This window comes from Micropterus salmoides, unplaced genomic scaffold (genome assembly GCF_014851395.1).
Source record: "Micropterus salmoides isolate LMB-PRFRI ecotype aquatic unplaced genomic scaffold, ASM1485139v1 Ms_hic_scaffold_23, whole genome shotgun sequence".
Lineage (NCBI taxonomy): Eukaryota > Metazoa > Chordata > Actinopteri > Centrarchiformes > Centrarchidae > Micropterus > Micropterus salmoides.
In genome coordinates, this window is record NW_024041484.1 from 8,225,527 (window position 1) to 8,297,615 (window position 72,089).

At 39.3% G+C, this 72,089-nt stretch overlaps 1 protein-coding gene and 3 non-coding genes across 4 annotated transcripts; all 4 read right to left on the reverse strand.

The window, feature by feature from the left end:
- Positions 1–22,104: 22,104 nt before the first annotated feature.
- On the reverse strand, positions 22,105–54,437 carry LOC119918343 (monocarboxylate transporter 2-like). The gene is given in 6 exon segments (XM_038739030.1): positions 22,105–27,645; positions 28,823–29,308; positions 29,311–29,625; positions 30,442–30,585; positions 38,757–39,002; positions 54,133–54,437. Coding segments are annotated over 5 exon segments (1,443 nt in total). The 5' UTR covers positions 38,974–39,002; positions 54,133–54,437; the 3' UTR covers positions 22,105–27,364.
- Positions 54,438–56,033: 1,596 nt separating this feature from the next.
- On the reverse strand, positions 56,034–56,105 carry trnaq-uug. Its single transcript has one exon. It is a non-coding gene; the product is annotated as a tRNA-Gln (tRNA).
- A 2,056-nt stretch (positions 56,106–58,161) lies between these two features.
- On the reverse strand, positions 58,162–58,244 carry trnal-cag. Its single transcript has one exon. It is a non-coding gene; the product is annotated as a tRNA-Leu (tRNA).
- A 149-nt stretch (positions 58,245–58,393) lies between these two features.
- On the reverse strand, positions 58,394–58,464 carry trnaq-cug. Its single transcript has one exon. It is a non-coding gene; the product is annotated as a tRNA-Gln (tRNA).
- Positions 58,465–72,089: the final 13,625 nt, after the last annotated feature.

Consider the following 72,089-nt stretch of genomic DNA (forward strand, 5'->3'; position numbering starts at 1 on the left):
ATAGCTCTTACTCAACTACACTTTCAACTCCACAGATCTCTTACTGTATTGATGCTTTACTGATGCTTGTATGTTGTTCCTCAAATGTAAGTCGCTTTGGATACAAGCGTCTGCCAAATGAGTAATTTTAAATGTAAATACACAATTACATTGAAACAAAAAATCCACAGAAGGGATAGAAACTGCCTGTCCTGTTCTAATCCATATCACTTTATCTTCATGTTCTCATCCACATCACATCTAATGTCATCTCTCGCTATGCACCTGGATAGAAACACTTACCCTGGTTCAGCTACTCCTGTCTCTGGCCCTCTTCTTCTCCCTGGCCCTTTTCTTTCTTTCTCTCCTCTTCTGTGTTGTTCTATATCCACATTGGACAACTCAACTCCAGATGTGGGGATAACTGTGTTAAGAGTTTTGAAAATGTGACTACTGATTGGACAAAACGATTTTAGTGATTGTAAAAACAAAAAAAACAAAGAAAACTCTAACCCCAAAAGGTAAGAAACATTTTGTAATAATATGAATATATGAATCTCAAGTTTGATTAAAGGTCACACTGAACATTATAATCCCCTCCATGTACTTGTGCTCAATCAGAAATCATATATGCAGGGTAAGCACGAGATAATTTTGGCTTCGTTGTGGGTGGTTTTGTGAATATAATGAACTAAATAAGTCGAGATGAAGACATGGCTGCTCACGACCTTCAGCTGTTTTTATCTTCTATCGAGCTGTTGCAGCTTTGACGGCTTTGTTTTCTTTGTTTTGAAATTCTAAACCCAGTTGTACACTGAGTCCTGAAGAACTCACTTTCTCTCAAAAAACCTTAATTGCTTACAGCAACAGGGCTGTCACAAGTTAGATTTCAGACTGCTAATGATTAGCTCAGTGTAATCACAGACTCTTAGGACTCTTTATGAAGCAAACCAGGAATAATGCCATCCAAAATGGCTTAATTAAATATATGATTGAACATTCAAACTGTAAATCAATATTTCTTTCTCACCCTTACAGCTGGAAGATAATTTATTAGCATTTTGTATGAATAAATGTTCATTTAGCTACTACTTCTATACAGTAATTGTAACATAATAAGGTATAAACATGCAACAGGTTTAGGAAAGCTTTTACATTTATCACTGTGGTACTCCTTTGCTGAGAAAGAGAAATTGAGGCATTTTCCTATTTTAAGGCCGTCTCCACAGGCTAACAATGTGGGAATAAATATAACCCCATTCTGTTTCACGTCAAGGCTAGAAATCAGAAAAGAAAAGTGCCTTTTATTCCACCGAAAATCTTGTTCCAATTTAAAGAAATTGGACTTATTCTCTGGAGTTCAACCATCTGAGTTGTAATCAACATCCCTCCAAACCAAACATCCCACATCTCATTTCAACAAATGATGTGCTGACAAAATAATACACAGGGTACAAATGCATTTACATATAAATTAAACCACAAATCGCTGGCTTTGGCTGCACAGAAATGCTGTGTTATGAGTCAGTAATTTAGACTAATGACTGCAATAATAGCAGCGTTACTGTAAAACAATGTAAATGGGATATCATTTGGTATAGGATGTGTTCCCAACATCCTGGCATCAGTCATCAGTCATCAGAATTTATTTTTTAACAGCTTACAGAATAATGTGTGACGGACAACATGAGAGCTGACTGCAGAGAGCTCTTCTCATTTGAGAATTACTGATCCCACTCTGGACAGCTTTATATGGGGGGGAAAGTCTTAACATTATGTCTTTATTTTTTATCAGAAAGTATAGAAATGTGGCATCATTGACTCCCATGTTCACCCCCCACCTCCCCGAAAGGTTCGTTAAAACCGAGTCACAGCTTTGAGAGTGTTTTCCTGATAATACTGGAGCAGTTATTTTTAATTAAGTTTATTCTTAACTTGACTTTTCAAAATCACCCCATATTATATTTCCATGCTTACATCTTTGGTTACACATCGGAAAGCTGAAAACATTCACACATCACGACCAAAGGAGGGACCCTTTCTTATTTGACATCCAATGTTTAAAAATACTGATGGCATGATGTACCCTAAAATATCTATCCCTTGTTTTGAGTATGGTTGTCTGAATAAGTAGGTATGCCAGAGAAAGCCTCTGGGTGTGCCAAAAATTTGTAGGTATTTTCTGCTAAATAAAGTAGCCTTTCTGAAGCTTTTATGTAAGACTCACCATGGTTTAGAGCTGAAATGTTTAAATTTTGTTACAACTTTATGTTATTTAAAGCTGCTTCATCAATATGTCTTTATTAACAATGGATCCAATGACTAACGTGACGGGTGTCATTCGTAGTGAAAAACCCACAAAAGCTGTGTTTTAGCATCTTTCAGCTCAATGTTTGGTGTTTTGGTTTTACAGCATGCAACGATTATGTTTTGATTCAGTCTTGCCGCTTTCCTCAGCCTATCTGAGTCCCCAGTGATGTGCATATTAACCGTTACATACACAGAGCGGTGAGTGGCTGTCTTAACTGCACCAAACAGTATTTGAAGCTTAGCCCCGTAAGTGAGGGCCCACAGTCTGGTTTATCAGCTAAACAGGAGATAATTTAGTGGCATGAGATTCACAGTCCACGGGGTCACTGTGAAGCTTTTCTGCTGCTCCTCTAATGGAACTGTAAACTGAGCATTGGGGGTCGCCTGCCACGTCGATTGATTGCAATTTTACCTCCTCTACAATTGTAGGTTCTGTAGATTGCACCCCCTGTGGATGTGCTTGTGTATGATTAGGCTCAGCGTGACGAAAAGACATGAAAAAAAGCCTGTTTGAGTCACGTCAGTGGTGGGGGTGAGGTGCAACACTGCAAATCTGAATGCTCCTCAACTGCTTCCACTTTGCCCTCACAGCTGTGCCTTCAGTTCCTTTCCGCTCGGCGAAAAGGTTAATGTGTTTTCCAAAAGCAGCCGTGTGTTGGGGTGTTTTTCAAACTTTTTACACTGAGTTAAACTGTCTGATGGCAAATCAGATCCCGATCTCCTCTCTGGACCATATGCTGCAACATATGTTTCACGGGCTTGTTAAAAACGCCAATACTTCGTTTTTTGTTTTGTTGCTGTCATCTTATCAGCCGGCCGTTTATTCTCAGGACATGAGAAATTGTTGGTGACAAGCAGTGTTGGGCAAGTTACTCTGAAATTTTAATATATTACTAGTAACTTATTACTCCTTAAAAAAGTAATATTATTACTGCCCAACACTGGTGACAAGTGTGTTGGATAACTTGGAGTAAAATCATTCCTCTTACTGGATCAAATACGGTAAGTTTTTTTTCTTGGAAAGCACAGCATCGCCTATCAGAGAGGTTCAGAGAGGTTAGAAAGTCAGAACTTACTGATAATTAAAATATAATGGGACAGTGATTCGCCTGAAATGTCCTAAAACTAGTACAAATAGTAAGAAACGCAACCAAACATCATGGCACACACGTTGCTAAAATACACCTAGAGGTTTGCTTTTCAGCACGAGGGAGGGGTATTCGATATGAAGCCGAACTTTTGGTACATATATCTGACTTTGTCAGGTTACCAGAACCACAACTCCAAATGAATGCTCTGTGTCTGCTCGATGTTTAAATAAGGCTGGGCAATAAAACAATAATGCTAATTATCGCAATATAATTTTCCTCAATACCAATATAATAAATGTTCAATATATCGTCACTAAAATTTGGTTTAATTTACTTGAATCACAAACAAATTAACACTTAATTTTTCTATTAAAATATTTATTTTGTTGAGGAAAAGGGACTGAGAAAAGATTTACCAATCATATTTGTTGAAAACAGATTTTATCATAATAGTTATAGATAGAATAAAAATTCCTCCCTCAGATTTCTGAAGTGATCCACTGTTTGGCATCAAGTGTTTGTCACATTCTGAGCGTAAAGAAAAGTTTAACCACATAATTAACCATCTGGTTTCTTCAATGTTTACCTCGGGGTCAAAAATCAGCCTTTAAACTTGAAAGAATTAATGATTTGACATATATCGTGATAATTATCGATATCAAATGATATGAAATGTTTTTATCGTGATAACATTTTTGGCCATATTGCCCAGCCCTACGTTTAAATAGGATGTGAGGTGATAAACTATTTCCCACTTATTCCTCTCACCAAGAGATGTCCTTTAATCCGCTAAAAGTTAACTCACTATCAAACCACTCCCTTCAAAGTGCCATACTAGCATCTGTATCAGATGGATTTTTTTTTTGGAAGGAAGATGCTGCTTCAGGAAATCATTTGTTTCCTTTTTGCAATCCACCCCTCTGCAGGACCTTCACATGCCCAGCAAAGGCAATCGTTAAGAGCTTCTTTTTTCTGCTGCCATTAAGGTCTAATATATCAGTTGTGCAGTCAATTGTACCTGACAGGCAGCTTCTTGAACTTGAACTGGGTCATCTGGTGACAGATAACATGGCCTGTTTGTTCAATTTCCTCCTCTGCAATGGCATCGCTCTAAAGTGAGTTATTATAAATCACTGTGGATGCGTTCATCATGTATCTTGTCAGTGCCGGGGAGAGTGGTGCAGAGTTTTTGTGTGTGTGTGTGTGTGTGTGTGTGTGTGTGTGTGTGTGTGTGTGTGTATGTGTGAAAAAGGGAGAGCGATAGTACAGTACGTGAAAAGGAAAAATGAGAGAGGACAAATAGGACAGGTGACAACGTGAGCGTGTGTGCAACTTCTGTCAGTTTGTGTGAGTGTGTGTGTTTATTTCTTTATGTGAATGTGTGTATTCACAGTCAGTGTTTCTGAGTCCATTGATGCTGTGTATTTACATGTGGGTGGATGTGTGAACCTCTGCATGTGAGGGTGTTTATGGATGGGTATATATCTGTGGCGGGTGGAACCACACAGCCCTGGTCACCCCAGGGGCCCAGGAAAGGGCTCTGGTGGATGAGCTTTAATGTGACACAGAGATAATGAAGCTCTAACCCCCCCCCGCCCGCCTGGGAGAGAGGTTATCGTCTGAAGTGGACAGCAGATACTGGGGGAGGATGGCGGATTACTTGGCAACGCTGTCCTCATTCTTCAGCCACACTGCAGGGGACAACTTCCTCCCCTCTAATATTACAAGTAATATCACAGAGTGTGTGCTGCTTTTATCTAAACGTAATAATAACTGACATTATATATGAATGAATTTGCTTTACTGCTTGGTATTATAACACAGAATCATATTCATAGACCTCTTCCACAGCAAACATTTCTACTTGTCACAGCAGGAAAAGCACAGGTGGAGCTACTAACGTTGACAATGAACGGCTCTGTGCCTTCCTGCTATTATTGCAGCGCAGTAATTAATGAGGTAATCTGTCCCACCTGTGTTTGACAAGTCAAAACGTCTGCTATAACAAAAGGTCTGACCACTTTTCTTGCTTTTAAGGCCTAATCCACATGTACAGGGGTATTTTTTCCTCCTACATCCACATGAAAACGCAAAAACACAACTGAAGCGCTGTTAAGAGCATGCCAAACCAACAGGCAACAATATAACCCTAAACCTAAAGCCATGTTGGCCAATCAGAAGCCTGAAATGAATATTTCTGGTAGGCTGACGCATCTAGAAAGGGGGAATCAAATGTGTGGACTGATAGTGAAGTGGAGAATATCACACTCAAATATATAGTTAGCAAAACAAAAATGTTAGAACAAAATTGTTAAATGTTAAAACAAAATGTTGCCCCGTGTAAATAAAGGAGATTACGGCTCGCAGTCTGGCATCACAAGTCAAATACTCTGTTTTCCCATCTGCATGTCAACACTACAAACGCAATTTCTGCAAATCTTCACCCTGGTAGAAGTTTTCAAAAAGGTTCTTTTTAGTGACTTAAAATGTTTGCGTGTGGATGAAAGACCAAAATGCAATGCTACAGCGATACAGTCAGTGCTGGAAGAAGTATTCGTCTTTACTAATACCACACTGTAAAAATACAAGTACAAGTAAAAAGTAAATGTCAATCAAGTCGGTATTAGAAGTAAAAGTACTCAATGCAGAAAATGTCCCCATGACTGTTCATTTCATTAGATCATTAGATCGTTATTACTCATGCATTAATGTAAAAGCAAAGTGGTTAAGGTGGAGCTAATTTTGAATTGTTTTGTACAGGCTGCAACTAAAAATTATTTCAATTAATTATGATCTTCTGATTATTTTCATTTACTTAACAATGTTTTTTTGTCCAACCAATCATCAAACCTCAAAAACTTTTAAAAATTCAAATTATTAAAATAACTAAAAGGAAAAGCCGCAAATACTCACATTTCAAAAGCTGGATCCATGAAATGTTTCTGCATGAAATGTGACTTAAAAGGTCAAATTAATTGACATGTTTAATATGCAATCATAATGTGTTAAGTAAATAGTAACTACAGTTATCAAATAACTCTAGTGCAGTAAAAAGTACAATATTTCCCTAGAAGTATAAAGTAAAGTACAAGTACAGTACTTGAGTAAATGTATTCCATGACTGGATACTGTACATTTACAGCTGTAACTGAGGCTGTTGAAAGGCCAACGGGTTGTAAGATGAATATCTATGACTTGTTTTCTTTTTAGTAACATGGTCTCTACAGATTAATTTGTCTGGCTAGCTGTCAGCTAATGCTAATGACACAAGTCAGATGTAAACAGTCCACAGTGTTTGACGCTTTCGAAATAGTCACACTGGAGACCTTCAAATTTCATGCACTTTATTTGCTATAATGTATCTATTGTGTTAAGAATTAAGAATTAACCTGACAGTAAGGGATGAACTATATCTGGCTCAAACCTGTAAGATGAAATAATTGTTAACATCCAAAGCACTAGTTTGCTGTTTTGTTTTACTTTTTAAAAAGCAACCATTGAAAGCAATATCAAAATCTAAAATAAACAACGGCAGCTAACTACCATGCAAGGTTCTAGCCTAACCATCTTTAGTAATTTGAGGTTTCAACCAGTGACGGCTGTTTCACAGATAATGAAAAGAAATTCGCAGCACAACCTGGGTAGCACATAAAAAGACTCATGATGCAATATGTATCAAGATTTCATCAGTGTTAACATGGGGAACACACACGCTGTGAATGTAGACCTTAACTAGGCCTGCACTGAATCAGCCAAACAAGCCTCCAGGCTGAACAGCCAGCACAGGTTCAAACATTCAAAAAGCAAAATACAACAGAAATGAAAATGAGGTCAACATATAATTACTGGGTCACTATAAATTAATACCCGAATATGAACAGAAACTGGTATATTTCATGTCATGTGGCATTTAATTAAATTTATACAGATTTATTTATATAGTGGAAATTCATAATCATGAATGAATCATGAATCATACCAGAAGTTATGTCATTGCACTTTTCATATTGAGCAGGTCTAGACCTCAATATTAATATTGCGTTATTATCATAGACTGTATATAAAAAGGTTATTATTTACAGAGACCCAACATTTAATCATGCGAAAACTGATTTTGACTTGAAGCCCGAGTCAGGCTTGTTACAGTACACAATCTTATCTTAAAGAACCCTTGAAGCTGAACTTGGCTTTTTATTAACCAACAAGAATGTATGGACCTCTTCTGACATTCCCAAAGTTTTAGAATTGTTTTGTTGACTTTCTAAGTAGAGCAAAATGAACCACCCAGTACACTTCCGGAGTCTAAAGACTAAAGGTGAGAGGATCTGAGCATTGCTGAGTCAGTGAGATCTTTTAAATCACTTCTCAAAACTCATCTTTTCAAAAAAGCCTTACACCGTTTCATTGGGAACATGTCTTATTCTGTTTTATTATTAGGATTTATCTTTATTGTTGGGGGTTTATTTTATTTTATTTCATTTTATTGCTGTGCCATCTTAATTGCCTGATTTTTTTGCCTTGCTCCTGGAAAAAAAAACTTTTTTTCGGAGACCAGCTGCAAAAATTTTACTTCTCTTTTCACAGAAAAGAAACAACACCCAACAGATTGTGTGAGAAAAATTCTAACACATCTCACTTCAAAAGACACACAGAACCAAACCAGCCACACAAACCAAAGTGAATTAGGATGAAAAAAACATATGAACAGAAGCCCAGCTGCTCAGGAAATCAAAGCGGCCCTCATTCCTTCTCATTAGCTTCTCAGATTGCTGTGACAGAGCTACCTGCACATCACAGAGAGTGAGTGAGACGCCAATTTGTCTTGACATGTTAAGTTGTGACTCGATCGGATTACGAAAGCGCAGCACTGTTAATGGACGAGCTGAGCGTTTGTCTTTCTACACTGAAGGCCGTGCCAGATTTAGTTACCAACATAAGCCTATGACCTTGCCAGTGTCCATCATGCAGGGACTTCTTAACAAGATCATTGCCAGATTTCAAAGTGACTGAGGAATCACCTAATCTTACTCTCCATGTGCCGTTTTTCTTCTCTTTGGTGACAGTAATACGTTAAATGAAGCAATGTTGATTTTTGGCACAAACACCCTTTAGGTAAACTGTTTCAAAACAAGTCAGTTGAACTAATATTTAGCAAAAATCAAGTAAAATTTACTTTGACTCTATTGATTTCAACAGGGTTTTTTTTATAGAATAATCGCTATTTAAACACAAACTGACACACAAAATGTGTTTTTGTCACTTATGATTTTAATTCACTGACTTTCTTTTCAGTCCTTGGATAAGAGATAGAATAAGAAAGTAAATTTAACTTGTTTTTGTTCTTCTTTTTCATGTATGCGTTTAGTGTTATTGCCAGCTGTCCCTTTACATCAGGCGTTCAGCCACCCCGCGATGCTGTGCTGCCCTCAGTGCCCTGTTCCAGTTGTGAGGAAATCTGTTGCCTGAAGCTCATCAAGGGCATTGCTGCTGCCGGCCACACAGCTCCACGTTTCTCGGTATACCTTACGTGTATCACAAATACGAATTTAATACAAGCAAAAGCAGAGCTGCCACGCTGCAGGATTTGTTTTTTTCTAACCCTCAAACTCAAGGATGAAATATTTCCATGATGAGGTAAAGTTTGATTACAAACACTCTGAACAAAACTAATTACAATGATCACATGAATATGTCACCTTGTTTATCTGACTGCTTTGCAGGCCCTTCAGTAAAATCAATTTCCATGGTTAAATTGAATCCCTTAATTAAGAGAGGTTTTTTCCGCGTTTCAGCACCCGTTGCATTGCATTGATTGATGTCTGGTTTAGCGATCACCAGAGGGAAACAGCAGCGAGGAAGCTAATACCGCATGAAAAATGCAGACTTGAGCAGACAAAGCGAAACGCAAAATGAAGTTCTGCGAGGGGTTATATTATTAAATGAGGTCTCCATGCGTGTGTTGCGCATGTCCATGTCTGCACCTGTGTGTGATTGTGTTTGTATAAACTCACGCTGTCTCACATGTTGAGTTATAATGATCTTGCTGTGGCATCTGGTATTTCTGCCATTCAATATATTATTTAAACACCAGAAACCTTGCAGCAACTTAAACCTGCAAACTGTGTCAGAATCAAGCTATTGTAAATGAAAGATGCTGCCACATCTCAAATAACTGTGAAGCTCTAAGGTCATACTGGTTGCCCAGATTAATCACTGAGGAAATTGAGGGGAAATCACCACAGAAGAAGTGGTGGTTCAAACCTTTTCACTTTCTCTGGAATTTGGGGGATGGAACACTCCAAATGGAAACAAGAAGAAAAGGTTTGAACCTGACTTTCCAGAAATCCTGTCAGATGTTATACCCTACACCAAATCCATTCACAGAATCCGGCTTCTGTGAATGGAAATTCATTGCTGTATTAGACACTTTTTGGTTTTCAGTAAAGATTAGATTCATCTGTTGGTGTTATGAGAGCCAAATTGTCCTTACTGACACCTGAATTTGATTCCTGAGACTACATCATCTACAGCAGCTGGAGGCATGGCATAGACTGTATTAGAGCTGACACCGAATAGTCGAAGATTCGATGCTTCAATGGGCGGAGCCTGATTCGACTGGCAATATCACAGTCGAAGCTTCGCAGAACAAGGATCATGCCATTTTGGCAATATGGGGGTGCTCAACGTTGATTTTACATAGAACTACCAGTTTTCTCCCAAGAAGTTAATACACAGCCTATTACAATATACATATTAACATTTAATGCTGTAAATAAACATGTAAAAGAATAAAATTTTCAATAAATGTTTTAAAGTGCGTGGATAAATCCAAAATTGTAACCCTAACCGTGGGTCGTCGTATGTGTAGTTGTAGCGTGTGTGTGTGTGAAGGGGCAGAAGAGGAACACCCGCTGAAGAGACGGAGCCACAGCTTCAATGGTGTTGTGCCGAGTTGTCCACACCTCGCAGAACTTTCGGATATTTTATCAACGTTGATGAACCACACAAAGAATATTATATAATTTTTAAACAGCCAACTACTTGAAATAGACCCGCGCATGCAGTTGCCGGAAGCATGGCATGCACGCTAAACTCGGCACAAGACCGGTGAAAAAAGGGTCAACAATAAGCCTCACTTTAGCTGGAAATTTACAGAATAAGTTGAATGAATAGAGACTGAAGATTAAAGAGGAGCCACCATGTGTCCATGTTAAACATTACCTACTAAACATCAGCATGTTAGCATATTTATTGTGATTGTTAGCATTAAGTGCAAAGCACCTCTGAGCCGAAGTACAGCCTTGCAGAGCTGCTGGCTGTATACACATCTTTCCTGTGCAGATATTTGCTTTTATTTGTAAGTCAAATAAAAGCAAGTGTCTACCGATTATTTATTTGAGTATATAATTAATATAACACAATTAAATGTCCTGCTATATAGCCTTTACTAAATTAAAAAAAAGTGGAAAAAAAGTTTATATCTGATTTGTTTGTAAAGTAATCCATCAGATCAGACTTACAGAAGTATAGACGCCTGTTAGGTTTGTCCAGACACAAATCTTGCCTGAACAACACGAGCATAACATTAGCATGAATCATCTCTGAAAGATGAGTTATTGCACAGCTGCACAACAACAGTTGTGTGTTGGAAACAAAGCAGTTGTCCCTAAATTATTCATGAGATATAATAAGAGGATAGTTGCTATACAGAGCGTTTGTCGATGGGGATGGGACTTGGGGTAGATAGGAGCCGAGAAGAGGGAACTCTATTGTGAAAAGTGAACACCTTTCAGTGAGATGGAAATTTGCAGTTAAAGAGTAAGGAAAGTACGTTTCTATGTTGCACACAGAGCTACAGCCTTTCAGAATGGAGAAAGATTTTCTGAGGAATAGCCAGACCTCTGCTTTGGCTGGCTTGCTTCAGGGAACCTGTTTGTAGTATAATGTTATTCTGGCCCGTGGACACATTGAGTTCTGCCACAACAAAAGGAGACTCAGTCGAGGGGAGGAGAGAGACATCTTTCAAACAGCATATATTAAATGTCTTCTTTTGCTGCTTTCACCTTCTGTGTTGCCTGTCCTTTGAGTTTGTCTCACATCCGCGGGCTAAGGCACTAACAAGGCTCCCTGCCATGGTCTCTGGTCACACTGTATTTACCTTACTGTCACTGCAGCTACGCGGTCAGCAAAGAGTACACTGCCTACAATAGCAACACGTTGTAACTTCCTGCCTAAACTTTAATCTATTGAGTCACACTTTTACAGAGATGTACAGCAGATGGTTTGGAACACTGTAAAGTAGAGCAGTCACAAACAAGACGGTTGCATCAAGAGAAAGATTGATCAAATATCACAGTGACTCACAGGAATTCCATGTCAGCAAATCATTCTGAGCCAAAACTCAGCAGCGTATTGTGCCAGTTCAAATAATTTATCGGTGAACATGCTGTTCCTGTCTGGAATTGTCAGTGCCAAATATATTGCAGCTATCACCAGGTTTTAGTGTTTTTTGGCCAGCCACTGCCATTTTTAAAGGTTGCTAACACTGCACAGTAGCAGTGGGATCCACTAGTTGTCAAACTCTGATTTGAGTATTGTCTTTTGAATAAGCCATTTATGCTGCAGTGCCCCCTTAAAGTCCCAGTAAAACGTGAGACTCTCAAGGGACTGCGTACCTGGAAGGCGAGACAGGCATAGACAGCAGTGGGCATCAGAATGAGACTTTTTTGCTAGATTACCTTTCTATTTACTGATACTGATGAAGAATATGTCATCAAAAATATTTTAACATTTAATGTCATATATAATACTCAAAAATCACTTCTTTTACATATATTTGACTGTTTTATTAAATGACAGAATATAATTTTGAGTTGCATCACTGCCTGAAATGGAAATCTGGAGTTTCAGAAGAATAATGGGGGAGCCTCCTTTACTCCGGGAATCCACTGACTCCGGCTACGGCACATTACGGCTGCGCCACGGTTTTGATGTGTCCATAGCCCGGCGTCAAAGTCCAGCAGAGCGTGCAGCCTGCCCCACGTTATTTACTACTACTACTACTTCTACTTTAATTTGTCCTTTTTGTGCTTCTACTACCTTCTTCACAGCTCTATGTTACCCCGTTTCTTTCCGTCAACTTCAGGCTGCATTTCCCACGAGGAGCATTTCAGAATCAAAGCATGTCCAGGGTGTACCCTGCCTATTGCCCGATGTCAGCTGGGATTGGCTCCAGCCTCCCTCCACCCTGTACGCAGGATAAGCGGTTGACGATGGATGGATGGATGGATGCATTTTACTTTGACGATGTCATCTTACTCTCTGTTCTTACATGTTCTGTGAGCACTATCTTTACACGCTAACTTGCAACCTAACACGTCCTGCTGGTGCAGACTGCAGGTGAAGCTTTAGTAAGTTTTCCCACCTGCACTAACCTGCACTAAACTCCACTGTTGGCCTCTCTGAGCTAGCCTGCAGGGAGGCCATGTTACCATCAGGCAAGCTAATGGGTGAGGAAGAACACATCAGATCCATAAAAGGTTCAAGGGAAGAGTTGGTCCTCTTCCCAGGGAGTCAACTTGAGGAGGGGAAGTCATCGATGCTACCTGACCTCATGAAGCAGCACTGCTCTCGCTCTGCCATCAGGAACCACGCCTCTACAGGAGCTGAGATTCAGCGCAGCAGCAGAGAAATCTGTGAGGTAATTTGGGTGAACACATTGAAAGTGATTCATTTTTATGCTCTATTGTTCTTCATATAATGAGCAGAGAGGTGTTCATTACAGACTTCTACCTCCAATTAGGGGTAAATAATTAGCAAAGAGACATGCTGAAACCCAGTTCTCATTGAGACAGGACGTGTATTGATAACACTACCCCTCCTTACAAAATGCATCAGGTGCTAACATTTGTCCTTGATTTCCCCAAAGGCTAAGCTAAAGCGCTTTCCCTAATGCTTTAGCTTTGCTATTCTCCACTCTGGACTGCTAGCTGGACACATAGCCCAGCACAGTTTCCTTACAAATTAAACTCACATAGACAATTCTGCACCTCTTCCGCTCAAAATCACAATTTCATGTCATGCATCAGGTACTGAGAAGGTCAGTATGAATTTTCCATGTTAGTGTAACATTACTGTGTAACTTTAATGGCCCTGAAAAGCATTTTTTTCAGTTTTAGGGTATTAAACTCTCAAAATACTTACTGTATGTTTTTTTTCCAAAACTTTGATTGCTGTATATTTAAGGTAATAGGAAAATATGTAACACTGGGAACCAGGGGTTTTAAAATGTGCAATACTTCCCGCAGTTGACTGTGGCCAAAATATTGTATGGCTAACTTACACAACTACAAAAAACAAACACAATATCAGGCGTGTGATGAATTTTCAACCTCAGAGGCATATTAGCAGAGCGAGAGAGAGAGGATACGTTTGTTCATCCACAGTCTGACATGGTGCCCAGACAGGTGACCTTTTTACCTCACATCATGGCATGAAAGATGCAACCTGCTGCTGTATGAATTCTGGGTAACCTTGCCCCATAGGCAGGACATGCCTAAGTATAGCCGCCTGCAGTGTGATAGGTCAGGAGGTGGCCTGCTCGCCAGAAAAACGGACTCTGTGATTAAAGCATCCTCGTGTCCTGCTTAAACCTGTGTTTTGCTTTTCAAGGAGACACGTGGGGACCATTAGTAAAAAAAAACATCTTGAATTCATGCAAAGAGTGTGCGGTCAGGAATCACTATATGATGATGTGATGTGACGTTAAGTGAACCTGGATGGGTTTTTAGCAAGCTGAGAGGCGGATAGAAGCAACATGAAAAGGGCTGGAGACGTGCTGGCAACTGAGCCTGAAGTGAACTCTTCCTGCACATTCAACCTTCCTGTGGTGACACTCCTGCAGGGCGGACGACTATAATTATATGACCGACAGATCAGAATTCAGCTCAGACCTGTGCACACTTCAATATTTGTACATCTCCTCCCAATTAATCTTTTGAATAATTCCATTAATTCCCATGCATAGGAGAGAGTCTGAGTCAAGCTTCTGCTGGGTGTCGGGATCGCAGTGCCTTTTTATGGTTATGTAAAACAGTTGAGTAATAAATTATAGCAGGCACAGACAGTGCAAGGTGCTTTTGCTGGCGAGCTAGAGATGAGCATGAGAAGCGTCAGGGAAACTGCTGTGACTTGCAGCATATTAGTTTGGATGTCAGCACTTTGATTGTAATTAAATACCAAACTGGTGCCCTACTTTTGCCCAACTTTGGCAGCCGAGCACATAATCTCTGCACTGTCGGGTTGAAGGACATGATTAATGACATCGGTGTGTGAAACAAAGAGAAAAGTCTGTGTCATCTATTGTTTTTGTTTGTTTGATGAACCCCCCCCCCCCCCCCAACACACACACACCACCACCCCTGCCTCAACCGTGATTTATCTCCCAGTTGTGTGTGTCTTTTGCACGATGGTCTAAATTGATTTCAGGGATAGGATTTTAATAATAGGAAATACTGGAATAACACAAACCGGAAAATAGGGAATTCTGAGGATACTTGCTTTTGCTTTATTTTCCCCATATGCTTTCCAACACAATTAGCCTTTTCCCTCCTGCCTGGCTGTCACTATCACTGAGAAATTGTTCTTAATCTCCTTACCAGGCTATATAAAAAAAATGTTACGTAAAATAGGAATATGATTAATAAATTTCCACTGCCAAATCTGCAGAAATTATTCTGTTTTCTGATGTTCTCATGTCAGCACATATTGTAGCTTTATGCTCAAGGTGTGTAATGGTGTGTTTGCGGCGTCCTTGTTGTCTCGTCATATTTGTTATGCTGTTTGCTCTCCCCAGTTCTTGGTGTGTGTCCCACCAGCTTCTGCTTGTCCTACTTTACCATCTCCTTCAATATTATGATTGGTTTATTATATTGTCAGAAAGTCTTCTGTCCCTGAATTTTTTTTTTTTGACATTTTGTTTATTATTACAAATACAAATGAATGAAAATAAAAAAAATTTAAATGCTAATTTTGTACAGTTCCACTGAACTGCTACTTCCTTCTTCTTTTATTAAGATAAGGTAACAAGCTTAAATCATGGTGGAGGAAGAATTCAGATCATTTACCTAAAGTTGCACAAATCAATATTTTTATCAACAATAAATCACTGGACTAGGCTTTGTGGTGCATTTCAGTGTCTTTCAGCTCATTGTTTTGGTTTACTGGCCCACTACTTCATCATTTTGCCCAAAAACCAATGTAAACTACTACTAGCCAGTGAACACAGTGGAGCATTTAGCAGAGCCAGAATTTTCCCTCAGGAGTCGGTGGAGACCAAAAACAGTGTGAATATTGTACTTAAATTCATCAGGTGGCCAAAAACGCGAATATTATTATTGATGCATTAGTGTGCAGTGGTACTTTAATGTATAGCTGGTCATGGTGGGGCTAATTTAAACTGTATACTTTAATCTATGACAATGCATCATTTTGTATTAACTGATGATGTTTTGTATGCGTCCTACTTAAAAGTATATATAGCTGTTGAAAATATATTGTTAAAAATGCAATATTTGCCACGTAAATGTAGTGCAGCAGAAGTATAAAGTTGCATGGAACAGAATTACTAAGGTAAAGTACAAGTACAATAACAAATACGATCATATGATGTAAATGAAGTTGGATCCAAAACAGTTCTTATGTCCCAAAGAAAAACATGAAAATTATTTAATCTGACAACAAAGCGACTTTGCTTGTTTCTGCATAATTACCAGAGATCAAACTCATTTGTAATCTTAATTTCTCACAACACAACAAACCAATGACTGTAAGAGACGCCTGTCTCTGGTGAGCAGTCTGCTTGTTAGGTATTAAACTAACAATTTCTTGTGAAGCAGAAAAACAACATGCACTGAGGACAAAACAAGGACACGCTGCCAAGGAAAGGCGGGGTTTTTTTGGGACACATAAATGTTGGCGTTTCACCGGTAGAAGCTGCCAGTCTTCTTGCCAATGGTCTTGTTTGTTTGTTGTTTTGTGCTGGTGTCTGAAAGTGAATGTGGAGATTCTTTATTGATGATAGCTCCTGATGAAATTCTGCATCAGGAACTATGGACTCTTTCCTAAACTGATGAACCTGATCAGCTTCATAAATATAATCAATGATCGGAAAACCTGTCCCAGACAGCGACATTGAGGCTGACAACTGATTTGAGAAGAGTTTATTTTCTTTTATACCAAGCATTATTTCATAGTCAGGCTGACAGTTGTGCAGCACAACCTCTGCCCACAAACCAGAAAATTCCCCCTCAGCACTGACAGGAGTCCACAAATTTGGCCTCCCACTCACTGTCAATAAATCCAGAGAAAGCGTGTCTGTCTCTTCATCTGAACTGAACTGTCCAAAATCAAACAAGAATCCTCCTTCAGGGTGGACTTCCACTGCTGTCGCTGTAACAAAGACATTTCAGACCTTATACTTATCCAATTTAGCTTTGTATAATTTCTTTTTCCTAAATGATAGACATGAGGAAACATGAAGGCAGTCTTTAAAGTTGAAGACAAAAGACACAGAGCTGTCCTTTCTGTCTCACACAAAAGCAAAATCACCTCAATAAAACTTGCTCTCTCTCTTCCTTTGAAGCCAGCCTCTATAAATAACTTCCCAGTGGTATTACATAGCAGTACTGCAGAGAAAACCGAGCTAAGAGTGCCCTCTACGTGCAGGCTGAAGCTTTGTGCCTGCAAATGTGGCATACAGTCATGCAAAAATGCTCAAGACATACACAGAGTGTACAGAAATGAGGCATGTCTCTCAGATATTGAGCTACAGCTGCGTTTGCACAGGATGAGTTGGCTCAAATTTTGATCGGTAAAACATTTTCCCTTTCACCTGCCTCTTAAGCAGCTGAGACGCATTTTTTTCCATATGGGTTCAATATTAAGAGCGTCTTAGGTGAAAGTCAGAGGGAGATCTTCATGGTGCCCTCTCTAAGTGCAGTGTCATCAGAAGTTAAGTGGAAAGGCAGGCCAGATCAAAGCAGAAAAGCAGATCTTCACTGTCTGACTTCATCTCTGCTAAAGCCCGAGAAAACCTGTCACAACCTCAGATGCTCAAAAATGATTTTCCTTCTGGACTCATTATTCCCTCCAGCGCCGGATGATGCTACACACAGCAGTCACGCTTGTGTAACCCAAATCAAAGCGCTCCGTTTGAAGGCTTGTTTGGTTAATAAGTCTATTACAGAGCTATAAAAACTGCAATTAGGTGGAAAATCTGGAGTCAGTGTCAAAATCCCAGCTGATTTTCTCCAGTCATATTATGCAAAGACAGGGTTTGTCACCTTAGTTGACTCATAATTCCACAATGAATGAATTAACAGCCATAACAAATAAAATTATAAATATCATAGGAAGAGAGAGACATTAACATACACTCAGGTATGTAAATATATGTAAGACAGTAAATAGGAAATAGTCAGGTGGATGGATGTTTCAGCTTAAATAAAGCCAGTCTTCATTCATATGTCTGTACAATATTTATAGTATTTGTAACACAAAGAAATTAATAATGTCATATAAAGAATGTAAAACTATTGGTGTATTACACAAAATAGACATTAGTGAAGTGCAGCAACCAAAAAAAAAACACACCAAAGGATATATTTAATAACACGGTGAAGCAAAGGGAGGCCAAATGTATGGTGTTTAATTAGTCTCTTGGAGGCAGGGATTGAATAGACAGGGGCTGATGCCTCCTCTCCTTTGATTGGTCGCTTTCAACACCCACAACAGCCTGCCTTGGACCCCCTTTTTTTGGGCGGCAGAATAATAAAGATCTTGGAGAAAAAAGGTAAAGTGAAGAACAACCACAAAGTTAAAGTTAACGTTAAAACAAAAAATGGCCATAGGAATAATTTATCAAGGGATTAACATTTAGAAAGTCAGCTAATCTACGTAATCGGGACGGTGTGGGTGTGGTTTTATCAGATTTGAAAACAGCCTGGCAACATTAGCAAACAAACTCACATCTGTAATCACATTCTGATTCAAATATTGCTAAATCCTGATTGGTGCATGGAAGGGTATGACATTTTTCGAACTAAGCCACACCCATTTCAGAGTACTGAGAAGGGCACAGGCAAAAAACAAGAGTTATAGAAATCTCCATTTTGGCATCGCTTTTCAACGCCCTGGGTACCCCTTTAGCGTCAAGTTAGCAATGCTTAGTAACAATAAATTACTTTCAAAATAAAACGGTAGCGTTTCAAAACAACGTTGCAATTTGGTTAGGTTTAGACACAGAAACTACTTGGTTAAGGTTAGGAACAGATCATGGTTTGGGTTAAAATAACTATGTAGGTCAGTTAACCCATAAGTTAACTTACGTAACTCACGTAACAAATAAAAATATTTAATGTTGACTTTTTGTCAAGGGTTCAGGGTTCTGGCCCACTGCGTTGAACTATGACACTCTAGGGATCCGATGCCGATGGGTCTTGACCATGCTTCCATATGTGACGAGTTGGGGAGAGAGAGCGGGTTGTAGTGACCAAAAAAGAGCCAAAACGAGAGTGAACATTGGAGGTCTGTTCTCGAAGTGGTCAGAAACACAGCTTCGTTTATGCTAAAGTCATGTACAACAACTATTGGCCAACGTGTCGCTATTGTGTTTACAGCTTGTTGCGCTGCCCCCAAGTGGTCAAAAAAATCAGTTGAAAAATTAAATAATAGACACAACCATATTAGAAGGAATGTCTGCTATAGATCATATTTTTCAACATTTTGCAAGGTTGGTGGTTTTATACTGGTGTCTGAATAATTACCAGTAAAAATCCGACTCATTGGGCCTTTAAGATCAGGATAATGTCTTTTTAAAGTGTCTTCCTGACACTAAGATCCAATCAGTAAGTGGCAGAACACTCGCAGGAGAACGAACAGCTAGTTCTTCACTCCACAACCTGGCGCTGGAGCAGACAGCTGTGCTGATATGCCATCCATAGCCTCAGGCCTTTTCTGACTTCTAAAGGCTTCCGCTGTCAAAGTGGGGCGCCTGGGAGTGCATGACACAAAAGTTAAATGAAGGTTAAATGGAAGCACTTCAAAGTGGGAGATCTCCACAGAAAAATAACGGAGAAAAGGTTAATGTGTGTCTTGTTGAGACACCAGTGCAGCTTGTATCTTTTGGGCATGACGGTTTGAGGTCCAGTTTGGGTCAGAATGCCTTAGGGCTGCCGTTTATTGGTTTCATTCACACAGTCGCTGTATGCAGCATGACAACAGGGTTTTATACTGATGCTTGGAGAGCTGTTTCCTGCACCAGTAGATATTCTGTAATACTGGAGGCAGACAATTTTGGCTTTGTACATGTTAGAATCATTCATTTGGAATCATCCACCTCTGATATGATGGATGCTAGTCAGTGACAGCTAATGCAAAGGAACAGTCTGCAGAAAAGCTTAATTTCTTCCTCAGTTTTGTTACCCAAGTCAAGTTCTTTGCCTTACAGGAAACATAAGGATTGGTGATTAGCAGATTGAAGAAGTTGTTCGACATTATGGGAAATGTATTTGCTTTCTTCTTTCAAGAAATTGTTCGAACAAAGTCAGGCTAGCTAATTACAACTGCCTCCGGCTGTAGCATTATATTTAATGAACAGACATGAGAGTACCAATCTTCTCCCCTTTAAAGAAATGTTTACAAAGATCTTAGTTAAATCAACAATACCAAAAATATTGCACATAAAGAATGAGGTGGTGCTTGTGGCAGCTGACAGCAACAGAGCTGTGTCAGGTTAAAAATCCTGCGCTCTACATCATATGATTGGAAGTTACAAGTCAGCTGTGAATGAGCCGGTGATTGTGAAGCATGAATGAAACAGCTGATGCCAATCAGCTAATAAAACAACTCCAGTGCTCAGTCTAAAGTAATGCGATGCTCCATTAATTTTATTTAACAGGCAACATTTCCTAAAATTTATTGTTAAAAAATTATTTATTATTAAAAATGCACAATAAGTGAGTGAGTATTTGCAGGGGGCATTCGTGCACACATATTCATACATATTCAAGTTTATCTATGCATAAATCATGAAAGACATTAAAAGTAATAAACAATAAATACAATCGGTGTTTTTATTTTTCCAAATGTTACATTTGGCTGCTGCTCCCATACAGATGCTTTCATAGCCAGTAAAGCAGGGAAAAAGCTTAAGCTTCCAAACCTCCAATATAAGTCAGACAGTCCTGTTTTTATGTTTATGGAACTCACGTAAAAGACATCACAAAGGAAATCAGAAAAATAAGAACGATTGAAAGCACGTAGTTGAAAGGCAATTACCAGCTCAACTCCACATCAAAAGAATGGTAACATCTCCACTGGGTTGCCTGTGTCCCTTCAGTGTTTAACCTATTATCACAACATTGTTAGTGAAGCTGGCCTGCACGCTGATGTGACATCTAATAGCCAACCGCCAGGACTCAAAGGCAGCCGACCTAAAACGCTGCAGCTTTACAGGGGATAGAGTTTGACACTGATTTGAAGGTCAACTTCTTCTGCATTCAAACCCCAACAGGTCTCTCCCCCACCCCCGCCCCCGCTCCCTCCCCACCCCTACCCGGTTGTACTGAAACGCCTATCACAGAAAACTGGAGAGGATTATTGTTCTCTCCCCTCCTGTTTGACCCATACCGCCCCATTAAAATCTAGCCTGAAACTCCGCCTGAGGGTCTCCAGCCATCATCGGCACGTGCAGCCTCGGCAAAGCATTGCATGCTAATGAGACAAAGGGTAAGGAGTTTGAAGTGGTGGTGGGGTTCGGGTTTGCATCTTTAAAACCGTGGGTTGGGATTGGTTGCCAGGCAGAATTAGTGACAGTCTCATGCTTGATTGTTACTGGGTTTGATGCAGGCGGAGAGCAGGAGGAGTTGCACTTTAAGTGTAAAGAGAGGAGCTGGTCCCATCCAGGTGATCTTGTGTGCTGACTCTAAATGTAACTACACACAAATATTATTGTTCAGTGTGTTGACTTGCTAAAGGAATTTTACCTCCAGCATGGTGTTTCTGTTTTCACCTAGTGTTTTAGGTGGAGAATGGGTTGACTACATCACCTGACATTGACCTGATGGTACTAAAGGGGTATCCAGTGCATTAAAAAGTGACACCAAGGGGTCTTGCCCAAGTGTCCATATGTGATGACTTGAGACTGGTTGGGTTTGTTTGTCTCTCTGTCAGCAGGAGATCTGAAAAAAAGACTTGAGGCAGGTCAGCCGCTACAATTTAAACTTCTGTGGGGATGAAATGAATCTGCAGCACATACTGTCTCTTGACTGATCGTACCCACATTAGTTCATAATTTATTGTTGTGCATACTATTATTATAAGTATAATTATTTGCATATTTTTATGATGTTACTCGTGATGATCTATGGAGCCCAATCAAAAATAAAATATTGATCAAACATGTGGTTAATATAGCAGTCTAATTGTTTTTCCTTGACCAAAGAAAAAAGTAGGAAAACCCATTTGTTTTACTTTGGGTCATTTCATTTCCCACTTATTTGTAATCTGCCTTTGAATAATAGCAGCTCTTCCTCTGTGACAGTACAGCTTTGATGAAACACGTGGTAACATCACATTATATGACACAAAATGTCAGCTAAGCTAGTATTAAAACATTGAATGTTTCAAACAATTGAACCATTCAGTTATAAACAGGAGTCAGGTGGCTTATTTGGATATATACTTTATTTATTTAGCTACTGTGATAGGTGATAACATTCTATTAGAATTACAAAAACATAAATCAGTTTTCAATACCCGTGTGGTACTTTTCCTCACTCTGACATGACGGCTACAGAGGTAGTGGAAATACTGACACAATCTGAAAAACGGTTGCCCTGATGAGAAAGCACACAGTACGTCTGCTACTGGAAGGACATAATGGACTGAGTTCACTGCTGAGACAATCTACAGTACTGAGGTCCAAACATGTGAACACTGTCCTCAAATGCATTCATACACAGATACAGATATATTTAAATTTCTTTTGCGTAAAAAGCCCTATAAACACAAAATATCGCAAATATTGTCAAAGACAAATTTTTTTTATAAATATTTAGATTATGGTTGTGTTAGCATGGTGCAAAGACGCAGACAGGAGTGAATTTAGGATAAACAGCCACAAAAGTGATTAAAAATTAAAAAAAAAAAAATTATTTACATAAAATGAAAGACTCCAATGATTTGTAAACTTACAAACAGTAGACCCAAGGACAGAAATCGAACATTAAATATCATGGTTTGAGAAATGCAATACAACTTTTTTACCGTTTTCACACAAAATCTGTTTATAATGGTCAGTATAGCACAATAAGGCACAGTTAGCTTAACAGCCAGAGTCCTTCAGCCTCCCAGTAGCATACTACCTTGTATACAATCAACACCAACACATGCTGATCTTCTTACCACATCAAAATGAAAAAGAAAAGAAAAAACTCTTTTAGAAGTTGCAAGATTTAGTTCTGCATATTGGAATCTTGTTAAGTTATAAAACACTTAATGGAAACCAAAATGGTCCCATTGGCTTAGTGGGAAGAGATTTGCTTTTCTAAAAATCAGGGTTGTCAAAATGGAATTCTGAATGTGAAAATCGTGAATTCAATATAAACTTTAAATTCTGATATAAATAAAAAGACTCAATTTCATCAAAGTGCATCCAGGTCCCGAGCACATAACTCAAGAGTCAAAACAAACAGTAACTAAATATTAATTCATTGTTGCTTGTGGCAAGACACCACACTCCACTAAGCTCCACTCCATGGCATGACTGTAATGATTTATTCACCCAATTTCTGCTTCATGGTTGAAACTCCAATATGCTGTCATTTCTACCAGCTAATGCTTTCCAATTCAACCCTAAAAACTGAAATGTTGCCACATTCTGCCACGTTTTAGGGACACAACTGCATGTAATCCGATAGAAACTAAGTGACATCTCTTTCAGTCTCTTCCCAACTTTAAAGCCTTTACATTCTGCATATTAATTCCACACATCAGGGGAAAACACAAGACATGCAGCAGTTATTAAAACCATTTTCAGCCAGCTCTTTGCCTAAACTGAACACTTAAACACGCACAATTATGCACCTTTACAGAAGTAATACAAGAGGGGTGAAAGTATTTAATATTCATTTTCAATATAATCTATCAGCTAAATTTAAAGCAAACTTATAATATACTGTACACAAAAAAAAGAAAGAAACACAAAACATGAGATGCCAAGCAATATAATTGATAAGGCTAACGGTGCATGTTGAATTCAATCAATTATCTCCATTTGAAATAAAACATTATAACTGATTTCCTCTTGTTCATAGATTACTGATCAAAATACATGCTTACATTTTAACAAATAACATCATGGTCTTGCATTTTAGTAGAATACCATAACATTTCAAGCATCTGTTATTTACTATATGTTTTCAGTAGCCACCCTGTTAGCAGAGAACAATGTTAGGGACATCTACTTGTGAGCCCTTATCACACAGTTAATATAGCATGTACGAAGCAAGTGATATTACCTTCTCAGAATTTTAAAACTACAAGGAACAACCAGCTCTTTTTCTTTTTAGTGATTATACAGATAAACTCATGGATGGATAAAAAAGGGGGAAAAGTTGAAATTCACTTAAATTACCCTTGAAACCGAAACCTTGTTTGGGCATTACAAAAAGTACTTGAGCATGAGTGTGTTCTCCTGTTGAAAGGGACGCTTGGCTTGCTTTTGGTCTATGTGGTTTGGAACCAGCAGGGGGCAGTGTTATTTGGTAGAAAGGGATTGTATAGCAGTCTATCGCCCTCATTGGGAGTCAGCACGTACAATGACCTTAGTGATGTCTGTTTTTAGTGAATGAAAGTAGTCCCTCTTTCCACTAATTAAGAGCAAGCATGAGAAGTTGACATTCATAAGGTATTCATGTCATTCATTATAAGAGCTATAAGGAAGGTACAGACATGGCAATGTAAAACTGCAGTCTAATATCGACATGAAATGCTAATGAACTAACTGCTTTATGGGAGACAGAATCTGAATAGCTAAGCTAACAGACAAACTCTCAGGCGAGCTAAGCTCAACATACAATGTGTGTGTAAAGTTATGTCAAACTGGCTTTGTCCACATGTTGCTGAGGTGTGAGACCAAGTCCAGGTCTAGAAGCAAGCTCAAATATGTCAGATGCTTTGTTAAGCTAGGGAACAGAAGTGTGCAAATCTTTCAAAATTATGTGATGTACAATAAACGGCATAGCAGATATTCTCAATAATGTTACACTTATACCCTCAGAATTTAACCATCCAAACACAACGGCAGCTAATTCCTCTGATTTAAACCAGAGAGGGTTTCACAGTAACGTAGTGTTTGTTTTTGGTAAAGACAGAACATGGCTGAGAACCACTGCTACACAGCTGGAAATTCATTTTGATGATTCTGAATACACATTCCACTATTCACAGCATGTGTTGGACAATAACATTGCTTTTTGTTCATGGTTGCTTTCTTATTAAAACCTGTTTAGCTTTGTTAGGACATCTGAAACAGGACACCATTTGGTCAGCGTTTGAGACCAATGAGATTGAGAAACTGATCAACAGCACAGCAGGATGACATTTACAAAAGTGAACACATGGAATGGATAGAATATTGAACAATATTAACATTTACAGCAACATTTAAATTGTTACGTGATGTCTTCATCTAGCACAGTTTTTTGTACACAATACAACTGAAAATACAAGTAAACTTGATTAACATTCATTAGTTAGTAGTAGTATCAGTAGTATTCCTTCAGATGTTCTAACAAACTGGTATGAATGCTGTTAGTGAGTTAGAGACTATACAGAACACTAGTACTTAATCTTATAGCTTTAACATTTCACAGACATATTAGGAGACATGGAGCAGATTATACTGATTTGTGAGTTTTTAACTTCAAAATTAAGTGGGTCACATTTAACACCAAGGTTTGTCAGCTTCATATAAGTATTCACTGTACAACTCCACTGCATTCATTACATTACATATAAGGCAATGTATCACAGAATGGACTGTCACACTGACCACAAGAAATACATTTCCCTGTACATCTGCATTAAAATCTGAGGGATGATATTGCGCATGGGCTTTATGTGTAGAAAAAACGTTATTATGCAGATGGTTTTTGGTCATTAATACCGTATTAAGGCCCACAGAGGAAATTACATTCAACCATATTTCAATTCATTGAATTGCAGCAGTTTTGTAAAGATGTTTGGAGTGAATTATGGCCATTTCTCTCAGAGCAGCATACTGTATATGAGTGTAATATGGAACACTGAGGACTTGCAGGAAGCATTTTATGACTTGATTGAAAGTATTAAAGTGGGACATTTGTGCAGGTTTTACTACTAAACTACAACATTACAGTGCTCAGGTGGGTAGCATAGTACATGTTCACCAGTGTCACCAGCTGTCAACACATCTGTTCTTTATTTATGGAAGTGGGAATTATACGGCACCCAATTGTCATATTACAACCAGTGCAATTAGGATTTTGCGTTCTTGTTTGACACATATAATTGATTAGATGGATCAACCATTTCCAGTGCACTGGGATTGCTAACGCTGCATTCACACTGCGAGTAACGCCATCAACAAGTCATCAGGAGTTTTTGCTTCCTACAGAGCAGACAAACAGGGAAAATCAGACTCAAACTTTTTAGGCTCAACAGGTGCCACCATCAAGCCAGAAGTCAGCTCCTATTTTTTTTCCCTATTGGTATGATTTCACGGACATTAGCATAAAATAGGAGCAGTTGATTCCAGTCTTTTAGAGCTGCCCATTTCTCCACAACGTTGAGTTTTGGAGCTTGGGGAATGGGTGTATTCATCATTATGATCCAATGATAATTTCTGAAAAAGTTTTATCTGTTAGTTTTATGTTGTAACAAATAAGCCCCTCCAATTGTAGCGTGTCTGATCTTACAGTTGGTCCATTGAGAGCCTACAACTGTCCACAATCTGTAAAAATGAGCAACGCATAAACCAAGTTACTCATGGTGTGAATGCACAGTTAGGGTCCTGCTCAAAACTTCACCAAGACTCAGACTCCCAAGACACTGGCTGTTTTTTTAGCATCAAACCAGTAATCTTTCACTCAAAGAAAGAAATTTATTTATTTATTCCTCTTGTTCATTTGTGTTGTGAAGACAGATTTAATTTTGAACATGAATTCAGTTTGCTGGTGCTGTTGGAACAGTGGCAACACGCTGATGCTGCATTCACGTCACATCGGAAGACACAGTAGGAAGAACAGAATGACGCTAGTTGTTACAGATTTAAATATTTTAACTTGTTGAAACAAACAAACATAACCAAAATCAACCATACACAAACTGCAGCAGATAATTCTTTTCTTAAGCAGAGCTGATTGTCTGTGAATTTAACACATTTTCTGTCAACATCTGTGGATTCGCTATGTTAACTCTCAGTTGACATAATTTTTGGAGTTCCTACATACCACTGACTATAATCCCACATCCTGATTTTAACTGCCACTAGGGGTCTGCCTTCAATGTTCTTTTCCGTCAGCTGCAGTCTTGTATTTACAGTAAATCCGATATGAGGTGAAGGTAGCAAAAAAACAAAATATAGTTATTACTACACTGTTTTCCACTAAATTTTCTTACTTTTTTCCTCTTCACATGCATAATAGTATCTTACACTTTTCTTTATGGTAAATATTTCTGTTATAGTCAGCTGATACTCTTGAGCCTCCTACAACATAGTTTTTGCTTTGGCAGTTAGTTTCAGAGAAGTGCAGAGGACCCAAAATAGAGCCTGGTGGAACACCGAGAGGCACCTCTTGGCTTGGTGCTCAGTTTGATCATAGTGGAGGGTGTTGCGAGGTTGTCGTGGAGATGAGGGTTAGCTGTTGGCAGAGCACAAGGATCTAGATGTTGGTTTCTCGCTGCATAGGTTCGTCATCCTTTTGACTTTTTTCAACCACCTCCTCCGACGACTGGGCTTTCCCATCGGCCTCCTTCTGATCCTGAACTTGGTCTGGATCTTCCGTCTCAGTCCGTTTGTACATCTCTGCACACTTGCGCTCGCGCTCCAAGAGTCTGTAGTTAATGAAGTTTCCAATGAAGAGCCAAATACTTGCCAAAATCACGACAGCTCCGCAGCAAAAATACATGTATTTGTAGTTTTTTGTGACATCGACCAGTTTTCCTGCAAGATAGCACAAAGTTTTTAAATGTTAACTATCATTTATAGAATTTGAAAGTATTGCCAAGTAGAATTTATATAATTTACAGAAAACATGTCTAAATGTCAGTAATGGCCTGGTCATACCACATTTAAAAACAACATTTCAATGTGAAATCAGAAATGTTTTAATGTTATCGCCACAATCAGTTGATTGGCTCACAGGGGTGAAGGACATACAAGTAAATCTTGTGTGTCAACTTTGGTGACCTTTGAGGGAGCGGAGACCCGTATATTCCAAAACAAGAGAAGATAGCAATTATATTTGTTGCATTACTCCACTTATATAACCCCCTCTGCCAGAGTAAAAATATCTAGTATATATAGTATAAATAATATAAATATCTTCCATAAAAACAGCATGGTTTGATGCCAGTTATGAGACAAAAGTCAGTGATCCAAAAAAGGTTTTATAATAATCTGTGTGAACATTGTGTCCTGTATTTTATTGCATTAGCAACCAAGCTGCTCGGGCTGACGAGCATTGGCATATTCCCAGCTGGTTACCATGTTTGCAGTTAGCAGGAATATGCTAGCTAACTACTGTGAATAGTCACTACCAAGCTTCTAAAACCACTGCACCTTTCTGGTGAGAAGGGGCTTTAACAATGTTGTAACTAAGGCTACGTTCAGACTGCAGACCTTAATGCTTAATTTTTTTTCCCAGATCAGATTTTTTTGTTTGACAGTTCACGTTATTACTTAAATGTGGCCCATATCAGACTCCAGTGTGTACTCTCCATGTCCTGAAAGTGACCCGCATGCACAGAAGCATAACACGACGCTAAACGCAGCACCGCTGTGACAGCTGCTCTAGAGTAAAGTCAAGGCGCATCAATTCCGATCTGAGTGTTCAGACTCAGGTCGCATTTAAAAAGATTTGATCTGTATCCGATTTGGACCACATATGAAAGTGGCCCAAATCCAAACTGGAAAAGATCAGATTTCATGTGACTTGGACTGTTCACACTGTTATAAAAAGATCAGATCTGAGTCCCATATGAGCAAAGAAATCGGATTAGGGTCACTTTGACCTGCAGTCTCACTAATAGCCAGAACATTTTTTACACACTTTAAAGTGAAGGCAGTAAAAAACATACATGTCAAGTGAATATAATGTTCTCAGACAGAAAGATCATACCTGCTAGAGGTGGACCAATGAGGACCGGACAGCACTCCACAATGGTGGTGAGTCCCACAGCACTGGAGAACCTCTGAGGCCCAACAAGGTCCATCAGTGTTTCAAACAGCACTGAGCTGACCATGCCAAATGCAAAGCCGAAGAACATTGCATACACTACCAGACCAGTGTAGCTTTCCACCAGTGGGCAGAGGATGTGGCACACTCCATTGTACAGCACAGCAAAGCTAAAGAAGTACTGGATCCTGGGCCGGACCCAGCGTGAATTGGCCAGTAGCCCCATGGAAGGCCTGGCAAACATGTCAACAAAAGCCAGAATTGAGAGCAGGAAGGCAGCCGAGTACTCATCCACACCCATGTCCTTAGCGTAGGCTGCAAGGAAGACAATAGGTGCAAAGAAGCCCAGGAACATGATTACATTGCCTGACAGATAGATGAGGAAACCACGATGCTTGAAGAGTGTCAAGTCCAGGTACTTGTTGACTGTTGCCAGGCAGTGACCTTCTCTTTCGTTGTGGTGGCAATGGCGGCTAACTCTTCGTCCTTCTTGATCTTGCTGGGTGGTGGTCCCAAAGGCCTCATGAGGGAACCAGCCACACAGCAGTTCAATAGCAGGCCACCCAGGATGAGGAAGCTGCCTCTCCAGCCGAACTGGTTGAATAGGTACTGGTTGAGAGGAGCCAAAGTGCTGAGAAACACCGGACTGCCTGCCATCGCCAGGCCGTTAGCAATGGGACGCTTTTTATAGAAGTATCTGCCTATCATTGTCAGCGCTGGCTGCAGGTTGAAGGCTAGTCCAAGTCCTATGCGGAAAGATGACAGATGTACATTAGACATTAGACTACAGTCATGCTACAACTGTTTATGTACCAGTGCTAAAGAACACTTATAAAAAGGATCTATTTTAGTTATTAATCACCTAAATATGAAACCAATTTAAAAGTAATACTTTGTGTCAAGTGTCTCTGGGCAACAAGCTAGCAACATGAGTGATGCTTTTTTTTTTTCTGTTTTAGCTAGCTAGTAATTTTTAACTCCAATTAACTAATGTTATTAAACTAAAATAATAATTTGATGTTACAGTTGAATGTATAAAAATTGTAACTTGTAATGCAAAGAGTTGTTACAAAAATAGATCTAAGAGTATTTTCTTCTATTATCTATTTTCTATGTACATTTCCCAATAATGTCACCACAGGTTTTTGCACACATCCCTCCTTTCAAATGCTCCATTAAGTACTATTGTTGATATTGTTTTTTTAATTAGTTCAAAATCAAACTAACAAATTCAAAGCTGCCCTTAGTATGGCCTGTAAAGACACAACTATCATTTTGCTCTCTACATGTGGGTATTTATTATCAGATGGTAGATAGCTATCCTGTATCTACAGTAGGTCTCTGAAATATGCCTGAAAGATTTTATAAAGCCTAATGAAGGGAATATTTCAGCTTTCATGAGGGAACTAAATGATTTTGCTGGAGGTAGATTAAGTCAAGAACCAAATTAGACTTTAACAAAACAAATGTTCTTCCTAATACAGTTATTTTTAACCTGCTACCTAAAAGTAGAGGCTAATCAAATTAACTCAAATGGACTTAAGTGGATTAGATGGACTTACCACCAACAACTCCTATGCAGATGTAAAGCTGCACCACGCTGGTGCAGAAGGAAGCTAAGATCATGCCAGTGGCACAAAAGCAGCCCCCCATCATGACGATGGGCCTGCAGCCGTATGTGTTGACCAGTATACTGCTGATGGGACCTGAAACAAACGGAAAACATTCAATCAACCCACATGTCGGATGTTTAGAGTATTCAGGATCACTGCAAGTGAGTGCATATAGATTTAATCTGGTTAATGCTGTACACCAGTGGGAGCACAACTTCTATTAATAGCAGCAACTGGGCTGTTTCAATTTTTAAACACGGCACTCCCATTGCATCCTGTCAAATCAATTTAATAGAATTAACTGACATTGTGAAGGATGAGAAAATATTTAGAAGACCATATAAGAGTTTCATTTTCTATTCAGTATAATGTTTTTTTTAAATTACTATGTCTGTATTGGAAAAGGTGCATCAAGTAATATTGTTCATCTGCATAAAGTGTCGGAAATATGGTTTTGATCATCTGGTGGAGCAGGGGTTTGTTTAAAAGCTATTTGATCATCAAATTCCTGAATCTCTGCACCTTGTATCACCTTGTATAGTTAATATGGCGAACATTTTTACAAACAGTTCTTAAACTACACATCTAGCAAGTTATCAATCTACACATCTAGCAGCACAGACCAACATTAGTATTCATTTGGAGACAGGTTTGTGTCTACCTGATGATTCTGTCCTATTTTCACTCTACTTTTAGCTCTGGATTGGTCTCCAGCAACCCCTGAGGGTAATAATATCTGTCCCTTTAGCAGCAAAATGCTACACCAGCTATTTGCTAACTTTGTCAATGTGCTGCTTAGTTGCGTACTGTGGGTAAAAAAAAATCGCTGTCTGCTGCTGCTGGAAACAAAGTTGATGAGAGTGGTGAAATTGAACCAGAACAATAAAAATTACAGGCAGGAAAACCAAAACCATGAGCTGAAAGTCGCTACAATGCTTTTTTAAGCTAACAGGAACTACAGAGTCAGTTGATAACCCTCTGTGGATTAACCACTATGATTGCCTTCTTTGACATGACAGTTTGATCCATAGTTAATATACAATAATTGTTTGATTGAAATGTTAGAATGACTAGGGATGATAACTACAGGCGTTTGTTGTGACTACTACTTCGGTACTGCCCATATTAAAACCAGCCACAGAATACATGGACAGAAAGAGCATAATGATGAGGCAAGTTTCCTCAATACTAATGACTCAACATCTGTATTCTCAGTTATCACTGTAAACGTTGTTCGGTCTTCTGATAAGGTGAGTCATCCGTTACTGGGGTAAGTAAGGTTTTATTCCTAGTATGCTCACTATGTTCATAATTTTTTAATTATTATTATTATTATTTACATTTTTCCACTTAAGGTATATGAACATTTGATCTGTTTAATATCTCTTGGTACATAACATCCTATGAATAATGTGGATGCTTAAAGCCCTTTTTAGGAGTCTGTGCATCTTATAATTGACACTGTCCCCCATCCCTTTGCTGAATTTTAAGTACAGGAGGTGTCAATCGAATAGGGAGAGAGAGAAGTAATGAAAGATGTATATTTTTTTAAATAATGCTCTCATTACCAGCCAGATGATGTATCGTATTTCTGTAGTGCAATTTAAAAAGTCACAACGGGCGAAGAGTCATCTGACTTAATTTGCTCTGCATGAATCTTTTTTCGACCTTGAGGATAGTTCCCCTCATTTGCATCCACAGCAGTGATCAGTATTCTCGGGGGCTTGGCGGGGCCCGAATTGGCCAAGATGAGGAAGCCCCTGAGCCTGCACATTACCTCCCTTGAAAAAGGCTTATCATCTTCTGGCCAGGCAGAGCGTGGACTTCATTACACAGTGGACAAAACCCCACACTAAATATAACCACCTACATCCCAAAGGGTAATGACACATATAGAAATGTGTCTAACAGTTTTTTCCATGACCCTTTAATGTGAGCTGAAGCAAAGAGGCTGGTACAGCATATGATGTGAGGGTGCCGGCTATCCATCACACTTCAAATAGGATAAAGTCCACAGAAATGGAAGCAAACAACTTTTAAAAAGCTTCTCTGCTACAAGAGGACACAGACATGGTTTTCTGAAGTTACTGTGTGTCTGGATCCCGACCCATTACACAGATATTTGCAGGGACATAATGGAAGTTGAGCCAGCCTAAACCCGATTTATTTATGTGCTGAAACTTTATCCAAATTTTCAGGTTGACATGAGCCTTTGAGGTAAAGTTTAGAGCTGTGTAACAGTAAGCAGCATCAAAATGGATGACATTAACATGGTGGGCAAAAAGTGGGCTAGTGATATCGCAGACTGGCAAGATATATCTGGGTGGAGAATATTACCACCACTGAGGGCTGCATAAGCAAAGCCCTTTCCTTGCTAATGTTGCTCAATTCAGACTGTGGTTGCACTGGGCAGTTTCCAAAATGATGCTAATGAGAGCGGCGAGTGTGCAGATTTGTGTGATAATTCTCTATGGGTTTGTAAGTACAAATGAAAGCTTTCACATTACATGCAGTCATTTAATCATGTGTTAATATAAAAATATTATAGCAACTTTCCTGGGAACAATCTCTCCATTACACTCGACATTTCACAGAACTCATTGACACAACATTTTCTATCTGAATGACTTTCTACTTTAGAAATAGTCCCCATACAAACAGCATGCTCTTTGGGTTATCCAATCAAACATGCACATTAAAAGACTGCAGATGTGCTCAATCAGTTTCACAGGCATTAAATCCAAGGAGACCTCAGGATGCTCTTAAAGTCGAAAATGCTTTTTTAAGTTCAAGTGAACATTCTTAAGGGGCTCTTACGTAGAGCAAATAAAAATTCCGCTAAAAGCCTTGATTTAGTCGAGCATAATGGCTTAAACTGGTTTTGACCTTTCAGTTTTGATCAGGGTGGAAATAAAAATGAATTAATGACACCTGATATTCTACATAGACATCTATGGAAAAAAATGGTTTTCCTTATATGAAAATATAAAGGAAATCCTTCATGTGCGTCCCTGAAACAAAAGCTACTTTTGCTTCCTTAACAGGTGATCATGTTTGCAATACTGTATATTTGGCATCCAGTCTTCTATCAGTCTTTATGACAGACAGTAAATGTAACTCAGGTGTGCACTGTTTTCACGCTGCTCCGCCCCAAGGTCAAGTCTGTCTTTGTCTGGATTAGCGACACTGATCCAACACAGACACACAGACTGCAGCTTAAACACGTCATCACAGAGCGACGCTTGCTGTGCTGAGAGGATGAGGGACCACTTCATAGCTATCTGATGTAATGCTGTGAAGGATTGCACTGAAAAACTGAATAGTGCCCAAGCCTGTTTTTTTAGCCCCATAGGCAAGATAGAGAAACTAAATTAGTGCTGTCTTTTTTATCTCTATGCAGAGTATACAGATTCTTTGGGTTTGTTTAAAATCTCATAGTAAGTTAGGAGCATGACATTTTAGCTCTGTCAAACCGTTTGTTCCATTAGTTGATGCATTTACAAGGATGCAAAATATTGTATGGCTTCCTAAAGCTGTCCTGTAGAAACAAGTCAAATCTTAACTGAGCAGTTTGATTATAGTCATTAGTGATTCATTTATCCATATTTTTAGATTTACTGAATTGTTATTCTATAAAATACCTTCAACGAAACCTCTGCTGTAAATATCCCAAAGCAGTCAAACTAATGATATTAAAAAACTTGCTAGCATGAAACAGACTGGAAGTAGGTAGGGAGAGGGAGGAGCAAGCAGTTACGGAAAGGTGGCTGACCAACCAACCAACATTGCCATCCATAGTTACTGTATGCTAGCATGGCTAAAAACAGAAATCAAAGATACGATTCTAAACGATTAAAACTTATGTATGTATTTTGTATTCAACTCTGTTTGTTGAGTGAAAATATTGCATCTCTGTTTGGATGATTTTCATGTCATCTTTAAAACTGAAAGATAACACACTCCAATCCGACATCTTTTGCCTATGAAAATCTGTCCGCCAAGCTAAAAACAAACTTTTTTTAGGTTCAGTTTTAAAAGATTGCCATAAACACAAGGTCTTCACTGGACATTAGTGATAAGTAAATGGTCCCCTCTGCAATTTGGATTAATATTTCAAGGTGTCTGAGGCTGTTGCTCATTATCAGGCAGCTTCACAGTAATGACCGAGCAGTGTAAACACCAACGCACGCGCGCTCGCGCACGCACACACACACACACACACACACACACACGCACCAGTGGGGAATTAAAAAAGGAATTTAGCATTCAAACAGTGATTGCTTCATCAGCGTAAGAGGCAGAACAAGAGAGCAGATGTTTAATGAATTGCTGATGAGTGCAATCAATATGAATGAATGAGTAACAAGAGCTGCTTAGTAACCGCACATGTTGTCGACATCACTACATGATAATGACATAGTCATTGCTAAAGCTAAAGAAATGGCTGGTGAACGGTAAAACAACTGTCATGTGGCTGACACACATTTCATGGTAAATGCTCTCTCAGTGGGGTCAGAGGTCAGTTGAAATACTTTGTCTCCAAAAACAGACTATGGTACTAAATCAAAGAAATCGGAGAGCAAACTTTCTTGTTGGTCGATACATTTTACTTATAGTAACAGAGATTTTAGTTGAAGTAACCTTAAGTTAGTTAATATTCACAGGGCTAAACCATGTCTAATATTGAAATTCTTTATTATAGCTATTAAAAAAACATTACCAAAATATGTACTAAGACATTTTACAGTTGAAAAATAAACTCATCTCTGTTTGATGTCTGTAAGATCACCATTTGCATAATCAACACCCCAAAGTACTGTATATGGCCTTATACCTGGCGCAAAGCGGCAAACAGCGCAGCATCACATCATCATACATCAACACAATAAATAAACTATGGAAGAGAGAGAGATGTGACCCATGACCAGTTCATCATAGTTTATAATAATGCAGCGCAGTGAGGATACAGACCTTTTAATAGAGGACAGACGCATATATAACATGGATCTATCTGTCAGTCTGTCACTGTTAACAGAGGCTGCAGTGTAGTTCATACACTTCACATATAAACCATAGAACCGTAGAGTAACATTAGGCTTCCTGATCAAAGAATTTGACAGTCTGATTGGTTTATTGCATGTTACACACATGACTAATTTACAGACATAGTACAACCCTTCTGAACCATGCGCCTGGCGCGCTCACCCTTTTTTCTGCATTTATACTAGCAAAAGTGGATTTGGACTTACGCTGTAAACGCAACTGCACCATGTGCTTCATGCCATGCGCTTAGATTGTTAAAATAGGGCCCATAAGGCAACCTGTTCCGCTCCATTCATTCGGGCAAGTTTCAAGACAGGAAGAACTGCAAAGTGCAAAATTAACAAAGTCCTGCTGTGAGAAATCAGCAGATGAACAGAGCAAATATAGCTAGTAGTGCTGTGTCATAGCAGAGCTTTACTGCAGGTGATGTTACAACAGAGGATGTTCACCTGGACAGGCCTGGACCATTTTTGACACATTGTGTCCATAATACAACACATACAAATTAACAAATTAATATTCTTTAAATTATGAGTCACAATATTTGACTTAACCTTGTGCAACATCTCTCTATTAACATATGGACTACTGACAGTAACAAGAAGTCTGAATTGAGCATTTACTGAATTCTTTCACTCTTCTTGGTGGACACTGCACTATACAACAAAGGGAATGAGATTTCCTGCTGTTGACCAGTACAGATGGTGACAGCAGCAGTGGATCTAGTGACAGGAGGATTACAGCGAAGACAGATGGCAGTCATGGCACTGCCAAGCATTAGGCTGCCGGGCTGAAGCCAAAGTGGGAAATACAGCAAGTGAGCAGAGAATATGGTGGAGAAAATGACCTGATCAATACACATTCTGCCTCTTCAAAAGATCCTTATCCAAGAAACAAAGCAAGTTGTAGCACTGTGTCAGTGTCATATAATTAAAGATGAGCCTTTCTATGTATATTTAAATAGTATTTTTTATACCTGTTTTATTTTTATTTTCTATTTTATCTTTTTTAAAAGCCTTCTCTGGACAGGTGGTTTTAAATTAGTGTTCTGCAACAAACACTAAATACAGTACATCTGGTGCTTGTGCATAATTGTATGTTGCAGTTCCAATGCTATGTCCTTGTCAAATAAAATAAACTTAATCTTGAATTTGAATAGTGATTGAGCTCTCGATAATAATTATTTTAGGTATGCAATAAAAAATACAAATCCTAACAAAGTGCTGATTTTTTTATGCTGCTTTTATAATCTAGATTGTAGATCTGTAATTGACTGAATTCCCTGGTTGTCTGGAGGCTCAGCGTGTGATGCTGTGCCTGCGTCCTCTGATGCTGTGGTTTCAAATCCAGGACATGGTTTTGTGACACAGCCTACTTCCATCTCTATCCTCTTATTTCCAACTGTATCTTGAGGCAGAAAAAAAAACAAAAGTCCACCATGAGACCAAACACTGTTGACTAAATCCTCACAAGATGAATCCAATGCGCCTCCATCTTTTCATTTATGTTTACTGGCCATTTGAACGGAGGATCTGTTCAGGAAACAATGCACCACCTCCTTGCAACACAAATAATCCTTTACAATGACAACATGTGTAACAAAATGAAATCTTAAAGAGATTCCCCTAGAAGCAGGTTAACATTCTGATTTAGAATATCATAGTTAAAATAGAGGGCCTGGATTCAAGCTCCTCTTTCCTATTGGAGTGTGCTAAGGTCTGGCGATATGGCCAAAAATCTTATCAAGGAAAAAAGTTCATATCAGTCAATATTGATATTTATCATGATAAATTATAAATAAAGTTTAAAGGCATATTTTTGCTCCTGAGTGAAAGTTAAGAAAGTTTTTTATGGTCAGAACATGACAGACAGTGGATCATTTTACCAAACTGAGGTAGAACATTCAAAATAATTATAATAACAAAATTATTTTTCAGCATGAGTAAAATTAAGTATAATCTTTTTTCAGTGCTTTTCCTCAACAAAATAAATATCTTAATAAAAAACACAAGCTCTGATTCATTTGTGATTCAAATTAATCATATTTATTAAACATTTGTTATATTGTTATTGAAGAAAATTATATTGCGATACTAATAGTTATCGTTTTATCGCCCAGCCCTAGGTGAATCTAATATATATATAAACACATTATCTGTGTGGACGGGCACTAACAATTGATTATAAAATAACAAACATGCATTAAACCAGCTCACGGACCAGCATTGTTAGCTGTGCTTGTAGACCCATCTGTGATGTGAGCGCTCCGTACGTAACTCCGTGACTTTGTAAGTATTCAATTCACAGTGTAACATAATAAGTGCTGAGGGTACAGGACCTCTCGTTGCTGTGAGTACCCAACTGGGACCATGAAAGAGAGAGCTCACACGCAGCTAGGCCCCTTCTTTGTATAATGTGGGACAAACACACTCCGCAGGTGTTGAAATATATGAACAAAAAGTAACTTTAGCAAGCTAGGCTAATGAGAGTGGAAGCTAGTAAGCCTTGCTTACTAAGTCTTCTGATTGGAATAAAAAGCATTAGGGGTCCTCCTAAATGTTGAATGTTCTGAAGGGACAGACTGCTAATGGTTGGAATGGAAACTAACACCAGGTGAGATTTTTGTAAAAGGGAAAATTTGTCTTGAATAAACATTTGTAGGTCTGTCTTCATGCATTATTGCCTTTTTAGTTGCAATATTGTACAAATGAGGTATTAACACAGGCTGTTCCATGGTTTTACAAATTGGGACAGCTGTAAAATTTGTTTTTGCATCAACTTTCAAGGCTTCATTTACTTCCATTGCTGTAGAATAACCAAAGAAGGTAAAGAAAAAGTTCAGGTCAGCAAAACTGAGAAATAATGTAAATTTCAGATATTATATATATTAAATAATATTAATGAAGGAAGACAGACCAGTTGGTCATCCATTGATCCTACAGTGAAATAATGAACTCCTTAGGTTAAGTTTTGGTGACGTAAACATTGTTTTTACCTTTGGCAGTTTGCTGCTTACTTTTGTATCATCAAGGTTTTTCACTGGACTTGAACTACTATATTTCAATACATATTTCCTAAAACTCTTGAGTGGTAGCGTAAAGTATGACATTCTCAGGTCAGTAGAACACCATGTAAGTTGACAGAATGTCACCTAGCATCACTGGCGCTCTGATTTCATGTTCCAGTGTCAAAATGAGATACGGTAACAGCCAATGACTCACCTGCAGCATACATGACTGCAAGCATGATGGAGGAGATCCATGCGATCTGACTGTAGGAGGCATCGAAGATAATCTGGATGTCTTTGAAGAAGACAGTGATGGCCTTGGGGAAAGCGTACGAGAAGCCTATGGACACGAAAGATGCTAACACCACAGCCCAACCCCAACCGCCGTCTGGTGGGGGCACTGCAGGGGGACTTGTGGCTGGGGGCGGCATCACTGGCCCACCTCAAGGCTGACTACTCACTGCAACGACAGAAAAAGAAGGGAGAGAGGAAATTAAAACTCAGCAAAGAAAACTTACCACCAGCATTCAGGGTCCTGTCCTTTTTTTACTTTATCTTGTCCTGTGATTGATTATAGACCAGTGAAGTTCCAGACTGGCTCTTACCTCTTCTCTCTAAAGTCCATCTAGACTTTAAAGCTGGAGTGCGGGACTTCAACATATAAATGAAGATCCGTTACATTCAAGCCCTTGGCACACAAGTACACAAAATTCTGATTAAGCTTATCAGTATAATAGAGTTTTTAAATCTGGTGTCTGTGCGACATTCCTAATCTGGTGAACCGGTAGTGATGTGTTTTATGCCAACCAGCAATGATTGGTTTACCACAGCTGAAGGGGAGAGCAACCGTAGTGACAGCAGCAACACAATATGGCAGAGCCTATATGTCATAAGCTCGTGTCGACAGTGTTGTGTAATTACTCTGTCGTTTAAGGATGGAAATACATTAAACTAAACAGTTGTGTATAGGAAAATATCAAAGATAGCTACTGACAATATATAGATAAATCACATCACTTGCTGCAGCTTAAATTGACAGTATACAGACGGCTGTGGAATTAAAAGGAGCTCAAACGCTTTGTCCTTTCTGTCATTTACATGAACACCTGCCAGCAGTAACATGACACGAGAGGAAGAAGGACATGCCACAGGTCCGTATCCTGGTAAAGACAGGCAAACACAAAGAATTAATTATCCACTCCAGAAGGCATACACTCACTCGGCCTGAGAGACCTGCCCAGTATTCACCTTGAGCCCCCCCCCCCTCCACCAGTCCTCACGCAGTAATGGAAAAAGGGTAGAGGCAGTTCAAAACCGGGTGCTGCTGTGTACAAAGCAAACATTTTAGAAAACCAAAAGTGGCAATTGTCCACAGCCACACTTCACTCTGTTGATTTTTTAAGCTAAATGACGTGGAGAAACAGACACATCATAGTGCACAATACGCAGCAGTTTTAGCTCTGTCTAACCTCATTATCTTCACCTTTCTAATCAGCCAGGAATAATTTACAGCCGTTTAATTTAGCCTATGGTTCATACTGAGATGACAGCAGCCAGTTACATTTAAATTAACAGCCAGTGGAAGAATCAACATGTTTCCTCATGTTTGCATTGCTGCATCACAGGTGAACAAATTGAATTTGATTGACAGTTTTACACAAGGTCATTTTTCTTGTCAGGGTTATACAAGTCTGTACAAACAGTATAATACATGCTCTGTGGCGCTAGAGGGAGAGCTTTCTGAAGAAATACCCAGATGATGTCATCAGGGTTGCAGCCTAATGTCATTAGGGTTGCATTATGGGAATTTGAGATCTACCCTTTTTGGGTCTTGACAATGCATCAGTTTTGACCATTTTCTTTGAATACCACTCTTGTGTGTTGCTCAACTTTAGGAAGTGCTATACTAAAAATACTAAATCACCGGAACAGTTTATTTTCAATGTAGGACCTAAATGCAGACTCACAGGCACAACTGGTGCAATTCAAATCATTTAATAACACAAATATACAAAAAAAAAATGCAGATACAAAAAGCTAATTGTTTTTTCAGAAATTGTCAGAAAATAAAGACACACACATTAGACATAAGAAAAACATCAATCACACGAGACACACAAGACATGTGAAGTGTTTAACCAGAAAACACCCCCACATGAGGTGAAACTGGTGGTTAACCAAGAAAACTAAAGACTGTAAAAAGTCAGCAAAGCAATAGGTTACTGTTGTGTACAGTCATTAAATCATTCAAAAACGGAACGGCTACAACAGTCTCTACAAATCAACTGTTTCACTCTTCTGTTAGATAAGGTATAACATCTTCCCCATGGGAGTTATCTGGTCATACCAAACTATTTTACAGGCACTATCACCAGCAGCCATACATCCCACACCCCCTGCAATTCATCTATACAGACTACAACTATGCCCTTTCAATAAAAAAATAACCCTCCCCCAACCTCTCCCATCAAAACAATTTTACTTCTCAAACAAAACATAATTTCACTGGATAATACAATAAGAAGTGACCCAGGAGTGTTTCTGTGGCAGGCATGACTACAGACCGAATTTTCTGAAAGCAAAACTAAGGTCTTTGGAGCTTTTGTTGCTGACCAATAGTAACCACTACTGGGTAATGTTGGTGGAAACCAACAGAGATATGGGCACTTTAGTCATCAGAGCGTCTGTAAATGGCACATGAACATCAGTTAGCAACATCAATAAATAATGTCACTCTCTTCCCTTGTTGCCACTCTAGCCAGATCAGGTTGCGATGTTGCAGAGACTCCCACATACTGAGTTTTGCTCTAAGTGTCAACAGGAAGCCATTTATGGGATGACTCACTGCTGTGCCAAGAAACACATTTGCCAAGATTTTAAAATCATAAATAAGTTTGTCACTAGACAGTTTTATATGGGTTGAAAATAAGGAGTAGCTGCTGGCTGTATGGAGGATGGAGTGCCACCAAAAAAATTAAAACTTGGATCAATATCTTCATCAATCTTGATGTTATCTTGAGTTATTCAATAAACTGTTTAATCATTCAAACATGTCTTCATTGATGATTCTAAACTAGGGCTGTCGTGATAACCGCAAAATTGAGATACCGCGCTATTGGTCAAGCCTAACACGGAGGATGGCAAGCACCACAACAACCGCAATGTTCATACTTTACACTTAAGGGCGTGTTAAATTAATAAATTAGTGCTTTAAAAACGTTCCACAACTGTTACAAGTTCTGTAACGGTTCAAGGACGGATCGCCGTGGGCTGTACGTGACCTGACTAACTTGGAAGCTGTAAGTGTTGCCGTGTTTTGTGTTGTTTTACTGTTTATTTTTAATGTTAGCTAACTTGGTATACTGTGTGGCTAATGTGGCTAGCAGGCTCAGGGACAGTTGAGAGAAACTGTAAGCCTCATTTGAAGCTCACGCACTAACGAGCATAGTGTGTTGGATGTCTGCAGCTGTTTTTCATGGAAATTTAGTTATAACCTTACTACAGCGCAGAGGTTAGTTGTGGACAACCTATTTTTCTCCGCACCGCTGTGTGTGCGTGTGTGTGTTTACATTGCTGCGATATGTAAATTGGCGTGATAGACATGCCCTGAAGGTAATGATATAGCTAACGTTATGTGTGAAAAAGACATGGTCAAACTACAAAAACGAACTTGCTTGGCAATGTTGTTGACTACCACTCAGCAGCTAGCTTGCTCCAACCATAAAGCCGCTGTTAGCGGCTCGCTGTGCAATGAGGTGAGAGCCACAGACACTCTTACTATGCTATATGGCACCAAATTACTTCATTGATGAAAAGTGTGATAATACCGCACCTGTTGAGCTCCAGCATAGTTCCGTGGGGAAAATTACTTCACCGCAACTGCTCTATTCTGAACACTTTTTAACAGTTTTATACACAGTTTTATTGTTTATGTGTGCTAAAGCCATGATAGTTCTGAAATCTTACATACAATACACTGAATTCTTTGGTACCTTTGAGTCCCACTTTAAATCTGAGCACTGGCTTAGAAATCAATTGGTCCATTTAAAACCATTAATAGCAACACAGCTGCCATTTTGTTTCGGGTCTCCTGACAAATGGATGTTGAATATTAATTCTCCTAGCTCTGTTTTAGTCTCCACCAACTCCTGAGAGAAATATCTGGTTCCTTAGCTGCTAAATGCTCCACTATTTAGTAGTTGTTGTTTCATAATGCCTCTGCAAAGATTCTCCTGTGACATTGGCGAATCAGGCTCCTTCTCTCGAAGCACCGAATCAACTATTCAACTATTCTTGACGTGATTTTTTTCTCAAAATATTATAATATGTTATTCTGTATATGTTAGAGAACAGATATGTGGGAGAGAATGTTTATGTGTGTATTGAACATGAGCAGAAAACCTGCTGAAACACAGGAGCTATTAAAGTCCAGGAGTTTATAACTGAATTAAAATGAATTCATTTTCACTGAGGTGAAAAGGTACCACATGCACATTTAAAGAGGTTACTTCCCCAGACAAAGACACAGAATAGGAGGGAGGAGTAAATCATGCCTGCATGAGTGCTGACTCAGCAGGGCTGATATTACATGAGAAAAGTTGATCTAGAGGAGAAACATATCTGAAAGCAACACAAAATGCCTGAGAGCCTTACAGCATTGTATTCTGTTAGATTTTGAATTGTCACCTGTCACCTGAATTTTGGGTTACCCTTTATAAAATAAACACATTTACTCAATAAATTGGTGCAGAAAAATTCACCAGAATGCAGGAAATTAAATGTTTAACGTGCAATTTTATCAGGGGAGGACCACCAGACTCCCCATTAATATTAATGGGCATGAAATATTTCTGGGCTGGGCTAAGCCCCCAGTGTTTCAAGAGCATGACAACGCCCTAGGTCACCCCTACTATTTAGTTGGTAGTTTGTCTGCTGTTTATTCCTGGGCAGGTAGTGTAATGTGTAGGGGTGTGACGAGATCATGGGACGAAATCTCGCGATATTAAAACGTAGCACGAAGCAAAAAGTTGCGGACCTAAAACCTAAACACTGTGCTGTGTATTAGTCACTACAAGGGACCCCTTTCACATTACACATAGTCATTTAATCCATTCTTTATTTACAAATATTTATTAGTGCAGCTTTAAACATTCTGCCAGTCTTCCACACTTTATGTTACTGAAATCTGAATTTCTCCACAAATCACGATTTGCAAAGAGGAAGGACACTTTTTTGGCACGTTTATTTGCTTAAAAATTAGTCACACACATCTACGAATGAATGAACAAACAAGGAACATAAATGGGACTAATTAAATGTAACTGATTGAGGTTGTTATTTTTTGGGAATAAATTCCTTAAATGCAAGGTTTAACTAACAATAAGTGAAAAATGAGTAACACTAAATATGTTTGGGTCTTTTATTTTGTGATGGTGGTTGCCTACATATTATATGGTATGTAGCATTTTAGCATTGGAATTAGCATTGGTAATAATACCTGGTTTTAACTGGGTGGATGAATGAATACTAACAAAACATCTCTAACTTGTGCTAAAACTGGCCTGACAAATGAAAATATAATCCTCTATGTATGTCCTCTTGTATTAACCCTTTAATCAAAGTTAAAGATTATGCCTTTTTTCCATAGTGCCATACAGTGGGTATAATCCACACTAATCAGATTACAGGCTGTCCGCAGCAGCACTCAGTGTAGATACTGGTTTTGATTGATTGAACGTGACGACAATGTACGAATGAGCTTCATAACACATAAGCAGCTTAAGTTGATGGGTTCGAATATGAAACTCCAAACTGATTGACCGTAAAAGAGCAGCTAAAGAGACGGAAAAGGGCAAACTTTTTAGACAAGCTTGACGAATTCGTTTATGATCAACCATTTAAGTACATAAGAAGTCAAACAAAGCAAAGTCACCGTTCAGTCACTACAATGTCAACACTTCCTCGTTGCTTTAAAGCCCAGATCCTCATAATGTGCTGTCTCCGCCGTGTCCTTCACATTACACCACTGACTAAAAGAGCAGCTGACAGAGGACTGACAGGCTGCGGTGTTGTGAACGGCCTGTTAAAAACACAGGTGTGGACCAAGTCAATTAAACTCTGGTGATACCAAGGTGCCTGAAGGTATCTGTGGTTTGGTTTGTTGGGAGCCACAACCATAGGAAAGTTTAGTATGACTTGATAGTCAGATTTGGGCATATTAGGTTCCAAATCTGCAACCCGCAGCATTTGATAGTCTAAGTGTAGGGTAATAATAAAGCTTTGTTGATCCCTGCAGGGAAATTCTTCTTCTCTTCCACAGAAAGGTAAAGCTCAGCAGCTACAGCATGCCAGCCATGCTGGTTGTTTGGTGTGTCATTTCCTACAATAATCAATACGGACCATCTTACCAAACACAAAAGTCTGTATAAAATTTCAGTGCAATCCATCCAACAGTTGTTGAGATATTTCAGTCTGGACCAAAGTGGTGGACCGACATTGCCATCCCCTGAGCCACAACGCTAACATGTTTGAAAAGAAAGGATTATGTCAGAAAAAATTACCAACATTCATTACAAGCAACTTGAATACGCAGTCAATAACGGAACTAGTGGTCTGACCAGCAAGAATTCACTGAAGGAACAGCAGAAAATCCTCCCACTTTATATTACGATAGAATTGTCAGGTACAAAGAACCCCAGTTAAAAACGCATGAATCATGGAGACACCCACACACACACACACACACACACACACACACAAAGACTTGTCCTTGTGTGTTGCTGGGCCTAGCCCACAGTTTGTTTGGTCCATTGTCCCCTGCATGTACTTGAGATGACTGGTTGCCTTCACCTTGGTGAGCCTATTCAAACAACAGAGCTGAGTAAGTGAGCAGCAAGGAGTTCAGAATAGTGTTTCTATAATCAAATCATCCAACTGGCAAAAGCTGATCCGACTATGTTACACAGTACTGGACTACAAGAGTGCAACTCTGTATGTGTGTGTGTGTGTGTGTGTGTGTGTGTGTCTATCTGTCTGTATGTCCTCCAAGTACATCACTTGGTACCTTGGCAGAAAGCCCAAAAGACTGCATTGTTTGTAGCATGGACTGCCAAAGGAGCTCCGGTTTAATTTGCAATGAAGGCCAAGCTGAGCAGTGTGTATTTCAGGCAAGTTTCAGTAAAGGAGGCGTAGATGGGTGTGGCTAGCTAAAGCCAACCACAACTCACACACAGAGATGTTAAGTCATTGATTGATTTAGCCACCATCTTGACAATTCTGAAGCCACAAATCCAAATGTTCAGTGGGGAAGCCTGTGTCGAGCTGAGGACAACACACATCAGCAGACATGCATATGACATTCCAGCATTGTACAACATTCACTCTCCTTTCAGCTCTGATTTGGTCTCCTGTAAAAAATATCAGGCCATTCAGCTGCTAAATGCTACACCATGTTCAACCTTGTCTGTTGTTTGGTCAGATCATGTAGAGTGGGTTTAACCAAGCTTTTTTGCCGAAAATCGCTGCCTACATCTGCAAACAACGCTAATGAGAGCCGTGAGACTGAACCATAACACTAAAGTTGTGGGCCATAAAATCAAAACAGTAAGCTGAAGTTGGGATAACAGGGACCTCACCGATGAAGCTGTTCATTTGTGACCATAACTGAACTTTTATCATGACTCACTGATCCTCCAGGAAGTCACACTGAGGTGTAAACTTCGCCCATGGACGCAGCGGCAGCTACAATTGGTCAGTAACCTCTGACCTATGCCATCACCTCATTGATAAAAATCCGTTGTATGACATCATTGTCCCTATCTATTCCCTTGTTCCTCTTCTGGATGGACACTGACCCAGCGGCCGCAGCGTGGCCTGCCTGGAACAGAACTCTCTGATGTCGACATCGCTTAACTGTAACGTTACTTGTCTAAGCACAGGATTGTTTAGCTTTTGTAAATGTACATATACATTAATGTATTATTTTCATGGAGCTTTTATTGTTGTGATCCTTCCATTGTTAACAGAAGATTGTGTGACCATACTTCTTAGCCACCACTAAATTGTTGTTAGTAATGTTATGCTTCACACAGATGCACAGTGCATGCTAACCGTTACTGTCCTTATCACACAAAAACATCTCTTTGTCTTTGTTTGGTGCATTTTAGTTAGAGTCATCTTGTTATATAAATGATTTTGTATGTACATGCTGGTTTATTTTAATATTGCATAAGAGTCAATATACTGCCAACCTTTTCTACGTAGAATTCCAAATCCTTCAACTGACTAGTTATTAATGGTCAATTTAGATATAGTTTATAATTTAATTATTAAATTAATAGTTTAATCTTCATGATGCAGCCTGTCTCGCAGGTCTTCTAAGAGCGGAGGCTACTCGCAATAATATTGCTACATTTTTTCCAGGTAATGTGACCCCCCACCGTTACTCTCCCTGCCTGCGTTTAGAGAGAGAGACACACACACAGAGAGCGCATTGCTCACAGCTTCAGGGCAACTTCTGCATTGTCCCGAGCAAAATTGTAATCAATACATTTAAATATAAATGTTGTCAGTCATTGTCTAGTCAGTGTATAGCTACACAAATGGTTAACAGTTGCCGCAAAGTAGTGAGAGAATATCATGACACACCTGACCGCGACACAGACACCTGTCGTGTCGTATTGACACCTGTGACACCTGTGTCCTGCTGCCTCTCTCCCACTCACTCAGACACTTCCCTCTATTTGATTGTCTATCTGCTCCAGGATGCTTCATTCCCTCTAAAGCAGATGTGAGCTGCACTTTATCAGAGGCTGAAGTGAACATTAGTGTGGAATTGTGGTGATATTTCTGTCTGATCACATGTGTTTCCGTTTCGGATTTCTTCCTCTGGTGAAGAGCAGTACACTCCTCTCATCGAGTAGGCTACAAGTCAAATTATTTACTTATATAGGCCTAACTGTTTTTTAAAAATGGGCCAATGATCGGCCCATAAAGCATAGGCCTATACTGGGCTGGTCCAATCACATCTTTTACAGCACCCACTCCCTCCCCCTCTGCTCAGCTGTTTCTTGTGTTGTGGACCAAAAAAATTATAAATGTGCGAAAATAACCGATATATAGATATAATCTAAAAAAAAAAAGAATAAGCTACTGATTACTGCATTACTTACTATATTTTTTTATTCTGAATTGTCACCTGCCACCTAAATTTTGTTCTTCCCTTTATAAAAATAGACATTTCCACCATAAATTGGTGCAGAAAATGTCTCCAGAATTCAGGAAATTAAGTGTTTAATGATCAAAATCTTCTGGAGGAGGACCCCTGCTGGGATTATATTAAATGAGAAAAGTTGATCTACAGGAGAAACATATCTGACAGCAATACAGAATGCTTGACAGCCTTACTGCATTATATTACACTATATTCTTCTTATTTTGAATTGTCACCTGAGACATTTCCTCAATAAATTGGTGCAAAGAAATTCACCAGAATTCAGAAAATTAAGTGTTTAAAGTCCAAATTTTTGAGCGGGAGGACCCCCAGACCCCCTCTAGTTGATATTATCAGTGTTAATTATTATCAGTAGTAATTATCGAAATTTAGGCTATATATATAATTTACTGTTTCTTTATAGACGTACTTTGGGTAAGCGGCAATGGGGGGGTGGAGGGGTTAAAACATGAAATATTTCTGTGCTTCTGGGGGCTAAGCCCCCAATGTTTCAAGAGCCTAGAAACGCTCCTGTTTGTCAGACATTGTCAGACTAGCTGCTCTTTAGCAGAGGCAAAGTGAGAGTATTTCCCAGTACCACAAACATCACACACACACTCATTCCCTTCTTCTTCTTTGGAGTCTAGGCAGTCTAGATGATTCTTTTTGACAGTTATTTATATTTTTATATAATCCAGTACTGTAGAGATGTTCCACCAGTTTCTTCATTTTAGTCCAGTTATTTAGGTAAATGTAAGTGAACAGAGCAAAAACTGCCCCCACGTCTTTAACAGCTTACTCCCTTGAAGTGACTTATTGTACAGTAATGTGTAATGTAATTTTATTTTTTGTTTAAATGGATTTTATAAAACTGGTATCAAAAGGATAGTATAGTTCAGGAGCTGGTATTGAAGTCAAGGTATAAGTACGAGTATAGAAGATTCTGAACGATACCTAGCCCTAGTGCAGCATTAAGGCTTCCTATCTATTTAACTTAGGTAACAATTATCAAATACCGTGAAGATACAACTTTGTAAAATGTATTATTATATTATTATTATTATTATATTATATATTTTAATTTTAATTACAAATTCCAGGGGTGGGAGGATAACTTAGTATTTTGAGAGAAATTGGGACTTCAATCAATCCAGTTAGACTTTTTGGAACGAACCTGTAGTGGCCATTAAAGCAGGAAGAAAAGAAATGCAAAAGTACCATTCACAGGATGAAGAATTCCTTTCCTCCATTTTCCCCACTACTTAAAGCATTCTTTTGACTTCTTATTTGCTAAGTGGGGCTACTTTCGCTGATTGGTCGGACAGCGATTACTGTGGGTCTTTGTGAAGCCATGTAGGACTTAAATAAAGGACAACAACAAGGTCACATGACAGACAGGTGCTGTGGTGGGAACATGACTAAATCAGATTTAGGGGGCCAAGCAGACATTCCTGTTGAAGCTGTATAAGACACACAACACATACGTTGAACAGCATAAGTATTCAATAGTTCCAACTAAAGTCCAGTTCAAATAAACAGGTGATGTAAGCTCTGTCAGACAAAAGAAAAAAACTTGACCTCTACAGTCAGCTGCTGCCGGCATGACCCTCACCACACCTAACCCCCCCACCTCCCCAAGTCTCATGGGACTTAAAGTTATGTCAACGCAAGATTAGCGCTAAGGTCACCTCTGAGTAAAACTGAGTGTCAGTGTTCACTTTGTTTTAGAAATAGTTCATCATTAACCAGCAACTCTTCAAATGTTGACTGAACCACACATTTCATTCCTCTTATCAACACAACATCTAATCTCCCTACAGTGATGCAGTAAACACACATACCCTTGGTCTTGCACACCAACAAACAAACGAGAAACAATGGCTCTCTCTCAAAGCTGCTCTCTGATCAAAAAGGCCACGAGGCAGGAGGTCTTCCCATAAAATATACTAAGACTATAATACCCAGTCTACTCTATTGTCAGCCTCTGCACTTTGAAGCCCTTGAGCTAATTCCTGGTGAGGGGCCTTGATTAAAAAACTTTCAAGTGGTCTAATACATTTCCGTCAACACACCTCTGACCACTAAAACTGAATGGTAAGCCTCTGTCAACACAGAATAATTCTCCCAACCTGCAAAGCTGCAGACTCCATGCGTTTACTGATTCTTTTTGGGGGTTTGAATTACTGACAGAAAAAGCACATTTATGCAGCACTCCTTGGCAGTTTAACATCAAGACAGGCCATTTGTAAAGAAGGTTTGATCAACCGTCACCTATACACAACTACACCTCTGTGGACACAACAGCATGCTAGGACTCCTTCCATTCACTTTTCCATGGGGCCTGCCAACACCCACATTCAACATCCAATCCAAGGCTTCCGCTTAGCTGCACTCCCACGGGTACATCATGAAGGTCAGAGGCACTGATCTCTGTGACATCTTCCTTTCAACATTTGAGCTTCCAGCTTTCATGACTTGAAGCAAAAGCGTGGATATTTGATCACGTAGGAAATGAAATATCATACATATAGCGTTTAACCGAGCATCGTCAGATTGTGGAGATTAATCTGATGTGCAGAATGGCACAAAAGGTTACGCACATCCAGCTGCAGCCAGGTTATGATGTCAGTATATGCAACACAAAATGGGTGACACTGAGGCTTTGAATGTTAAAATCAAGGTTAGGAATTTATGTATTTTTAGCTTCAACCATGGCTGTTCAGCCACCTACAGAAACTTCATTAGCAGAGAATCCAAGGATAAAGACTTCTTATATATACCCACAGAGTTTGATTGACAGGTGATCTCTGGGTGGTAAAGTGCTTAATTAAAACCCTGTCAATTACCAGTTAGCAACTTTTCACTGCTTTTAAAATAGGATTTCACCTCCAGTTTCTCTATAAAATAAACAGGCCTAGACGTGTAATTATATTTATATACTATATTATTATATATTATTATTACTTTTTTGGGTGATACATTTTGAACATTTTATAGCTGGAAAAATCAACTCGTCAGTTCTCTAAGATGGAGAAACTATGTAATGATGCCACTATTTCTAACTGACCTCAAACCTACTTTGGCCTTTCAGCAGACATACGTATATATATATATATCATCAATGAGCTAATATCCACTAAAATATGTGACTGATACTACGGTATCACCATTATCCAATAAAAATAGTATAAAAGTCCTGGACAACAAATGTGGATGTTTACTTTTTTATAGTTTAAAGGTAATTGCTAAGTGTTTATTAGCGTCATATGCTCTTAATGTGGATTACAATAGCTTGTTCTGTATCAGGCGGTGTTCTTTGTAAGCTTGTGTTCATAACAAACATCCCCCAGGGAACATGGAAAAAGGTCATGATCATGAAACCTGATCCAAACCTATGACACACTACAGAAATTTATTCATATCTCCAAGGTACACAGGAGCGCGTCAGTCAACTGTGTGTGGCACAGAAATATCTGAGCACAACCTCACCAACAAAATTAACCTCTGACAAAAATGTCAACCTTTAACCCCTGAGTAATGAAACAGTGACAGTGTCACAGTCAGTCAAAAGTTCACCATTAATGCTCCTTCGCACATGACCAGAGAGGCCCCTGCTTAAGAGGGCAACAATCAGTGTGGACAATGACAACCGAAGAATGTTTCCATTACAAAACAGACTGAAACATTACATGTAACATAAAAAAATAAAATCCAGAGTGGAAAAAAAACCTTCAGTTTTTAGTTGCTCAATTCTTGGATGCCTATGGGATCATGGTCATGTTGATATTGATTGGCTCCAGACTGTCCAGAACTCAGCTGCCAGGCTTTTAACTAGAACAAGGAAATATGACCACATCATTAGCTTCATTCCACTGGCTCCCGGTATTCTTTAGAATTGACTTTAAAATGTTATTGATCACTTTTGAAGCTCTTCATGTCCTCTTGCCCTGTTATATCTCTGACCTTTAGTCCCATATGCTCCAGCACGTACCTTGAGATCCTCGGGCAGAGGTCTGTTGTCTGTTCCAGAGTCTCGACTGAAAACTAAAGGGGACAGAGCGTTTGCAGTCAGGGCCCCGAGGCTCTGGAACAGCCTGCCCAAGAACGGTTGAGTCAGTGAACTCTTTTAAGTCCCTTCTTAAAACATACTTTTATAGGAGAGCATATACCTGATTTGATATTTTTCTATTTTAGTTTTACTTTTAACATGTATTTTAGTGTTTTTTGTTTTTATGTGTTTTACTGCCTTTGCACATGTTAAAGCACTTTGTAATTTGTTTTTGAAAAGTGTTCTATAAATAAAGATTATTATTATTATTATTATGTTATTCATCCCATAGACATTTAGCAATTGAACAAAGATAGCCTAATGCTACTGTTAATATAACTAAATATAACATAAATTCAGACTACACCAAATACATTAAAAAAATCAGTTCAGTTTCTGACTCTGGAAGGTGGAAAAAGCAGTAAAATTCCCCCAAAACTACTGTGTCTTTGAACCAAATCACACACATTTAGGCTATTCATTGTGATCTCCTTTTGATAACTAAAGTAACATTTTTTTCAATTCCATTAACTGAGCCTCCCCTGAAACTGTTTGGAGCCCCCCTGGGGAGGCCCGCCTCACACTATGAAAACCTCTGCTCTAGGATGCACTCTCTGTCATCCTTTGGTGACAAGCAGACTCCCACCAGATCACTGTCACTAAAGTAAGTTGTTTAGGCTGTATAGAGTGCCGCAAACATTTACAGTGTGGTTTTAGAGGAATTCTTGGACATTTTGGAAACTACGCTTCACTTTCTTGGCGAGAGTTAGATGAATAGACTGCTATCATTCCCATGTCAGTACGGTAAACATAAGCTACCACCAGGAAGTGACTGCACCTGGCCAAGAGATAGTTCAGTACACCCTCCAATAAAACCACAAAGTGCGGTTTTTACACTTCAGTTTGTGTACAGATTAAAGGTTACATATCAGGTGCTGGGAGGTGGATTTTGTTACCTTTGGACACAGCCAAGTTAGCTGTTTCTCCTGTTTCCAGTGTTTGTGCTAAGCGCCTGCTGGCTGCAGCTTCATATTTAGTGTACAGTCATAAGAGTGGTATTCATCATCTCTTCTACTTCTCAGCAAGAGTGTCACTTCCAAAATGTCCAAACTATTACTTTAATTGAAACGCACTTTCAATTTGGGGTGCTAATTAATGTGATAAAAGTAGAAAACAGCTTCTCCACCCCAACCAATCAGCCTCCTTAGGGCGGATGAATTAGTTTTTTGTGGCTTATGCTATTGCAGCCTTAATAGGTTGCAAAGTCAATTTACTGTCCAACATTCATTGCAACCACTCTCCTGTTGAAAACAAAGTAACAGATAAGTTTGTAATAAGGATTACTTGACAATCGAGATTATTTTAAATACATGTTTTGGTTACTTTTAAATTGGTACTGTTTAACTGACATTAGGTACTAAGTCAGTTCTCTATGTGTTAGCATTTAGCCTACTCTTGTCCTGTATGGCTATTACTGTAGGCCACAGTGGCTGTCGTTTCACTAAAAATGACCTGAACTCGTGATGATGTGATTGTGATGCTATCTCACAGCAACTATTTTGCAAGAGAAGCTGATATTAGTGATGGTTTATTTAATTTTCAGTGTCAACACCTGCCTGGTCACAGGCCTGCTTGGTGTTCAGTCTACATAACCAGAGCACAGTGATACACTTTCCAAAGGAAAGCAGCACAATGTGACATGTGAAGTTATTTTTACAACTCACCACCTGACCGCCAGTGAAACATCCTCATTTGGTGCCAAAGCTATTTAGGGAAACACTGCTCATCACATCTTCCATCACCAACAGACCCGCTGTGATCTGTGAGATTCTGTGAAACACCTGCAAAAGTTGGACCCCGATCAGGAAAACTAGAGCTAACAAGGTGATGCAACAGCAGAGTGATTCCTCAGCACTGCAGCCTAATCATATGATGCTGCTGATGTAAGGATAGGGACCGGATGAAGCCAGTCTACATGCTCAGGGCCTACATGGACTAACCCGGGCGGGAGTCATCAGTGGCTTAAAAATATTTTGACTATTAAGATTTTATCCAAATCACTTCCCTCCAGGAACGAACCGCTTGCGGCTGCGCGCACCTGGATTTCCACTTCTCTCCAAAGGCTCGTGAACGCATCACAATATGTATTCATCCAACATCCAACAGGGACCCTTATGCAGCCCTTCTCTCGCTACAGCCTATTGCTCATTCATCGCAGCTCATCTCTGCATACCGCGGCGCACCGAAAACGCCAAAAGCTCTGTTAATCCTCCTGATCACCGGCGGCTCGTCTTACAGCGCCTTCAAAACAGGCATTTAATGTTACTTTACCTTTTGGGGGATTGAAGGTGTGTGTGTGTCCTGTGCAGGCGGTCGGCTCGGTGACCTTGGAGCAGAAAGATGCGTTTGTCTGTGTTGTGGACGGCTCTGCGTTTAAATTTCCTGACGTGGAGCTGCTGCGGGCTGCAGAGGGCGGCGCTGCCTTCCTCCGTTTCTATTTTAGACCAGAGCAGCGCCAAAGGATTTACTCATTCAGTATTCGTTACTCTTACATCCACGGCTCCTTAACCCTCCCCCTTCTGTGTACGGTAGTATTTATCTGTGCTTTGATGTGTCCCACTCAAGCAATGAAAACGCTGATAGCAGGAACAAACACATAGGCTGCAATAACGGTTATTGTTATTCTCAGCAGATTGGGCTAGGCTATAAAATGTTAGAAAATATGCCAATCATAATAAAGCAGCTAGAATAACATAGCATTTTTGACGTTTTAGTTTTAGCTTTCATGGTTGTTATTTTGTACGTTTTTTATTCTGACTACTACAGCTAACAATAGGAAAAAGCAGATTAATTTAAACTTTAAGCACTGAAAGGAATTGAAAGGACAGTTGACCTAGCCACTGAAAGTTTAGTTGAATTGTCAGTTGAAGAGTGAGAGATAAAATCGGTTGCGATATCAATTTAAACATAGCCAATGATATATAGTAATCACGGGGCAAAGGTTTTAGGCAGGTGTGGAAAAAATCCTGTAAAGTAGGAATGCTTTCAAAAATAGACATGTTAACAGTAGGGGAGATCGGGGTATGTTGTCACACGTTTCACACTGGCTAACATTTACTGGGCATCATCCATAAAAGTATAAATGTCATACCAAATGAAAGAAGGAAGTCTTGGGTGCATATTTTGAGTTACATTACATCTTCATATCTTATCTTATTATAGAGTTGTAGATGGCTGAATAGAGAGTGTGCTCTTGTGACAATTTGCCCTATTGGCAGGTAAGTTGTCACACAGGATTGTCAAAAACTAAGAACACAATTACTACTTATTTCTAATGACGGGAGCCGATGTGAGCAGTGGGGTGGGAATGACAGCATGATTATGCAAATTGCTTTGGCTTAATTCAGAAGATGACACGGGGGAAAGTAAGGTGGGTTTCTCTAAACCAAGAATGCTAAAGAAGGACTTGTGTTCTTGGGGACAGGTTCTTGCTAGTTCTTGGAACACTGACAAATTGACACTTTGTTGTAGTAGTTTGTAAAGCAGTGAGTGTACAGCTTGTATAACTGTATAAGTGTAAATTTGCTACACGTCACACAGCCATTAATGTCTAAACCGCTGGCAACAAACGTGAGTACATCCCTAAATGAAACTTCCTCTACTTTATCCAAAATTATAATTTAGATTTTCTTTTTATTGTATAAAATGAAAAGTGCAAATGATTTACTTTTTCAGTGAAAAAAAAATTATAGTGACCATGACCACATGTGAACATTAAGCTGACCATAGAACACAAACTCGCACAAAGTGGCTATTTAATTTTTGAGATGGAGTCTTTTTTGAGTGTGACAACTTACGCTCTCCCCTATGCTTCATTGTTGCCTGCAGACACTCATTCTTGTATCGCTCTCCAGCCCTTTTGCAGTGTTGCAAATGCTGTAGCTGTACTACTAACACAGTATGTTTTTTTTATACACAAATCTCCTAACATACATTTCTTACCCAATACAGGCAATTGCTCTGCTGAAAAACTAGCTCTCTGAACGAAGCGCCTTAGACCCCTCTGCCATCCTGACTATAAAAGCTAGTAATTTGGCCATTTCATGATATAGTACATATGTTATCATGAATCAACTTATACCACAACATAATGCAGTTGGTCAGGACACAGAGTCAAAGTTTCCTCATACAACAAGATCACACAAAGATCTGTGGCATTTGCGCTTAAAGTCAGGTTCCACCGAGATTTGAACTCGGATCACTGGATTCAAAGTCCAGTGTGCTAACCATTACACCATGGAACCTTTACATAAAGCTGCCATGCAGTTTCTCAATGGAAAGCTTTTGGGTGAGGGGGATGTCTGCCTCTTTCCCACATGATATCACCATGAATGTCATCTCTGCAGAGACTAGGCGTGGGAAAGCTGTCGGGGGAGGGGGTTCCCCAAGCTATTTGGCCGTGATCCGACAAGTACTTCTGATGGACCGTACTGGCCCCTTCGTTTTGAGCACTGTGGCCTCAGAACGCAGAAATCTGAGTTCACATCTCAGTGAAAAATTGTTTTTATGATGAGTACAAGACAGAATTCAAAGTGTGCATCCGTCATGTAACTCAAAAGCATTGGCCTCTTTCAAACCCTTTTTCTGTGCAGCCTCAGTTGCTTCTCTCTCTCTTGTGTAATCCCAGACAGACTCGACGCTGTAGAGATCGGGGCTCTGTGGGGCATCACTTCCGGGACTCTGTGTTCTTCTTGACGCTGAACATCGCTCTTAATGACTTTCGCTGTATTTTTGGAGTCGTTGTCGTCATGCTGCAGAATAAATTTGGGGCCAGTCAGATGCCTCCCTGTTGGTATTGCACGATGACTAAGTGTCTGCCTGTACTTCTCAGCAATGAGGAGACCATTTATTCTGACTGAATCCCCCACTCCTTTTGCAGAAATGCAGCGCCAAACTTGCAAGGAACCTCCCCCATGATTCACTGTTACCTGCACATAGTCATTCTTGTACCGCTCGCCCGCCCTTCGGCAAACAAACGGCTCTGCTCCTACAGCCAGATATTAAAAATATTGACTCATTAGTCCAGAGCACCAGCTGCCATTTTTCTGCACCCCAGTTCCCTGTGTTGTTGTGTACAGCTGGTTTCGTGCATAGCTGAGTCGCTTGGCCTCGTTTCCATCTCAGAAGTATGGCTTTTTGGCCGCAAGTCTTCCATGACAGCCAGTCGCACCGCTTTCTGCCAGTTCTGACCTGATGGCACTGCGGGACATCTTCCGATTTCAGAGCAAAGTAAGCATGAGTTGTCTTTCTTCTGCTGCATTAAGTATCCTTGGCTGACCATAGCACCTACAGTTCTCAAGGTTGCCCGTTTCTTTGTGCTTCTTCAAAAGAGCACATCTGGAAACCCCTGTCTGCCTTGAAAGTTCTGCCTGGGCGATACCTTGCTGATGCGGTACAAGTACCTTGTGCCTTGCTGCTGTGCTCAGTCTTGCACGGTGTATGACTATTGACAGTCAACTGTCTTCAGCAACCTCCCCTTGTTAGCTGAGCTTGGCTGTCCCTCACCCAGCTGTATTCCTCCTACACAGCTGTTTCCAGTTTCAATTGTTGATGTTGTTTCCACCTACGTGTTTCATTGGTGATCAACAGCACCTGTAACTGTTTAATCATACACCTGACGATATGCCTACAAAATCCCTGACTTTGTGCAAGTGCACCTACAAGCATTTATCCTGTTATGAAGGCAAAGGGTGGTCAGACCAGATATTGATTTGATTTAGATTCTTCTTCTGTCCTCTCACTTTGCATTTTTTCAATTGATAAATATAATCTATTAACATGTCTACTTTGGAAAGCATTCTTAATTTGCAGTATTTTTTCCACATCTGCCTAAAACGTGCGCACAGTGCTGTTTGTAATGCAGAGACTATGACATAGCAGGCGTGCAACAATACCAGTGACACAGAAGATAACATGTGAAAAGGCTACCTTTACTGGTTGACCCAATCACCTTCCTCAGTTTAGCGTTCACAGACAAGAGGAGATGTGGGCAACGGTAAATGAAGCCACTGTTAGACTTCCTACAAACAATTCATCCTGCATCAAATAGGCCTACTGTACACAAAGACATACTAGCCTGCTGGGCTTCCAAAGGTTACGATACGCAGGGACTCAGGGCCGTTAACACATCCGGACTCAGAAGCTGCGTAAGCCATAGGCTGCTAATCACTGGGAAGGCGCCACTGCTTTGTGTGAAAGCAGCCTTGCAAATGCTGTACTACTAACACTGTATGTTTTTTTTTTTTCACATACAAAGAGCGGCTTACACTTCTCTCCCAATCTCACCTTACAGAAAAAAGCTGTCAGAAGTGGGATTTGAACCCACGCCTCCAGGGGAGACTGCGACCTGAACGCAGCGCCTTAGACCGCTCGGCCATCCTGACTGCGTGCTGCTGCTTTGTGGAAAGTTTGCCATATCATGATAGAGCACGTAAGTCGTGATAGGGTAGACTACACCATGGCATATTATCATAGCCAAAATTTCCACATACAACAAGATCAGACTAAGGTCTGCGCATTTGCGCTTAAAACCAGGTCCCACCGAGATTTGAACTCGATCGCTGGATTCAGAGTCCAGAGTGCTAACCATTACACCATGGAACCGCGACACAGGGGGTGCCAAGCTCCTTCCTACATGATATCACCTGAATGTCATCTCTGCAGAGACTAGGCGTGGGAAAGCTGTCGGGGGAGGGGGTTCCCCAAGCTATTTGGCCGTGATCCGACAAGTACTTCTGATGGACCGCACTGGCCCCTTCGTTTTGAGCACTGTGGCCTCAAAACGCAGAAATCTGAGTTCACATCTCAGTGAAACCTCATTTTTCCAGTTTCAATTGTTGATGTTGTTTCCACCTACATGTTTCATTGGTGATCAACAGCACCTGTAACTGTTTAATCATACACCTGACGATATGCCTACAAAATTCCTGACTTTGTGCAAGTGCACCTACAAGCATTTACGCTGTTATGAAGGCAAAGGGTGGTCAGACCAAATATTGATTGGATTTAGATTCTTCTTCTGTCCTCTCACTTTGCATTTTGTTAATTGATGAATATAATCTATTAACATGTCTACTTTTGAAGGCATTCTTTATAGAATTTTTCCACACCTGCCAACAGTAGCAGTTGAAAAGTCGGAATGTTGGTCAAAATCAACACATTATCACTCCCAACTCGTCACATATGGACGCTTGGCCTATACTCCTTTTTAACACACTGGGTACCCCTTTTGTTGTTTTTGCGTGTGTAGGGCTCGGCAGTCAAGGCAGCAATAATAAATATGTAATGAGGTTTAGGCAAAAAAACTACTTGTTTAGGAAAAGATCATGTCTAGGTAAAAAAAAGTATGTTGGTTACATTAGCTAAGTAACGTTGGCCTGAAGTGCGTGGCACAGTTTAGGGCCCAGTTTATGGCGCATTTAAATTATAACGGCGGATAAATGACGCATTATTCAAACCATCAGTTTACTGATTTAGTGGCAGACTCACAGCAGAGGGGGGACAGAAGTGTGGACTTGATATAAAAACTGTTTCGGATCATGAAACCTAATCTTTCTCTGCAGCTACTGTTTATCAGTGAAGCAGCAAAACAAAAAACAACTGTAGTTATAAACGTGACATGATAGGACAGACAGAGGAAATTCTCCAGAGGACACAGAATTAAACTTTTAGTTCTGTTCTGTTAAGTCCAACAAGCATCACGTTAAGTCAGCGCTGCACAGCACCGCTGGAAGTCAAACGTACGTAATGACACTTGCGCTGCACTGCGTTTTGTGACGGGTGCAAGATAGGGCCCATAGTCTTTCTCATAAATGTTCTGTGCTTGCATAAAGTTGCTGGCATTTCCCAGCCGCAAACTCAATCTGGGCCATTTGAACTCAATCCGTTGGATTAATGTGAACGGGTCACAGTTCATGCATATGAAGAGAGTGACTTGCCAAATGTGAAGAAGAAATTTCTGAACAACTGGTTACAACAAAAATACAATGGGAGTTAGATGAAGCAATGTGTAAAATAACTGCAGGAATCTGTTAATCTGTAATGAATGAAAGAGGAAGGAGCTAAAACTTAAACTTTTACATGGCTTGTTATGGGAGTACAATAGGAAAGATGTAAAATTGATCACTGACTTTTGAGGATCCCAGACATTAGGTAACACAATTATAGCCTTATCTAATGGGAATCCGTACCAATGTGTTCCAATGTTGAAGCAACATAGTGAGATAAACAGGAAGAGATTACATATTAAATACTTTACTTCAGTATTTCCATTCTATGCTTCGTCATACTTCTACATTTCAGAGGGACACATTGTACTTTTATTGTACATTTATTTGAAACCTAAAATTACTAGTTACTTTTCACATTTTAAAAAAACACAAGATATATCCAGTAGTAGATACTGCACATTATCACTATATACTTAAATGTATATGTTAATGATAAAACAGAATAATGTCATGTTCTATAATAATATAACACTGTGAAAGAGCCATTCTGCATAATAGGTACATTTTGCTGATAATACTACTGTAGCATGCTATTTCTAGTGCTATTTATTTTCTACCTCTAAGTAAAGGAGCTGAGTACTTCCACGACTGCAGTTAGTCTTTCTTCCAACGTCTGGTTCTGGGAATGACTCACTCTTGCTCTTGACAACAATGTTAATTCATTTTCAGGAGGATTTGCAAGATAATCAGCGGAACAGTCGCTGAGTCACTTCTTCAATTCCCTGTGTGAGTCATTTTCAATCTAACGCTTTAGTCTACCGTGTGTGTAAACCTGGATCAAGAACAAAAACGGTTCTGTTTGGTTCTGTTTGGCAGCTTGCCTCTTTATGTTTGAACTTCACTTATCTCCCTTTTATATATAATACCTTGTGTTTTGGAGTAATTTCCAGGCGTCCCTGTGCTGCTAAAGGGGAAAACTGTAGCTTTTGTATGCTCGGAAGATGCAGGCTGTTAGCTTGTCCTAGAAGTCTTTCATTAAATTCTCATTCCTAAAATGCAAGGTTGCCAAATAAAACCTGGTGGTGATGCTCTCTCTGTATTTGCTATTACATTTTAATGCAACGGAATCATAGCATGTGGCCACATGACAGATTAACGTTTTCCAGGAAGTATATCCTGGTCCAACTAGAGGTATAGTTTTTTGAACAATCTATGCCCTTATGCATGTATGTATGTACGTATGTATGCATAAACATGTTTGTCCAAAATGGAGATCCTCACAGTTTGCAGATACATCAGCTTAATGTAACAGCATCGTATCTGCAATCTGCTCAGTCCTTAAGTATGTTTTCCTTTCAGCAATCAACTTATAAAATGAGAAACACTGAGAATTGGATTTTATTAGATACCACATAAACAAGAGTACACATGTTCACCTCTTATTATGAAGATGGGAAAACGATTGACATTTGAATTTCTTAAGCAGAGACAGAAATGCAATGAATTGTCTCACATGGTGTACCACTCTGCCATAAAACAGCTCTGTACACAAAAGAAATTGTGTTAGGCTGGTTTCAGTCAAGAGTTTGAATGCCCCATGCTGGTCTAAATGTTGTTTCAGGGACTTTTCACTGCTGAGGAGGATTAAATATCTATGAGAAACACATTTCATCAAAACATAGAAGATTTAGCAGTTCTTCAGACCAGTGCACGTGTAGTTTGGCCACAAATGGTTGGGCCCTTTTTTGATTTTTAAAAACTCCCATGTCACAATAACAATAGTGCTTTTTGCCAGATTTATTTTATATTTGACTAAGGCCCTGTCTACACGAACACAGGTCTTTTCATAACCGTGACTTTTTTTACGCGGTTCGGCCGTTCGTATCAGGTCACTGAAACCGAACATTTTTGAAATCCTCTGCCAGGGTGAGGATTTTCAGAAACGCCGGTTGCAGGGTTCTCGTGTGGATTTTGCCTTGTAACGTCAGAGTGTGCGTCATTATCTGCTGTGTTTGATGTCAGATTGTGCGCCTCTGACTGCTTTGTTTACATTAGGTTGTTTGTTTTTATTAGGCTCTGACTGGCCAACGTGGCTTTACGGTTAGGGTCATATCGCCACCTGGTGGTTTGGCATGCTCTTGACAGTGCTTGATAGCGTGTGTTTGAGTTTTCATGTGGATGGAGATTTTTTTTAAACGAAGGAGGAAAAACTCCGGTTATAAAAATACCCTAATACCTTAATAAATGACCTAAAAGTTAAAAACCCTGAATCTGACAAAATGTAGCAAAAGGTTATCAGACAAATCCAAACGTTATCTAAATTCATCAATAAATATGTTAGTTAAATCACTGAAATAGAGTGTAAAATAAAATATAAAGCAGTAGGAGAGACTGCTCTTCCTACCCAATCATTTGGTAAAAAGAATGTATTTTATTTTTCCCTTTACCACCATTCAGTTGATGAAAACCAAATTAAACGTGTTTAGTTTGGTTACTTTGACATCCTGAGAAAATAGAATAAATATCACTCATCTAAGAAATTATAATAAAAATAAGTCCAAGATAGAGGCCTGGTGTCTGTGGACTTCCAAGTTCGCTAGCTAACTTTGTTAGCTTTCTGGCTAAAATGCTTTTATCGCACAGTGATGCTACGGCAGTATGCAGTAAAGTATACGTATTGATTAACATTACGTGCACTAGCTGGTGTAGCCTTATGAAGGAAGTTAGCTTCAGCTAGGTAGCTATAGCTGAAAAAGCTAGAGTTAAGGATGTGTTTAGTCACCAGTTTCTTTTATCACTCCATTTTGATTATTTACCAACCAATATAGTATTGCTGAGTTGTCGGATAACCTTTAACTACATTTTGTAGTGTGTGAGTTTAAAGACAGAGGGCATCAGGTTATTTAATGAGAATCAGAATCAGAATCACATGAGGAATTTGACTCCGATTTTTCATTGCTCTCAATGTACATACACAGAATAAGCATAGTTAAACAGGACAACAAGCTCAACAAAATAGACGTATGTTACTATTTACAGATATACATACATATATTTAAACATAAACAATAACATTTGTAGACAGTAAGACAATTGTGCAAAGGATGCTAGAATAAATATTTTTCTGCAGGTATTTTTATGTACATGAGGTAAGTGGATATGATATATGCAGTATCTACAAAATGAACAGTATGATATGAACAGTATGAAAATTTGATGTTTTATTTCTTTAGATTTACCTTACAACCATGTGACTGTATCTTCTAGGCTATTTCTGGAAAACAGATTTATCACTTTCACATCAGACCTCCGTCTAATGATCCCATTCAATACAATCTCTTTAGCACCAAATAGATCCACTCAGGCTACATAGCAAGCTGCCTTCCAGTTTGTACTTTCATCTCAACAAAATCATGTTCTGTACACTGTGAGAATTCACGTGCGCCTCTCTGCTTGAAACTGTAGGCTAAACAATAAGCTTTCAGGTTGTAGATAAAAACACAAACACGAGGGCAGGAATGGATGGAAGTCTGACGCTCCCAAAATCCAAACAGAAACTTCAGACGCTTGCACTGTTGAGGTAGAGGTGCGGCTCGCAGGGGAAGCCAAGAAAAATATGTTTTTTGTCTCACAACAGAGTATACATGAGACCAGCGGGAGGGAGAATGTAGCATGAACATCATCAAGGAGATAAAATAAAAGATATTAGAATCTAGACATTGCAATTGTTTCATGAGCATTTGTGCTTTCACACATTCAATTTTATAATACGATTATTAATTATACAATATCAGAAAATTCTGTTGATAAAATAACTGCTGAACAAAGATCAGTTGCATATTTATCACCTAATAACTGGATTTGACAATGTTACCTTTGGTGTAGCATTTTGACAACTACTTCAGGCATCAGAATTTCTCTAATTATGAATATTCAAATTACAGTTATATTAACAGCTTGTTGCTTGCACTTTACCACAGCTCCACAATCCAATTTCTTACATTAGATTCCATCTGAGCTGCAGGCAGTCTGATTCCTGTTTGACCACGAGTTTGAAATGCTACAGAAGTGTGGAAAAAGAAGAGAAGTGCTGTCACTCTGTGTCAAGTTTTGAGATGCTTTGCACGGAGCAAGGCTGCAGCTGTTCCCGCCACCACCCCGACCGCCACCTCATGTGGTATTTACTGTATATATTGTCAACAAGATTTAATGTTCCTACATATGTATTTATTCGGGGGATAGTAGCTCACTTTAAAACCATTGGCTACAAATGGTCACTTCTTTGAAATAGGTGTCTCTGACTGATTTAGTAGGCCATTGAAAGGTTTTCTTATCTTATCTTATCATTAGTAGGCCTACTATAAAGACCCAGTCAACTCCTCATTTTTCTTATAGTGAGTTTTTAGTAGTGTCCCCAAATCCTCAAATTTGCTCTTACCTCACTGCTGCTGTTTTAAATTGCAACACTACTTCACATGAGTAGCTCTAAATTTTACAATAGTTTACATTCATATAAAGATGTAGATTTACTAGCAGTAGTTATACTACACACTCATCGTGTTAACCAGCGTGCTACACCAGTATGTTCAGTCAAGACTCCGATATTTGGTTTTCGAATAGATTTTACCTAAATAAGGAACAATTAAACTTTAATAATTGGACCATATTTTTAAAGTATCTTTAATTTTTAGAGCTTAAACCATACAGTAACACAAAAACAATGTGATATAAATGGAAATTGTTGATTTTTTTATTATTAATATTTTTTATTGGTCCGTGTTTGGTGGTTTAGTGTTTGTCACATGCATGTGTTCAGCATGAATTTGCTGCTTGTTTGTTTTTTTAAATGAATATGTATTTTTAAATTTATTTACTTAACATAAAAATTTCAATTTAACTAGGTAACTTTAAAGGGAAGAATGTGCTCATTAAGCATCAGTGAGAATGTGTCAATAATTGTTCAGAGAGATGGAATGGACAAGATACTGTTAACTGAAAACAAATAGCTGTCATACAGCTGTTCTCGCAAGCCTTGTGTGACTGTGAAATTAGAATACTTCTAGGCGGGTGTAAATAGCTCTCACATAATTGTCCATATAAAATACTATTTTGCTTACTCCAAAGGAGCTAAACTACCTTACACTTCTGCCTTTTCAAGACATCAAACAGCTTCACTACACCTCCAAAAATGTGCTAACAAAGTAGACAAGGACAACACATGGATAATTCATGATATAGCCCACCAGCAGGGGGTGGTGTGGAAAATGAATCCAAAAGGTTATAAATGAGCTGAGGTTGTCCTTGAATCCAGCCATGTGGAGAATTTGTTCAGGTTCTTTCCAGGGAATAAGACTTTTTTCAAGCAGTCTCATATAGCTCTCATATAGCTCCACCTTTCCCATCCTGGTTAAGGCTGTGTCGTTTAAATATGGCATTTAAAACTATTTCTAAGCATGTGGGAAAACTTGATGTCCTATGTCTCAACTTCTCAGAATCTAGTAAAGGTGTTTGTTTATTTCAGCTGCACAACCACTGTAAATAAATTTTTATATTCACCCAATGTGGTTTGGGGGGATAAAGTCAACCAAGCGGCATATAATCCTTTCCCTGGAGATAGAACACAAATATCTGATTCACAGTTGTTGGGTAAATCAAAAAAGAATTGAAGAAAATGTCAAATCTCAATCAGCAATCTGAGTGCACCAAACACAACAAACTGGTACTTGTCACAAGCAGTAACACATCAATATATCAACTGCATGTACAAAATATCAAGGGTTCTTATGAGCAGTGACAGGGTGAATCCAAAAAAACTAAATAAACCGTCCTTTTTTTATTTCTGTATTGAACGTTTGAGCTTTGAATCAAGTGAGGTGTAGATTGTGCAAAAGTAGCTCAAAAAAAGAAATGTGAAATATCTAATGCAATAGATAGATGATAGCATTATATATATGTTCAGCCGGCAGCATTGCGTAAGTCCAACTAAATACTACAGCAGCCAACCAAAAACATTAGTCCAGGACATTTGTCACATTTGGAAATGGGCACCCTGCTTAGAACCTCAGGCAGGATGCTTGTTCAAACACACTCTGAGCTTTATTATAAATTCTAGAGGCTATCCTGAAGTTTTCAAGTACGGCAGAAATGCGATGCTAAATTAAAAGAACGTAGGTATAGAAAGATGCATTCAATATATTGCTTTTTTCTAAGATGTAAAGGTAAAACTATATGTCGTGGATTAACTAATTCATCGCCAAAAGTACAGACACACTTTGTTGTGAAGCATTCAATAGAGCATGTATTACAAAAAGACAAAGGAAAAAAAATACTGAAGAAAATATTTTTAAAATGACAATTTAAAATTGTAGGACAATTGTGGATATTTTTAACATGGTGTTTATTCCTTGGTTACGTTCAGAAAATATCAAAAAAAGTAACTCTAGAAGCCTTATTAAAATCACTGAGTGTTGGAAAGTTGTTTAGGTCCTCATTTGCAGACTCTTGTTGTTATAGTCAAGACTGCCCAAACCGAGACCAAGTCAAGACCAAGACCAGAGTTTATCGAGACCGAGAAAAGACCAAGACTTTTAGCCATCTTTTGACCATCAAAAAGTGGTCTTAAGACCGGTCTTAAGACCAAGACTGATCTCGAGTACTACAACACTAGCAGACTCATAAGTTATGATGAAAACCATGGACACTTTTTAAGACCTACATCAAATGGACACTCTCTCTTTCCATGATGACATGCATGCAGGTAAAATTAGAGGAAGAGATTTAGATAAAGAAAAGCACACAAGCACACAGAGAGATTGTGAAGCTCTGAGTCTATACATACACACTCAATTCAGTGTGAGCAAACTGATCCCTCTCCCCACTTTCTCTACCTCTAGAGGTCACTGTGCACCAGAAATCATCACTGCACACTAGGAGCAGCAATGTGCTCTCACATCATAACATCTCCTCTCACATCATACGTTTCCATCTCTGCTGGCTGATGTTTAAGTTTTCAACCTCTGTTCCTGATTTAAACCTGCATTTAATCCCTGCAGGGCAGTGTGACTGATGAGACCACCAAAGGAAGAGGTTCTTTCCACACCTTGATGTTTACCTTTCCTGTCAGCTTGTTTCCACAAAGGCAGTGAAGACCTCGACTGTTTAGGTCAGAGGGACTGCAGCTGGGGAGGGCTGCATTCTCACCTCAACACCTCCCTCTAGGGTGGCTGTGTAGGGGTAAAGAGACATCCAACAGCTGTATCCATAGACACTCTCCACCTGTCTCATGCTGCTTTTTACATCCACAACCACAAATAGGCTATCTGTTATAACATTCATTCAGTCTATTATTGAATCCACTTTCCATAAAAGTCTCAAAAACTCCAAACAGGACAGAAGAATTGAGACTCAGAGTTAATTTTCGACCTCGGAAACAGTAGTTAACTAAACAGTCTTACCATGAGGTCAATGTATTAGCTGTTAAGGAGAAATGTATGTGAAAGGTGTCACACAAAGTGACAAACCCACAGAGAATTATTACCTGCTGTCCCTAGCCGTGTTTCCATTTCCATTTTTATGCGCATTTTGAAATATTGCATTAGAAAAGGTTGATGGATACGGCAAAATTCGGGAAATAAAATCCTTAATTTCGCAACAAAGTTTTTACGCTCCCTTGAGGTGGTTTTTGCCTTTGTCGAAAAAGAGCCCCTAATTCCATGTCTCTGGTTTGGAACGCATACGTCTTATTTATTACAACCATGTGTAACCTCAACTACTGACATAACTACGCTTGCCTTAGCCTGGTTTATTCGCTCCAAACCAGCTGGTGGAAACGCATCCAATTCGCATCCAGTTTCTATTTTTTTTCTTTTTTGCGACATTTCAAAAGTCTGCCTAAAATACGCATGACAATTGGATGGAAACACAGCTACCGTCAGCTCTGGACCACTTTTAGCATGTTTTAGCTAATTGTTTGGATTTTACGGCCTGTAACTTTTCTGTTTTTGTTTAGTCTCACGGCCCTCATCAGTGTTGTTTCCTGGTGCAGCAGAAAGCTGTTTTCAAAAGCCAAGTGTACGGTATCTGTCCAGCACCAATCAACAGACACACAAAGTTAGCAAATAGCTAGTGAGCATAGTGGAGCATTTCCCACAGTTGGTGGAGACCAAAAACAGAGCTAAAAGTGATTATTGGACTTTCATTTGCCAGGTGGCCAGAAACAGAACTCCAAATGAAGGTTTATATTGTGCTGAATCTGCTGGATGTGTGAACAGGCAACTGTTTGCTAACTAGGTGATAAAGCTGATAATATCTAACTGTTTTATTATGAGTTTCAAAGTTCATGCTTGACCTTGGAAACAGTGGCTGACAAAGCAATCTCACCAGAAAGGGATGGGCCCTTAAGCTCATCTGACGGGCCGGCAGTATGGCAGACAAAGGGGTAGGGAAGCACTGCTAGATAACCATTTACTGCGATATAAAGCAGCTGTAACGAGCAACGGTGAACGGGGAAGCGAGTAAATTTGACTGTGTGAAAATATCATTATGTTTGGTGAGTAGCCAATAAACTTTGTAGGTCAAAGGCAGCTCCAGTGCCACAGTTCGGTAGCAATTCCGTCATCTTGCCTTAGTAAACAATTTTAATTTTTTTTTGAGGCATTCTGACAGGTTTAAATTGAAAAAGAAATTGGCAGGTACTTTGGAAAGAACAGGTGGGCATTTTGAAGCACTGTATGGGCTTGATGCAGCAGGATACAAAGACTGTATGAAGGCAAGTGATCAGTCTAAAATATCATGTGATGGGTTGTGGGATGAAACTTTCCCTGTTTTCATCTTGTTTACTGTCTCCATACTGCTTTCTTATTTTTTAGCGCTGGAAAGAGTAACACAGCTACTTGTGGTGTTTTAGTGTCCAATTCAAGTCTATACCCATACATAAACATTTATACCCTCCCATACGTAGACGTAGTTTGTTGTTTTTTCGGGTGGCTGCTCAGGTATCTCCTGCCACTCTGGAAACAAAAAGCTCCAGCTGCCTGAATGCCGTGCATCATCGGTCACCAAACAATAGGTCAGGATGAAGAAACAGAGGAGGTGAGAGGAGGAGCGCACTCATTCGGGAGGCAAGCAGCGGGAGGTTTGTGGAGGATAAAAGTTGTGCTGGGGGCTGGGTTGAGCCATTAGAGTCTCTGGGGTGCTGCAAAGGTTCTCCATCCCCCTCCTGCTTTCCACAATGCTGAGCACACACCTCAAATAAACAGGCTGATTTGGCCTATCCTGACAATTGGAGCGGTGATCCCCAACTGATAATCTCAACCAATTGTTGTTTGCATAGTGTTTGTAATGTTTCAAAGTGAAAATGATATATCCTTTCGGGATCCCTAGAGTCCCACAGATAAAAAAAAAAAATCACATTTTGTAGCTTTTGGATGAAGGTGTTACAACAGACTTTTACAAATACGGAAATGTAACCATTATCTCCCTGAATTAAAATAACAAGAAGTCTGGTGATGCTTAGACAGTGTTCAATCCAAACTGTCCTGCTCTGAACTGAAAACATATTTCCCATGCTGGCTTTCTCCCAGTTATCTCCCATCCGATACATTCACTTCACTGACTCTTCAAAATGAGTCACCCATTAACAGTACATTGTTTTCAGCAATGTCCCTTTTAACCCATCATTGACCTGACAGCTATGTGGTTTAATCTAACAAGTGTTCTTTGAATAGCAAATTTAACAAAGCCCTCACCAGCACAAACACCACAGTTCTACCAGTCCTACCATTGAGAACCTTCACAGACAGTCCTACCAGTGCAATTTTGATATTGTTTTGACTTTTACTAAAAGGATTTGATGAACAAGTTACTGGGATCAAAGTGTGACCATTATTAGTGTGTGCCCCACCTTTCTTCTTATTTTTCCCTTTACCTCCCTCTCTTTTTCCTCTCTCTCGCTTTTTTTTTTTTCCACTTCGGTATTGAGGATTTTATTTGTGTTTTTGGGGGGGGACTTTCCAGTCTGTGTACTGGGGTCTGAAGAGGACAGCTTTGTTTGCCAAGTGTGCCATAAAACTAATTTCCACTGCTGCAGGCAGCAGGTTTAAACGTCTGCATGCATGTTTAATTTTTCTAACTTTGTGTTTATTCATGATGGACTTTTTCATCGGTAGTAAGGTAGTTTGTCCTAGCCCAAAGCAGAATTAGGGAAACTGCTGTATTTTACTTAATATTAATTTTAAAAATCCCTCTTTTGAATTGAACCTTCCTTTAGTTTCTTCCTTGCTGCAGTTTAATAATTAACTTAGTTAAATAAAGAAAAGATCAATATTTATTCAAGTTAATATCTGCTTTTCAATTTTAGTTAATGTTTTATTTATTAAAATATGTTTTTGGAGTCTGGTACACCCATCTGTTAAAAGGTGATTTGGGTACTACATAAAGGCTAAGGAGCTGCTAACACTATTAGACTCGCTTTAGCATCACTGCAGAAGTAAAGCGCCCCAGTTTTAATTTCGACAGTCATATATCTGACATTTGGTTTTTGCTCTAGTTATTTGGTCTCTTAATGTGCATAGAGTTTGATTAAAGTAAATATGCTGATGTATTCCTCCATCCACTCCCACAGTGTTCCTTCCAACTGTTTGAACAGCTGGGATTTCTTTATCACTGCTGTGGACCCACCGCTGATTTGTCGTGGTGGGAGGGGTAAGTGAGGTGAGTATGTGAAGGTGGGGGGTCCCAGGGGTTTGAGGCTCTCAGCAGGAAGGAGGTCTGGTGTGACTACTGCCTTGTATGGCAGAACACAGCTGGAGTCAAGAGAGAGAGACACCTTCACCGGCAGACTTCCAGTACTGCGACAGTATGATTAAAGAAGCATTATGTATCTATCTCAAGAGATCATGTCTTCAGGAGTGTTATAATGTGATGTTAATAAAGCAGAAATGCCTGAGGTGTAATAGGTAAAAAAAGAAAAATGTGTTAAATCCTAATGAGATTCAAGGGACACAACCACCTCCTCCTCTCGAAGAATCACTATCAATTCAAGTGGGCAATTTAAGGATTCAGGCCAGAGGAAAAGGAAAAATACATTCTAACTAGTCAGGATGTATTGATCTTTAATTACAGTCTCCACAGTAACTGCGTTTGCATTCATTCATTTAATTTGTGATATGAGCACACAAATACAAAAACACTAAATATGAAACTATTCTGTCATACTTATTCATCGTTATTCACTGTGACAGAGGTGTGCGATTGCGGCGAGCAGTAGGTTTGCAGTGGATATGGCTTTGATAGATGTGTGAAACAGAAAAGGAGCAGATTACTAAGCCTTTCTTCAACTTCTCTTCTTTTCTCTTCTCCACTGGCATTAAAAAGCAAAAACACAAGCTTAACCATCACAGTTCTTTCAGTGCCCACGTGATTTCTAGCTCTAACTTTCATGTGTCCAACACCATGCGAGCTGCAGTGCAACACTATGAATGTCTTCGAGGAGAGATTGTTTGAAGGAATATGATGTGTTCTACATTCATACACGTATCCGTATATATATATGTATCGTAATTTTTTTTGACTAATGTTACATAGTCAAATTTTTTCAAATACTTAAATCCCTATGTGTACGTTCAGCTCAGTCAGTAGTGAGCTTGAAGTTTGTATGGTTGATCCCAACTTTTCAAAATTGATTGGACACTTTTGCACATGCTCACTATAAAGCCTGTGCTGCATTGTGTGTATGTGCGTGTCCTGGCATTTGATCCGCATTCATAAACCTATGGACGCTTATTTTCATTTCCCTGAGGAAATTCAGGGGAATCCAATCACACGTTTACAGACGGCTTTTTTTAGAGGTGTGTAAATAAGCCAGAGACTCTTTTGAATGTCCTTCAGAACTTTTCAAAGTAAAAGCTCTCAATAAACTCGACATAAAGCATTGCTGCAAAAAATGTATTTATTTATTTTTTAATCAATTAAAAAGAAGTAATTATGTGATTAACTGTAACTGTCATGACTAAAATCTATTTCAGCACCAGCCACTATCAATTTATTTTTTTTCTTTTCTAATATCATCTGGCCAGTGACACACTCAATGCGTTTAGTAAAATTAAGCACACTGAGACGCTCAATGTCAACATCTCTAAAAACTGCACTTTTAGATAATTTATTATTATTTCTCTAACAAGGGGTTATACATATCACAAGCATGTGTGTTTGCTGGTCTTCCCTTACCTTTTTTGACAATAATACTTCCAAATGAGGTTTGCACCATTTTCTGGTCTTGTA